Source organism: Xenopus laevis, chromosome 8S (assembly GCF_017654675.1).
Source record: "Xenopus laevis strain J_2021 chromosome 8S, Xenopus_laevis_v10.1, whole genome shotgun sequence".
Lineage (NCBI taxonomy): Eukaryota > Metazoa > Chordata > Amphibia > Anura > Pipidae > Xenopus > Xenopus laevis.
In genome coordinates this window covers 96,135,297-96,203,687 of record NC_054386.1, presented here as the reverse complement: position 1 = coordinate 96,203,687, position 68,391 = coordinate 96,135,297, and the positions used below count along the sequence as shown (strand labels likewise).

At 40.5% G+C, this 68,391-nt stretch overlaps 1 protein-coding gene across 2 annotated transcripts; it reads left to right on the top strand.

The window, feature by feature from the left end:
- The first annotated feature begins 11,062 nt into the window (after window positions 1-11,062).
- On the top strand, window positions 11,063-55,676 carry hjv.S (hemojuvelin BMP co-receptor S homeolog). 2 transcript variants are annotated; one of them, XM_018233459.2, is made up of 4 exons: window positions 11,063-11,640; window positions 50,947-51,080; window positions 52,189-52,697; window positions 54,331-55,676. In XM_018233459.2, the coding sequence occupies exons 2-4, from the start codon at window positions 51,002-51,004 to the stop codon at window positions 54,949-54,951; spliced, it is 1,209 nt and encodes a 402-aa protein (XP_018088948.1). In that variant the 5' UTR covers window positions 11,063-11,640; window positions 50,947-51,001; the 3' UTR covers window positions 54,952-55,676. The 2 variants fall into 2 exon arrangements, with proteins under 2 accessions (XP_018088948.1, XP_041430382.1); XM_041574448.1 differs by lacking the exon at window positions 11,063-11,640 and adding an exon at window positions 33,891-34,648.
- Window positions 55,677-68,391: the final 12,715 nt, after the last annotated feature.

Genomic DNA, 68,391 nt, shown 5'->3' with positions numbered 1-68,391 from the left:
AATTGCTTATGATTGAGAGAGGTCAGGCAGAAATGTCTGGCTAAGGATCATGGGAGATGTAGTAGACAGGAGCTTTGGCAGAGCTTTCCTAAATAATGCCTGTTTTCATTCCGATTTTTCTGTAAGTTGAAATGTAAAAATTTAAATAAAACACAGGTATCCATTATCCGAAAACCCATTATCCAGAATACTCTGAATTACAGAAAGGCCGTCTCCCATAGAGTCCATTATAATAAAATAATCTGAATGTTCAAAAAATAATAATAATAAAACAGTCGCTTGTACTTGATCCCAACTAAGATATAATTAATCCTTATTGGAAGCAAAACCAGCCTATTGGCTTTATTTCATGTTTATATGATTTTCTAGTAGACTTAAAGTATGAAGATCTAAATTATGGAAAGATCCATTATCTGGAAAACCCCAGGTCCCAACCATTCCGGATAACAGATCCCATACCTGTAATAGTTAAATTTAAATCATTTAAAAAAATATGAAAGTAAATTGTGGCTATTAAAATGATTATACAGGTATAATAGATATTACTGCTTTCCCTTCTGTAGTAAGGGTATGGGATACGTTATCCGGAACCCATTGTCTGGAAATCTCCAAATCACGGAAAGGCCATCTAACATAGACTCCATTTTATCCAAATAATCCAAATTTTTGAAAATGATTTCCTTTTTTTCTGTGTAATAATAAAACAGTAGCTTGTACTTGATCCCAACTAAGATATAATTAATCCTTATTGGAAGCAAAACCAGCCTATTGGGTTTATTTAATGTTTACATGATTTTAGAGTAGATTTAAGGTATGAAGATCCAAATTACAGAAATATCCATTATCAGGAAACCCCCAGGTCTCAAGCATTCTGGATAACAGGTCCCATACCTGTAATAATAAAACAGCAGCTTGTACTTGATCCCAACTAAGATATAATTAATCCTTATTGGAAGCAAAACCAGCCTATTGGGTTTATTTAATGTTTATATGATTTTCTAGTAGACTTAAGGTATGAAGATCAAAACTATGGAAAGATCCCTTATCCGGAAAGCCCCAGGTCCCAATCATTCTGGATAATAGGTTCCATACCAGTACTTGAAATGTAATAGACATCCATTTAGTTTTAAATTTAAGGAGTCTGGAACTTTATTTTCAGCTTCCCACTGTGAATAAATGCAACAATCAATTTGCTCCACTGTATATTTATTTATTTACTATATTAATCCGAAAACAAAATGTTATTCATATACATTAATACTGATAAGGATAAATTCATTTATTTATATTGTGTGCCCTTTATCAGTATCTTCACTGAGTTATTACCTAATAATAATAATAAAAACATTAGGGGGCCCATTTACTTAGTTCAAGTGAAGGAATAGAGGAAAAAAAACTTCGAATTTCGAATGTTTTTTTTGGCTACTTCGACCATCGAATGGGCTACTTCGACCTTCGACTAAGACTTCGAATCTAACGATTCGAACTAAAAATCGTTTGACTATTAGACCATTCAATAGTCGAAGTACTGTCTCTTTAAAAAAAACCTTCGACCCCCTAGTTCGCCACCTAAAAGCTACCGAAGTCAATGTTAGCCTATGGGGAAGGTCCCCATAGGCTTAGCTAGCTTTTTTTGGTCGAACAAAAATCGTTCGATCAATGGATTAAAATCCTTCGAATCGAACGATTCAAGGATTTAATCGTCGATTGAACGAATATCGCTAATATCGAAGTCGAATATCGAAGTCGAAGGATTTAACTTCGTCAGTCGAATATTGAGGGTTAATTAACCCTCGATATTCGACCTTAATTAAATTTGCCCCTAAGGGCATCGAAGTCGAAGGATTTACTGCAATTCGTTCGATCGTTCGATCTAAGTAAAAATCGTTCGATCGATGAATTAAAATCCTTCGAATTGTTCGATTCGAAGGATTTTAATTCATCGATCGAACGATTTTCCTTCGATCAGAAATTGCTAGGAAAGCCTATGGGGACCTTCCCCATAGGCTAACATTGGTGCTCGGTAGGTTTTAGGTGGTCGAAGTTTTTTTTAAAGAGACAGTACTTCGACTATCAAATTGTCGAATAGTCGAACGATTTTTAGTTCGAATCGTTCGATTCGAAGTCGTAGTCGAAGGTCGAAGTAGCCAATTCGATGGTCCTAATCCTTCACTCGAGCTTAGTAAATGTGCCCCTAAATATAGAAAGGCATGCTTTTAAATTCATTATTTATCTCTAAAGTGATTTCTATCACCTTTAAGACTAAAACTTGGTTGGTGAAATATATTCACTAATTACAAGGGGAAAAAAACCTGAAACCAAAAATATAAAGGGTGGCTGCCTCTTTTTTCTACATGGGACCCTGATAATGTGTTTAATATCACACACCAATGCTGATGAATGATAATGATAACAGCAAATTATTTTATTAGTGATTAAAAATATGTCTCAAATATTCATTTTTACCAAAATCGTTTTCATAAATAATTTTCCTTTTCTTTCTTATGGGATATTTTAGATTTCTGAAATAAAATGATTCATATTTTAAAAATTAAAATGATAATCTTCTTAAAATCTTAAAAATTTCGATAAGTTCGAAATAAAAAGTTATAGTTGTAAATGTTACTGTGACATCTATGTACTTGTTTAAGTGTATTTATATTTGTATAGGGAACGCTGTAAATGTTGCAATAAATGAAATATATACTTAGGGAGTTATTTATCAAAATCCAAAAATATCTCATTATATTCTGAAAGCTACTCCCCTTATTTATTAATAAATTCGAATCGTACAAATTTTTCGGATTTGACACCCAAAAACTCCGATTTTTTCAGGATTTTCGCCCGAAACCATGAAATCTTCGGATTATTGCCTGAAACTCAGCGCAGATCAATATATCTTCCCCATTGACTTCTACATGAACTTGGCACGTCTGAGTTGGATTACTTTTTTATTCTGACTTCACCCTTGGGTTTTAATAAATTCCGAAAAATTAAAGGTGTTTTTTCCACTAAAAATTTTGGATTTTATAATAATTTTTTTTTTAATCTCTCTAGTTTTTGCCATTCAGACTTTAATAAATAACCCCCTTAATGTTACAAACATCAAGTGCCCCTTGTTAAAAGACATAGGAGGAAGGAGTGTATAAAGCATTTATCAGTTTATAAATTCATTCAATCAGGATAAAACCAGTTGTTTTATTTTGAATTTTATTTACAGGTATAGGACCTGTTATCCAGAATGATCGGGACCTGGGGTTTTCCAGATAATGGATCTTTCTGTAATTTGGATCTTCATACCTTAAGTCTACTAGAAAATCATGTAAACATTAAATAAACCCAATAGGCTGGTTTTGCTTCCAATAAGGATTAATTATATCTTAGTTGGGATCAAGTACAAGCGACTGTTTTATTGTTACACAGAAAAAGGAAATCATTTAAAAAAATTTGGATTAGTTGGATAAAATGGAGTCTATGGAAGACGGCCTTTCCGTAATTCGGAACTTTCTGGATAACGGGTTTCTGGATAATGGATCGCATACCTGTACCTTAAGCCTCATTATTAAGATATTGAGATAAACATTAACATCTATAAACCTGCAGATGATACATTGACCAGGGTAAGGAAACAAGACCATATTAATTAAAAAGGGCAGTTAGACTGTAAGCTTCATGGTTCAGTGCAACTTGCCGTGTTGCTATTATTATTTGCACCGTTACCAATACTCCCCATGATTACAAAGTACAATATATTGGAATATATTGGAGCCTTATACATATCCCCTACCCCTTCGCTGTCAGACTATTAAAGGTATCACATGAGCAACCCATTTTCTATTAAATAACTAATCTTATTTTAACTTGATTTGAGTATTTAGATTTGGTACGAAAACAGCATGTTCATAATCCAGCAATGTATTTTGGTGGAACATCTTAAGCCCCTACAGGGACGCTTTTATCAGCGTTCTCAGATGCTCATAATACCCCATGGGGATGGAGTAAACATCCAAATTTCCTGCACAAGGGAGCGTTACTGACACCTGCTGGACACTGGCTCAATTGGCATTTTATTTCAGAAAAGTTTCCTTAAAGGAACAGTAACACCAAAGAATGAAAGCGTTTTAAAGTAATGAAAATACCATGTAGTGTTGCCCTGCACTGGTAAAACTGGTGTGTTTGCTTCAGAAACTCTACTATAGTTTATATGTGTAGCCATGGGGGCAGCCATTCAAGCACAGGATACACAGTAGATAACAGATAAGTACTACTATAGTTTATATAAACAAGCTGCTGTGTAGCCATGGGGGCAGCCATTCAAGCACAGGATACACAGTAGATAACAGATAAGTACTACTATAGTTTATATAAACAAGCTGCTGTGTAGCCATGGGGGCAGCCATTCAAGCACAGGATACACAGTAGATAACAGATAAGTACTACTATAGTTTATATAAACAAGCTGCTGTGTAGCCATGGGGGCAGCCATTCAAGCACAGGATACACAGTAGATAACAGATAAGTACTACTATAGTTTATATAAACAAGCTGCTGTGTAGCCATGGGGCAGCCATTCAAGCACAGGATACACAGAAGATAACAGAGAAGTACTACTATAGTTTATATAAACAAGCTGCTGTGTAGCCATGGGGGCAGCCATTCAAGCACAGGATACACAGTAGATAACAGATAAGTACTACTATAGTTTATATAAACAAGCTGCTGTGTAGCCATGGGGGCAGCCATTCAAGCACAGGATACACAGTAGATAACAGATAAGTACTACTATAGTTTATATAAACAAGCTGCTGTGTAGCCATGGGGGCAGCCATTCAAGCACAGGATACACAGTAGATAACAGATAAGTACTACTATAGTTTATATAAACAAGCTGCTGTGTAGCCATGGGGGCAGCCATTCAAGCACAGGATACACAGTAGATAACAGATAAGTACTACTATAGTTCATATAAACAAGCTGCTATGTAGCAATGGTGGAAATTGAAAAAAAGGCTATATGGCACAGGTTAAATAGTGGATAACAGATAACATCATTATGTTATACAGAGCTTATCTGCTGTGTAACCTGAGCCTTTTCTCCTTTGAATGGCTGCCCCCATTGCTACGCAGCAGTTTATTTATATAAAAGACCCGAAGTCACGAAAACAGCCGAAACTGAAGTCCTGAAATGGCGAAAAGACCCGAAGTCATGAAAGGAGGCGAAGTTGAAGTCCTGAAGCCACGAGTTCAATTCTACTCCAATTTGTGTTTTTTTTTTTTTTTTAATCCCCTGGCCACCATTGTATTATTTTAATATTCTATAGGACCCTGCCACCATTGTTTTTTTAAAATGTATTTTTTGGGGCCCCAATTTTTTTTAACTTGTAAGGGGTGCCCTGGCGCCAATGTTTTTTTTTTAACTTATAAGGGGGCCCTGACCATCAATAGCTTTTTATAACTTGTGTGTTGGGGGGGTTACTTTTTTAGCGCTGTGTGGTTTTTTAACTGTGTGGGCAGGATCTGGGGTGGGGCTTGGGTGCCAGTGTGGGCGGGGCCCAGGGGGCCCTAAAAATTTCGTTGTACGGGGCCCGGTGATTTCTAAATGCATCCATACACACATCCCTTGTGTCACTAAGTCACTGAAGTAGGTGGCGCGACGAGTAGGAGCCAAGCCACTGTCAAAAGGAGCCGTGCCGCAACTACCGGAAAAAGCCGAGCCGCAGCCACCAAAGGAGCCGAGGAAGAAAGAAGTAAGGTCATTTTTTTTAAACCCCGTGGACACTCATTTTTTTTATATGGGGACCTTGGCCACCAATGTTTTTTTTTTTTTTTTAATTTTATGGGCGGCCTGCTCACCAATTTTTTTTTACTTGTGATCCTCTTTATGGGTAAAAAGATCTCCCACTATCTGTCTGTAATGTCTTATAATGTTATTATAAAGAGTGATCATGTCCCCCCCCAGAGAAAACAACCCCAACCTTGTCAGTCTCCCCTCATAATTTAACTCTTCCCTCCCTCTAACCAGTTTAGTTGCACTTAGTCTCTGCACTCTCTCCAGCGAATAGACGTGTACTTACCTAAAAGGTAGGGCAGTGCTGGGCCACGCTGGGCAGGCACCCTAGGCAGGCCCGGCACTCGCGGCGCCTGTATAGTGTGCGCGTGCACACATTTGCGCTCGCGTGCGCATGCGCGAATTTGCGCATGCGCAGAAGCGCACAAAGTGCGAATAGTCGGCAAGAGAAGGGAACAGGACTTGGGGTAGGCGACAGAGGAGGTATGTGCCTGGTGCCCTCTCAGCTTTGCGCCCTAGGCACGTGCCTACTCTGCCTACCCCTAGTTCCGGCCCTTTGGTAGGGATTTATATATGTCTGCAATATAAATTGAGCCCTACAAGAAGGCTTTGATAGAAATGTTTCCTTTCTAATATTGCCATCTAGTGGTGGTGAAAGATTTTACAGTCAAGCTGGGTCATCCTAGGAAAGGAGGTTAAAGGTTCTAATACTCTCCACCGGGGGACATTGAAACCACACATGATCCTTCTAAAATAAAAGAAGGACATCATTGATATTTCAAGGCCCATCTCTATATATATCGAGCTTCTATTTAGCTTTAGGGGCTGGACTAAGGATAAGTGACTGCCTCCGTCCAGTGGCAGAAACTTAGGGGCAATAAAGTACTGTCTGTATAATACTTGCCTATGAGTTAGAGTCCTGCACTGTGAGTCAGGTATCATGGTGAGTCCGAAGGTATTAGCCTCTCCTACGCTTCCCACTGGGTTATGCCCTGGAGATGAGACAGAGTGATCCCAGCTATAGAATAGTAGGAGTGCTTGTTAGGCCACGAAGAGATGTAGTTGGAGATAATTAGGACTAGGCACTTAACTGCAAACGTAGAATCAAGGTCAAGAAGCAAGTCGGGTTATACACAGGAGAATCGAAAGCCAAACGCCAATCCAAGGGGAAATCCACAAAGAATAGTCAGAAGCAAAGCCAGAAGTTGAAATCAGTAGATAATAATCACAATAACGCTTAGTGTCAGTCAGACGATCACCTCGCACTGAACCTCGGCCTCGGCATCCCTTTAAACCGAGGGCGCCTACGTGCGTTAGAACAAACGCGCGTAGGCGTAGAACATTCAAATATAAACAGAGTTGGGGAGCAACTCAAGCTTGAAAATAGTTCTAGGGGTGACAAATAAGCACTGTGATTTGTTATTTGGTAGCCCCTATGAGGACTGGCTGTCTATGGGTGACTCTGTTTGGCTGTTTTTACACAAACTTGACTCCAAAATTCAAAAATAAACACCTGCTTTGAGGCTTTGGGAGCAACATCCAAAGGGTTGGTGAGAAACATGTTGCTCTCAAGTTACTGGTTGGGGATCACTGATCTATCCTTTTTTAGTCTAAATTCTATATTTTCTGCTAAACTTCTGCAGACTTTAATGTATTTGAAGTGAGAAAGCACTTGAGAAAAAACGCCCATTGACTTTAATGTATTTGGACAAAAAGTTGCAGAGAAAAAAAGTTGCTGCAAGAACTGCCCATTGACTTTGAAGCATTTGGAGTGAAAGAAAAAGTCATGAGTGTAAAAAATTGTTGCACATAAAAAACAAATTGTTGCCTATTGACTTGAATGCAAATGATTTAGTACTTTGGCTAATCTTTTCGCCAAAGCAAAATGGGACAGGTTCGCTCATCATTACCCATTTCCACTCTATAAAAAGACACTCACATGGTCTATAAAAGCTCATTTATTCATAAGATGCTTTTCCAAAAATATTTGTCTTTAAATGCAGCATCTCTGCCACTACAATTAGTACCTTCTACAGCTTCAAATCATGTGGGATTTACTCCATCTCTAGATATGACTCCTTAGTAGCTGCATGCCACCTCAATTTAACCATATATATATTTTTTTAATTTTGACATATTGGTAGATAGTTCTAGCACTTGGTTACTGGTGGAAACCCCTAGATTGCCTTGAGATTTAGTTGGCCAGTGGTGTAACTATCATAACGCAGACCCCAGGGCCACAGGGAAGAAGAGGCCCAGACCTGGCAAAGACTTCACTCTCCACTTCAACCCTCCCTCCTGCCTGTACCTGTCCTGACGCATCGTTCAGTGCTGTCCTGCGCTACAAGCAAGTGCATGCTCATGGGGCAAGGTATTGAGCCTTGGGAGTCATATCACGACACTACAGCTGGCAGTTCATGGTGAAGGTTTGGGGGTTTCAGAGCATGGAACATTGTGTCCCATCTGTGATTTCCTAGCAGAAGAGACTCCAAGCACAAATAAATTCTCTACCTTAAAATGTTTCACATGTTTTTTGTCACTTTGCAGCCCAGCTGGACCACAGAACATCTTTCCGGCACCTAAGAATTCAAACGTTGTGATATCTAGACCCATTGCTCTAATGGGGGAATCCAATACAGATGACCAGTATCACAAATGCACTAAATACAAAAGATCAGTGTTAGAAGTAGTGCCATGGGCTCTTTGTACAGTCTACAAGGGACCTAGAGAGGTGTCCTGCTTTCCATAGACGTATACAAAACTGCCCACTTTTGGTTGCCCATCCTGCCACTGCCATTAGACCATGCACCCTGGTGGCTTATAATAAAGCTGTTATTAGGCCCACTTGAGAAATTTTGGAGGATATTACAGAGATAATGGAAATAAAAAAGAATCAGCAGTCATTATCATTTTATAGAAGCAAAGGGAGCAATTGCACAGTAGTACTTTTAGCAACCATCTTTTATCATTCCCGTTATGTGACAATGAAAAGGTATAATAGGAGAAGGCTTACTTTTACTATCTTTAGTAAAATATGTGGAGTTTGGGGCGAAACTCGTGTACTTTCCTTCTGTAAAGGTTATAGTCACTTAACTGGGGGAAGACATTTTCTGGAAGTGCCCGTCTTTACAGCATTGCTGGGTTCCTAGATACAGACTTTGGATCAGAGAGATTGTCTCAAAAGAGCAGAATCCGTTGTCCTTTATCTATAAAATATCTTTATATTCACTGTACCTCTGCCTGGAGAGACCAGAGTCTAATTGCATTGGAGAATGAGTAATTCAGAATAAAGTCACAGCAAAAACGTAACTGAAAAAAAAAAGCTCCTGCGGGTCATTTAAGAAGACCCTGGGTCTCAACAACTTTCAGTCTCATTGAAGGAGCACTTGTGCAGGCCCGGATTTGTGGAAAGGCAACAGGGCCCGGGCCTAGTGCGGCAGGATTTTAGGGGGAGTCATGCTGCCCAACCACACCCACATTGGTTTAAAAACACTAGGGATGAGCAGAAGATACAATAGTTTTTTAATTTTCTGTACGCCAATCCCCATTGCTCTTGTCCTGATTACGAAAATTTTCCTGCATAAAGGGGAGGGGATGGGGGCAACGAGCAGCAGTGGGCCTAGGGGTGCCCATACCTCCCAACATTTTGGAAATAAAAAGAGGGACAAAAATTGTTTTGGACCACGCCCATTTTTGTGGCCACACCCCCTAATTACCATGTACATTTTACAAAATTTGGCAGTTTATGAAAGTTGTTTTTTTTTCCAGTTATTCTAGTTTTGCTAATGAAGATGAATTGCCCTTTAAGCTGTGAGTCTAACTTCTCCCAAGGGACCTGTTATCTTATATTGTTACAATAACTTATGTCAAAATTGTTACAAAAAAAAATATTAGCACTCTGGTTGCTATGGTTCAAATTGCCTAGCAACCATGCACTGATTTAAAAATAAGACTGGCATAAGAACAAAAGAGGACCTGAATAGAATAGTAATTAAAAGTAGCAATAACAATAAATCTGTAGCCTTACAGAGCAATTCAGTTTTATATGGGGTCAGTGACCCCCATTTGAAAGCTGGAAAGAGTCAGAAGAAAAAGGCAAATAATTAAAAAAAAATATATAAAAAATAAATAATGAAGACCAACTAAAAAGTTGCTTAGAATTGCTTATACAGGTATGGGATCTGTTAAAAAAAAAAAACGTCCAGAAAGTTCCAAATTACAGAATGGCACATAGACATCTGCCACGTGTTTTCTTTAACTACAGTAGGTTCCCAGATGTACCTGAATAATCCCAAAGCGGGACAGGCTGTATCTGTCAGCTCAGACTCATTGCAGCCGAATAAATTTTCGAAACGGCCGCGAAAATTCGCTGGCGTAAAAAAAACAGACACCGGGGTCAAAAACGAGACGCCAGCGCCGTTTTGCAAATTTTTCGCCATTTCGTGAATTTCGCGGGAAATTCACAAATTTTTAGACGGCGCAAATTCGCCCATCACTACCTGTAAGTGCTAGTTAGCCTAAATGGGAAGTTGAAAAAGTATAATTGGAAAGTGGGTAACAATAAATCCCCCCCCCCTCAATCTTTAAGGCGATTAAAGTAGATATCGTTTTTCTTCTTGGATCCCTTCTATTTCCAGGAGCTGCGAGTCCATATCCGATTCCCTTTTTAAAGGGCAACTAAAGCCTAATTAAAGAAGTAGCTAGAAATGATGTACATGATGTTTTGTGCTTCTGTACCAGCCCAAGGCAACCACAGCCCTTTAGCAGTAAAGATCTGTGTCTCCAAAGATGCCCCAGTAGCTCCCCATCCTTCTTTTCTGCTGATTCACTGCACATGCTCTGTGCTGCTGTCACTTACTGAGCTTAGGGACCCACTCACAATATACAGTACACATAGAATAGAAATGTCACAATATAAGGCTGATTAGTAATTAATACACATAATTACTACATGGCAGCACAGAAACCAGTGCAATTAGCATCAGAATTGAATAATCAGCAAACCTGTAGCATCAGCTTATATTACAGCCAGGGAAGCTCATTTTCTGCTGGATAATTAGTGACGAGCCCTAAGCTTAGCTTCTCAACAGCCAATCAGAGCCCACTGAGCATGTGAGTGTCACAGACACTTTCCAAGATGGTGACCCCCTGTGACAAGTTTGAAGTCCTGGATCATTGCTGCTATTTACAAGCTGAAACTTTAGCCTCGTGCAATAAGTTCACTATATAAAATATGGCATTTTTAGCCCTATTCATTGTTAGGGTTTAGTTCTCCTTTAACGCTGCTGTTCCCAAATGTCATGTGCGGTGCTTGCGTCCCAGCTGTAGGAAGATTTGACATATTGAGCATGCTGGCTCTCGCTACATCTGTTTCGATCTTTTTTTAGACCCCTCTTTCTCCCTCCCCTCCTTCCCTTTCTCCCCTTCCCTCTCCCACACCCCTCACTTCTCCCATCCAGCCAGAAACATATGTATAGAGCTGTGCTGAGAGGCCAGGAGAGAGCTCCATACACAGTTGTTGAGTAGGAAGCAGGTGCCAATGTCTATTGATTTATCTCCCCTGTGGTATCTGCAGATCCCCTCTGAGAAAAACTGCACCCACTCTCTAAAAAAAGGTGGTGCCAGTGCAGAGCGAAGGGCACACAGCTTGGGTGCAGCCGGAGGGACTGATTTATATTCCATTCTGCCGAAAATCTGAATGGTTTTGGAACTGGCTGGAGTCCTGTTTGAGTAGGACATGATGAGATAGAACATAAGGCCTGCCTCCTCCTGGGACATGAACCTTCTGCAGAGGACAATATGGACAACAAGTGATATGGACAAGTGAGGATCAGTAACCCTACACAAGTCAAGGTAAGACTCTAGCAACTGACGTTCTTTGCAGAGCCCGGAAACAAGACAAATGGTCCTAGTTTAAAACTCTCTAAATTGCATTTAAGGGATTCATATTTTTGATTTAGGAAAGGCCTCAACTGCACCAAAGCAACTGTAATCAGAGGCAAAAGTATGACCTCCCTTCCCTTTAGACTGTATGCCTATGTATAGGGCCTTCCTCACCTTTTTGTACCTGTATTGATTGTGATGTATGTAACTCCATATGTTCTATGTATAGAATTCATGTGATTTAGTTGTATAATCACATTTACTTTACAGTGCTACGCAATATGTTGGCGCTATATAAATACATGTTAATAAAGGAGCGAAACGTAAAGCAGTCAGTAATGGAAAATACATGTTTTGTTTTTTTTTTACTTTATTTGAGTTGGGAATAATGCTCTAAGTACAGGTATGGGACCTGTTATGCAGAATGGTCAGACCTAAGGTTTTCCAGATAACAGATCTTCATACCATCTACTAGAAAATCACGTAAACGTTAAATAAACCCAATAGGCTTGTCCTGCTTCCAATTCCAAATTAACTCAATTCTGGTTCTGCTTCCAATAAGGATTAATTATATCTTAGGCTGAATGACGTACACGAAAAAAAGGGATTCTTTTTAAAATAAAACGTTGATTATTTGGATAAAAAGGAGTCTATGGGAGGCAGCTTTTTGGATAATGGGTTTCCGGATAACAGATCCCATCCCTGTATTTTATGAGCACCCTCCATGAAAAAAATTAGTTTTTTTGCAAAATTTTCAGTTTTGGTTCAGGGCAATTTACTGTATGTCATAAAATTCATAATTTATTGCAGCAAAAATAGCAAATCATAATCAAGTACAAGCTACTGTTATTACAGAGAAAAAGGGATTTTTTTTTTTTTTTTTAAAAAGTGGATTATTCAGATAAAATTGAGTATATGGGAGACAGCCTTTCCGTAAATTCGGAGCTTTCTGGATAATGGGTTTCTGGATAACGGATCCCATACCTGGTAGTTCTTCATTTAAGTTGTAAAAAAATGCTCTAAGCACAGGTATGGGACCTGTTATCCAGAATGGTCGAAACTTAAGGTTTTCCGGATAACAGATCGTTCCATAATTTGGATCTTCATTTGTCTACTAGAAAATCACGTAAACCTTAAATAAAACCAATAGGCTGGTTCTGCTTCCAATAATTATATCTTAGTCTGAATGAAGTACATGAGAAAAAGGCTTTTTGTTTTTTAAAAAATGTAGATTATTTGGATAATATAGAGTCTATGGGAGACAGACTTTTCGTAATTCGGAGCTTTCTGGATAATGGGTTTCCGGATAACAGATCCCATATCTGTATTTTATGAGCATCCTGCACCAAAAAATATAATTTTTGCCAAATTTTCAATTTTGGTTCAGGGCAATGCATGTCATAAAATTCTTAATTTATTGCAGCAAAAAGCCTTCTACTTGCAAGTCTTACAATGCTGTTACTATTCCCAATTAAAATCTGCAGTGGGGTACATGACTAACAAGCAATAATACATTGCATAACGCCATTCTTTTTCGCAAATATTTACAATTTTTAAGGATTTTGATTACATTTCTATTGCTGCACTGCAGCTATTATTATTGGTTCACGGTTCACCTCATGTGAACACTCCTTACATTAGAATCTACAAATATGATTTGAACCAACCAATTAAAGATTTGGATTCTTTTGATTTTTAGATTTAGATTTGGACAAATCCTTAGTATTCAGCCAAATGAAATGTGAAGCCCCAATGTCATGTGACTTTGTGACAGGCAACTGTCAGGTATTGGGTACTACTGACCATAAATACCAATTCGCGTATCATAAATGGATGGCGTTTTGCAATGACAGTTGAAGTCATAGTTAACGCTACAAAATTGATTCAGATTCGGTCAGTGGGGCTTTTTACTTGTTATACTATCTGCAGTGATATGATTGCTGATTGGTTGCTATGCATTAATATGTCCTTTAAGGGCAGAGACACAGGCTCAGATTCAGGGAGATTAGTCGCCCGGTGATAAATCTCCTCTTCTTTGGGGTGACTAATCTCCCCAAACTGCCTCCCGACGGCTAGAATCTAAATTGCCGGCGGGATGGCACACGGAGTGCTTCGTTTTCAGAAGTCGCCCGAAGTTTCCTCGTGAGGCAACTTCGGGCAACCTTGGAAAACTACGTGCAACAATTGCCATCCTGCAAGCGATTTCGATTCTGGGCGGTGGGAAGCATTCGGGGAGATTAGTCGCCCCTAAGAAGAGGAGATTTGTCGCTGGGCGACTAATCTACTCAAATCTGAGCGTGTGTCTCTGCCCTAATGGGGGGTTGAAATGGGGACTGAAACCCAAAAATCAAAAAAACCTAATTCTAAGCAATTTTCTTAACGTATATGCAACTAAGAGCAGTATTTGCCTGTCCCTTCTGCACTGCTGCTTCTGACTCCTGAAACAAAGTAGCTGAAATCCTCCTCCTTACATTTAAAGCTTACGCTCTTTGTTATATAAGGCATAAGATTGTACACCGGACTCCAACAGCGGCAAATTCTGTGCACAGCAATGCCTGAAATGACCACCACGGGTGTAGGCATTGAACTTATTTTATCTTATGCTGTGCAAGTCATGTGTTTGGCTTTTTCTGGTCGTCGCTAAAAGGCAGTGCTAAAATAAGAGCAGAACTTAATACCCAGAATGCACTGATGGAAGCGACCAACACACTTTCTAGGGCAGTTTTATTCATTCATCTGCACAAGTGACTGAAGTCACAAACAAAAAGGGTTGTTTTGCCCAGCATGGACATCTAATCAGGCATTGTGGGAACAGTTTTTAATATAAAATAAGAGTGTACAATGTTGGACCCTTCAGCTGTTGTTGAACTTCAACTTATATAACCCCTTGTCAGCCTGTGACCGCACTTATACACAGTGTTGCTGTCCCAGGATAATTGCCCCAGTTTGTTCCCAACCACAAGACACCTCTATTTATACAGCTTATAATTTATAAGGAAACATTTGAGATATAGTATGCGCTATTTGTTTATAGATCCAATTTATATTTCCTATCTTATAAAGTGACCTCCATTTATCCCAATACTGCTCCTATAATAAATATTCTTTCTATTTGCGTTGCCGACCCCGATGGTTTTAATGCGGCTGCAGCTGCTGCGGAATCCACAGCCAAAGCCCATTCACATGCCAGTGGCCTCTTTATTGAGGTTTTCCCTATTTGTGCAAGAGATTACAGGATGTCACAAGTCAGTGTTTCCCCAAACAGCTGTGATAATGTCAGTGTTCCACTTGAGAGAAAAATCCTGGCCCATCAGAACTGTATTTGGATGGGAGCAAATAGTGGACTGCAGTGGGCACCTCACATACCACTATATCTGCTTGCAGGGCAGTAACTATAGGTAGAAAGTGTGTCTGATAGCAGGGATACCAGAATAAGATGGTGCAAGAAAGGTGATATGGCACCAGCAGGAAATTGTTCGTTTTTTACAGTTATTTTGTAAATTGTTTTTGCATAAAATCTGTTTTCTTCCATTGTGATATTATTGTCTGTTTTCCTGATATCCTGACATTTGCTTGGTTAGTTGAATCAATCAGCTCCCAAATCCTGGTACATGTACCTTGAATGGCCACTTCCCGATTCTCTTGCAAAAATTCCTACAGCACCACAAATCTTCTTTGAATAAAAATGCCTTTATTTGGAACCCTGGCAGGACCTGGATAAGCGACATTTCAGGCTACACAGAGACGTTTTTAAAGCTTGCTTCCTGATATCCTGATGTACCTTTAGGTTTATCCCTAGGATTTTTAATGCCAAAAGTGCCATTAGCTGATTTTAACTGTTATCTTTTAGTAGTAGTAGTAGTAGTAGTAGTAGTAGTAGTAGTAGTAGTAGTACGGGTACAGGATTCGTTATGCAGAAACCTGTTATTCAGAAAGCTCTACATTACTGGAAGGCAATTTTCCCTAGACTCCATTTATTAAATCAAATAACTGAAAATTTTAAAACATATCTCCTGTCAGGGGCTTAAGCAGACCCTGTGGCTGCAGGGGAACCAGGGAGGTATAGGGTCCCCATGAGGCCCTAATTCATATACCGTTTCAATCAGTGTCGGACTGGGCCGGCGGGAAACCGGGAAAAAACCCGGTGGGCCCCGGCTCTCTTAGGCCCCTGCCGGCCAAGACACGGTCCTAGGTTGGCCCCCCGAATGGAAAAAAATTTGTGGGGCGCTGGATGCTCCCCGGTGGGCCCCGACTGCGCCAGTCCGACCCTGGTTTCAATAAATATTAGTCAACCTCTAAACATTTTGGGGGCCTGAAAAATAATTTGCTGTGGGCCCAGTAATATCTAGTGACACCACTCTCTCCTTTTTAGCTGAAATAACAAAACAGTAACTTGTTGGTTGGGACTTGATCCCAAATAACATGTAATTAATCCTTAATGGTGGGAAAATAATCCTTTTGGGTTCATTCAGTGTTGAAAGAATTTCTAGCAGATTTATGGAATATAGATCCACATTAGGGAAAGACCCTTTATCCAAAAAAAACCCTAGGCCCCGAACATTCTGGATAATATGTTCCATACCTGTGTATTACATTATTAAAGGAATGTTTTCTATTTTTTACAGCATTGTTTTAAATAATTGCTTTGACGAATCCCCGGAAAATATTTTAAGAATTTTAGCAGATTTTATGCTTCCAACAGGCCTCAAGTCACATGTGGGGATGAAAAATAAAATAATATTTTGGTTATTAAATCCCAATTTTCACTAGGGAAAATGAGTCTCTCTCTCTGTCTATACAAAATAGAAGCCTAAAGGTGGCCATACACGGGCCGATAAAAGCTGTCGGCAGCTTATTGGCCCGTGTATGGGGCCCCCCGACGGGCTTCACCGATCGAGATCGGGCAGATCTCGATTGGATGGGACAAAAAATCCCGTGGTCCCGCGGCCGCACCTATTCGTTGATGTGGTCCGGCGATCTGACCGCCCGTTAAGGCATCGTTAGGATCCGATCGTTGGGCCCTAGGGCCCACGATCGGATCAGCCCGATATTGCCCACCTCAAGGTGGGCATATCGGAGGGAGATCTGCTTGTTTGGCTACATCGCCAAACGAGCGGATCTCTCCATGTTTGGCCACCATTAATGTCAGTGTTACTCGCGCGCCCTTCAGTTGAAGTACAACTCCGAGCAGCCACCCTGCCCACAGCTGAAGGACGTAAGTAGATAAATATTCACATTCGGTGACAGTACAAAAGAACACCCTGCTGCTTTATATTCAACCTGGCTGGGGTCGTTCGGTTTGCCGCCCATGTTTGCTACCTCTCAAGGAATACTATAATTGTCCCAGTGCCCAGAGTATGCCAGATCAGCTGTTCCCCCAGGTTACATAGTTAAATTGGGTTGAAAAAAGACAAAGTCCATCAAGTTCAACCCCTCCAAATGAAAACCCAGCATCCCTACACACACCCCTCCCTACTTTTAATTAAAATTCTATATACCCATACCTATATTAACTATAGAGTTTAGTATCACAATAGCCTTTAATATTATGTCTGTCCAAAAAATCATCCAAGCCATTCTTAAAGGCATTAACTGAATCAGCATCACAACATCACCCGGCAGTGCATTCCCCAACCTCACTGTCCTGACTGTGAAGAACCCTCTACGTTGCTTCAAATGAAAGTTCTTTTCTTCTAGTCTAAAGGGGTGGCCTCTGGTACGGTGATCCACTTTATGGGTAAAAAGGTCCCCTGCCATTTGTCTATAATGTCCTCTAATGTACTTGTAAAGTGTAATCATGTCCCCTCGCAAGCGCCTTTTTTCCAGAGAAAACAACCCCAACCTTGACAGTCTACCCTCATAATTTAAGTCTTCCGTCCCTCTAACCAATTTAGTTGCACGTCTCTGCACTCTCTCCAGCTCATTTATATCCCTCTTAAGGACTGGAGTCCAAAACTGAACTGCATACTCCAGATGAGGCCTTACCAGGGACCTATAAAGAGGCATAATTATGTTTTCATCCCTTGAGTTAATGCCCTTTTTTATGCAAGACAGAACTTTATTTGCTTTAGTAGCCACAGAATGACACTGCCCAGAATTAGACAACGTGTTATCTACAAAGACCCCTAGTTCCTTTTCATTTAAGGAAACTCCCAACACACTGCCATTTAGTGTATAACTTGCATTTATATTATTTTTGCCAAAGTGCATAACCTTGCATTTATCAACATTGAACCTCATTTTCCAGTTTGCTGCCCAGTTTTCCAGTTTAGACAGATCACTTTGCAAAGTGGCAGCATCCTGCATGGAACCTATAGTTCTGCACAATTTAGTATCATCTGCAAAAATAGAAACAGTACTTTCAATGCCCACCTCCAGGTCATTAATAAACAAGTTGAAAAGCAAGGGACCTAGTACAGAGCCCTGCGGTACTCCACTAACAACACTGGTCCAATTAGAAAATGTTCCATTTACCACCACTCTTTGTAGTCTATCTTTTAGCCAGTTCGCTATCCAGGTACAAATACTATGTTCCAGGCCAACATTCCTTAATTTAACCAGTAACCTTTTGTGTGGCACTGTATCAAATGCTTTAGCAAAGTCTAAGTAAATCACATCCACTGCCATCCCAGAATCGAGGTCTCTACTTACATTCTCGTAAAAAGAAATTAAGTTAGTCTGGCAAGATCTATTACGCATAAAACCATGCTGGCACAAACTCATAGTATTATGATTTGCTATGAAGTCCAGTATCTTATCCTTTATTAACCCTTCGAAAAGCTTTCCTAATACTGACGTCAGACTAACTGGCCTATAGTTTTGAGGCTGAGAACGGGATCCTTTTTTGAATAGAGGCACCACATTAGCAATTCGCCAGTCTCTTGGCACAATACCAGATCTCAATGAATCCTGAAAAATTAAGTAAAGAGGTTTGGCAATCACAGAGCTAAGCTCGCTAATTACCCTGGGATGAATACCATCTGGCCCTGGACCTTTGTTAATCTTTACCTGTTCAAGTCTCTTTTGAATTTCTTCTTGTGTGAACCATGCATCATTAGTTGTATTACTAGAATTGGGAGTGTTAAGAAGGAAACCTTCACTTACTGGTTCTTCATTTGTGTAAACAGATGAAAAATACGAGTTCAGAATCTGCGCTTTTATTTTGTTTTCATCAACCAGCTGATCCCCCTCTGATAGTAAGGGTCCCACCCCTTCCTGCTTCATTTTTTTACTATTGACATATTTAAAAAATAATTTGGGATTTTTTTTACTGCTTGCTGCAATATCCTTTTCTATAGCAATTTTAGCTTGCCTTATAGCTTCTTTGCATGATTTATTGGCCTCCTTGTACCTTATAAATGTTTCGGCTGTACCAGCTAACTTGAAAGCCTTAAAAGCACGTCTTTTCTTACCCACCTCAACACCAACGCTTCTATTGAACCAAAAAGGTTTTGCTTTGCAACGACGTTCCTTGCTTACAAGTGGAATATACTGACAAGTATATTTATTAAGCAGCATTTTAAAGACTTCCCATTTTTGTTCTGTGTTTAACCCTGTGAAAAGCATTTCCCACTTAATATGTTGCAGAGATGCCCTTATACTGTCAAAGTTTGCACGTCTGAAATTTAGTGTTTTAGTTACTCCCTTATAGAATTGCTTCTGCAACAGAATCTCAAAGGAGACCATGTTATGATCACTATTCCCTAAATGCTCACCCACACAAATGTTAGAGATGAGTTCAGTATTGTTAGTTATTACAAGGTCCAAAAGAGAGTTATTCCTAGTAGGTTCTTGAACGAGCTGGAATAAAAAGTTGTCATTCAGCATATTTACAAACCTACTAGCTTTTTCTGTCTTAGCAACCCCATTACCCCAGTCAATGTCTGGATAATTGAAGTCACCCATAGCAACAACTTGACCCAGCTGTGAAGCCGCTTGTATCTGCAAGAGTAGCTGGGCTTCATACTCGACACTTATACGAGGTGGTTTATAGCATACACCAATGATAATTCTTTTTGATACCTTTTGCCCAGTCGAAAATCTCTACCCAGAGTGATTCTACACCCTCACCAGTGCCAGCTATTTTTATTTCTTTAGCGCATGGCTTTAATTCAGGCTTTACATACAAACCCACTCCTCCACCCTTTTTAATCCCTCTGTCCCTCCTAAAAAGGGTGTAACCATTTAAATTCACAATCCAGTCACATGTTTCATCCCACCAGGTCTCAGTGATACCAATTATATCATAATTTTTAGAGCATGCAATTAATTCTAGGTCTCCCATTTTACCTGACAAACTCCGTGCATTTGCCAGCATACAGCGGAGGTTACTACTTTTACTTTTGAAATGTGCATTACTTAGTGAAGAATTATACGTTAAGTTAGTATTATTCTGTTTTCCTTGTAACAGAGGGACCTCCTTAGCTGGTAAACTGTATGCCCCCCTCACTCCTCTGACGGACGAGTATTCCCGGAATGAATGATGGGGTTTGACCGCTCTGCCTCTGTTCTGCAGCAGAAAACAAATGGACCACACACAAACAAAATGGCCGAAACCTGTTCACACACAGTCGCGCTATTAACATAAGCAGCAATGTCAACCTGCTGCCCAGCTGTTGTTGATTCACAGTCAGCAGCACCTGTGGGAAGGATACACTTGCAGTTGTACCCCTCAGTAACATACATTTGGGACATTTTATCTCTATAAAGAATTGGGCCTCAGAAAGAAGGGCAGATTAGCTTCAAGCAGGAAGTCACAGCAACCAATCATTATAATGCTTATAGCAGGTTGAAGCTGCTGATTGGTTGCCGTGGGATACTCCACAGCATGCAGCTACAGAATAGACTCCATAGTGTTTAGGAACATGAGTAAAAACTCAAGTAATCTCTTTTCACTTGTAGGTATTTATTTTCATAAACTTGTGCACATGAAGCCACGGACATGGCCGGGGATTCCACAACCACCCAGACATGGGAAGGGGGAATTCACAAAATTGGTGATATGGAGACTAAATAAAAGTGGAGATAAAAACAGATTTCCCACCAAATTCACAAACCTCCACTTTAGTAAATTTGTCCTTTAAACAGACAGTTTTCAGATTGTGTCTTTCGCACAACATTTTAACTACATTTTTCTTTAATTTGTCTTTAGCTCTTACTAAACTTGTCAGTCTGCCATCAAATTGGAATTTCCAGGGGGAGGGGGGTTATTTTACCAAGGAACGTTACACATTATTTTTTTCAGAATAACCTGGGCTTTCTAAATCTGCCTACATTTGTGTGTAATTCCACTTCTGCAACAAGATATAAGGGTCTAAATACAAAAAATGCTATTTTGCATAACATAGGGATTTGTATCAGAAATGTTTTAAGTCAAGTGTCTCAGTGCTGCTAAAATTAAAAAATTGCCTGGGCGGCTTTACTTTTCCTTTAGATAATACATTCACTCAAATTGCTAATATTGACTCATTCATTAAAGAATAAGTAAACCTTTAAAAAAAGTTAATATGAAATGGATGAGGGGGCTTTTCTAAGCACTTCTGTAATGTACATTCATTATTTATTCTTTTCTCATTCCAAGATATTAAGGGATACATGTACTGTTAATATGAATGAATTTTGTTACAACAGCGCCACTTGCTGGTCAGTTTCCCACCAGTCTGACCACCAAATAGTCAAGGAAGTTGTCAGGAGAAAGAAAGAGGCTGCTCTGATGTTCTTCTGCTTAGGAAAATAATTAGAAACCTCTCTCAAATCTTTCCTAAGCAGAAGAACATCAGAGCAGCCTCTTTCTTTCTCCTGACAACTTCCTTGACTACTTGGTGGTCAGACTGGTGGGAAACTGACCAGCAGGTGGCGCTGTTGTAACAAAATTCATTCATATTAACAGTACATGTATCCCTTAATATCTTGGAATGAAAACAAAATAAATGATGAATGTAAATTACAAAAGTTCTTAGAATACCACTCTCATCAATTTTACATTCACTTATTTTAAAGGTTTACTTATCCTTTAAGCTAAAACTAGTAAAACAACACAAGTTTTGTTACATGTAAAATTGTATCAAATACACTTTTTTGTTTAATCAGTGTTTACTTGTTTTGTTAATGAGGCTTTTACACCTATAGGGTTAAGGTGGCCATAGACGCAAAGATCTGCTCGTTTGGCGACACGAGTGGATCTTTCCCCGATATGCCATTAACGAGCATGGCTATATCGGGGGTAATCTGAACGTTCGCCCATATGGCCGAACGATCCGATTACTATGCGCAATGGGCTCCGCCGGGATCGGTCGTGTCAAAATCAAACCTGACCGAACGACCACATGACCGATCTCCTGTGGACGAAAGATGTCGGCACTCTCTCACACTATCTGAAAATTGTACGAATCCTCGATTTGTGCGATAGGATCTGTGCGTCTATGGTCAGGTTTAGACAGAAAATTGTGCCCTGACTATAAGATGCTAATCCTTATTAATATGATAATAATTCCCCAATGGGGCTCTTACAAGAGGTGTGAAATGAAGATTGGCTGAACCAAAGCAGAGCAAGTTATCTAAAGGCCAAACGAGCGGATCTCCCTCCGATATGCCCACCTTGAGTTGGGCAATATTGGGCTGATCCGATCGTGGGCCCTAGGGCACAACAATCCGATCCTAGCGAACGCGAACGGGCGGTCAGATCGCGGGGCCGCATCAACGAACAGATGCGGCCGCGATCCGACGAGATTTTTAGTCCCATCCGATCGAGATCTGGCCGACTTTCGGCCAGATCTCGATCGGGGAAGCCCGTCGGGGGCCCCCATACACGGGCCAATAAGCTGCCGACTCGGTCTGTTGGCAGCTTTTATCGGCCCGTGTATGGCCACCTTTAGAAATGATCTGCCACATGGGGAAGTATTATACTGAGCTTTACTCCATTTTTAAAATGTTGGGAGAAAATGTTGTTCAAAATTTTGTTTTTGCTCCATTTTTTATGTCATTTAAAAGACAAATTCATAAAAGTGTCTGTAACCTGTCTTTCTTTCACTAAAAAATGAAAAGTGGTGGTTGAGTCGGAATTTAGGCAGATTTCTGTTTGTGAATATGGAGAAAGTATTTTACACCAGTTTGCCACCACTTTTACTCTCCACTTTTGTGAATTCCACCCATACTCTCTGGGAGGTTGATATGTTTTTAGGGCAAAAACTAAAAGTAGTTATTTTTTTTAAACTAATTGGTACTGATAAGAGCAGCAAGACATTGCTCAGTGGAGCACTCTGAGGCAGAAGATGCACAGTAGCGATGTCTGACACGCATTATGGCAGACACATCAAATAGCCCATAATCACAGCTCGTTTCCACTGAATGGAACTCCAATAATTTCAATTTGCTCTGCTTGTAAGTGCATATTGTTCTCGTTGCTGAATTAGAAAGCGAGACACATGATTTCCATATGTTATTTATACAGAGCAGTTTGTCTTTCTTCCTGTCCTTCAAACAGAGAGAGAGAGAGAGCAGGAAGAGAAGGGTGCAAAGGAAAATGGTTCCAGTCATCAGTCTATTGAGTATCAAATGCATTTCATGTATAAATGTGAGGAACAGTTTAAAGAGTAAAGGGTTTTTAGTAGGCTCCTGAGAAAGAGTACATAGAAGAGACCTTACTATCCATTTAAAGAAGAGTCATATCCCAAGCCATACGCATGTTTTGTTGTGCCCTGAGAATCTACTCCCAATGGGACCAACTTGTCCAACTGCATTATATGCACTAAATGCACAAAGGCATACTGGCATGTTACCCAGTATTTGGGGAAAAGAGCATCATATTTGCAGCGGTGCATCTTGTGGATTCCATAATTATAAAATCATCTGTACATTAGCTTTGGGAGTATTGTTAAATTAACCAAAAAAAAAAAACAGCACTGAAGAAGTTTGAGACATGTTGCTAAGTGAGACTGCACAACACAAGATGGGGATTTAGCTTATGATTCGGAACCTGCTTCACAGCTGTCTGCAGCCATGATACCGAGAGATTAGTGATGCATTTTTCTGCTCGCTCCCCAGAGCTCCCATTGACATATACAATATGGTGGGTCTCCTGTTCTGCTGGACACCTGGTCAATATCACTACACCGGAGAGGCGCCTATTCTGCATCTTGTGTGCACATGTTCCTGGGAGCTTCGTTAAATCCATCACCCATCCAAAAGCCTGTTCCCCCGATACCTCACTTGTATGATAATATATGTCTATATATACAGGCCAGCACATCAGGGTCATATTAACTCTTCATTACAATTCCCTGTTGACCCCAAGCGTGGCCATGTAAGGTTTCATAGAACGTGACCATGAGGTCTATTTCTCATCTCAGGAGAACACAAATGAAGTGTTCATGATTAACGTAGTACTTAGAAAAGTATATTAGTTTACCTTTGAGTTACTTAGAAAAGTATATTAGTTTACCTTTGAGATAGGGATGCACCGAATCCAGGATTCGGTTCGGGAATCGGCCTTTTTCAGCAGGAATCGGATTTGGCAGAATCCTTCTTCCCAGCCGAACCGAATCCTAATTTGCGTATGCAAATTATTGGTCGGGGAGGAAAATTGCGTAACTTTTTGTCACAAAACAAGGAAGTAAAACATTTTTCCCCTTCCCACCCTTCATTTGCATATGCAAATTAGGATTCAGATTCAGTTCGGTATTCATCTTTGGCAAAGGATTCGGGGTTCGGCCCAATTCAAAATAGTGCATTCGGTGCATCCCTACTTTAAGTTAACTTTTAGTATGATGAGAGTAATATTCTGAGACAATCTGCATTTTTTTATTGTTTGTGGTTTTTGAATTATTTCGTTTTTTTACTCAGCAGCTCTCCAGTTTGTAATTTTAACAATCTGGTTGCTAGGGTCCAAGTTCCCCTAGCAACCATACATTGATTTGAATAAGAGACTGGAATATGAATAGGAGAGGCCTGAATAGAAAGATTGGGTAATAAAAAGTAGCAATAACAATAAATGTGTAGCCTTACAGAGCATTTGTTTTTTAGATGGGGCAGTGACCCCCATTTGAAAGCTTGAAAAAGTCAGAAGAATAAGGCAAATAATTCAAAAACTATAAAAAAAATAATGGAGACCAATTGAAAAGTTTCTTAGAATTGGCCATTCTGTAACACACTAAAAGTTAACTTAAAGGTGAACACCCCTTTAAGACAATAAGTGAAAAGGATACTTTTTCCTTCTTTTTTAATAGTGTGTTTAAAACGCGTCTTACAGACTCTTTAAACTCTCAGTCCTGTCTCAGTTACTGGTTTTCAACAATTATCTGTATGTCCTCTAAAAGTACGCCACCCTGTCTGTCCAACCATCCCCTTGTAGTGGTTGTTCACCATTAAATTAACTTTTCGTATAATTACGAGAGTTATATCCTGAGACAATTTGCACTTGATTTTCATTTTTTATTGTTTGCTTTGTATTCAGTACCTCTTTAGTTTCCAATTTAAGCAATCTAGTTGCTTGGGTCCAAATTACTTTAGCAACCATGCATTTATATGTATAAACAACTAGAATATGAATAGGAGAGACCTGAATAGAAAGATGAGTATTAAAAAGTAGCAATAACAATAAATGTGTAGCCTTACAGAGCATTTGTTTTTTTGATGGGGTCAGTGACCCTATGTTAAAGCTGGAAAAAGTCAGAAGAAGAAGGCAAATGTTTAAAAAAAACTATTAAAAAAATTGAATTGAAAAGCTGTTGAAAATGATCAATTCGATAACATACTAAAAGTTAAAAGTGAAGGTAAACCACCCCTGAGGAATCCTCAACCACAAGGTAATGTTGGTTACTGAGTGGGCTACTCCAGAGGTAGCTTACCTTTGGGCTGATCAATGGGGGGTCAAGACTGATATCTGACTGGGGATGTTGATGAGTCTACCTAGGCCACTGTTATAATTCAATTGTTGGCTGAACAGCCAAAAAATAGGATCAGCATGAGCTGGTAAATGAGGTAAAAGGGATGGAGATGGAAATAAATCACTTTTTTTTTACATCACCAAAGTTATTTCCATGCATAGTATGGCCAACTTAAGAGATGGAGATGGAAAAAATCACCTTTTTTTTTTTACATCACCAAAGTTATTTCCATGCACAGTATGGCCAACTTAAGAGATGGTAGACAGCACTGGGAAAGTAGAGGGACTAATGTTCACCATCTCTTAGGAAACATGGAGCTTAAGCAGGAAGAGGAAGAATGAAAGAAGCAACATACATGAAAGTTGAACAAATACTTCCAGGTGGAGAGTAGACTGGTATTTGTTGTAATGGAAAGATCTAGTTTCTCTCTAATGTGTATAGAACACGCATAGGGATTAAAGGAGAAGGAAAGGCTTTATTTACTTGGGGTGTCAAAAGTTAGGCACCCCAAGTAATTTTATATATACTTACCTCACACCCTGGGCTGGTGCTCCTATCAGCAGAAAACTGCACCAGTCCAGGGGTTCTTCCAGTGAGCATAACGGAGAGATCATCTTCTGGCTTCTTCTTTCTTCGACAATACTTTCTTGCTGCACAACACTTCTTCTTTCTTCGTGCGGGTGGGCATGTGCAGTAGTGCGGGAAAAAAGCTGAACTTTAACGAAGAAGTCGCCTATTTCGTTCTACTGAGCATGTATCTGCCCCGGGAAATTTGAAAAAAGAAGAAGAAGGAAGCCTATTAATCCGTGGTGCTCACTGGAAGTTTTCTCCTGATAGGAGCACTGGCCCGGGGTTTCGGGTAAGTCAATACAATCACTTGGGGAGTGCCTAACTTTTGGCACCCCAAGTAAATAGGCCTTTCCTCGTCCTTTAAAAGTGTACACATTGCAGAGATGTGATGACTTATGCTAACATATTGGAAGGATAGACTTGACTTATAACTCCACCGAGGTTACTGAAAATCTCCAGTATAACCCAGAATGCCTTTTTGCTCCCACATCAACGTTTGTGCCGGACAATGCAATGCAAAGGACATATGGACAGATTTGTTGCAGTGGGATAAAAAGGACTAGAGAGGTCAGAGAGCAGCACATGCAGAAGGCTTCCCGTCTTGCCCATCTCGCAGGCAGCTATTTCTATTACTGCTTAGCAGGTGCGCCTTTTAATTGGCTCTGCTTCGGGGTTGGAGCTAAAATTAGCAGCCTGTGTGAGCTCCCTTTGCAAAAGTAATTGTGGGCACTGAGATATACAGATTGGACAAGGGTCTTACAGGGAGGCTAAATGCAACAAATGTGGTAAATGTGGTGAAAGGAAATTAAGAAGCTGGAAATGGTTTTAGGGTAGGGCAGAAATGCTGGGATCACAGGGTGCTTTCTAGAGCACCATCTCAACGCGTTTCATGCATTTCCCAAGTATTCCTTTTGACACCTTGGGCAATCAAATGCAAAGTATAGTAATCTCACCAAATGTTTCATAGTCAGTTGCCTCCTGGGGGGCTGTCCAACATGTCTTTCATGTCACCGTACCGTTGACTTTAACCAGAGAGAAAATAATAATGTTATTAATATTCCCTGTACAGCGATGATGCAGGGACCAGAAGCTTAGGGTTTCGGTAGGTGTAATTGTGTTGGAATGAAAAGGAGTAGTGTGCCCGTTAGTGATGGGCGAATAAATTCGCCAGGCGCGAATTTGCAGCGATTTTCCGTGTTTCATAAATCCGCGAAACTCCTGCGAAAATTTGCCGGTGTCAAAATGTTTTGGACACGTCAGAAAAGTCACTTGCGTCAAATACATTGCACGTCAACACTATTCAGATGACCATCGATGCAAGCGTAAAAATCTCATTGAATTGACGCAGGCCGCAAAATTGTGGCGGAAGTCAAAATTCGAGTTTCGGGAAATTAGCTAATTTTTCGGGGAATCGGGAGAAATTCGCCCATCACTAGTGCCCGTGCAATCTGTTTGTGCAACAGAGAAAACGACACAAACACCAACCCGTGAACAAACTATCAAATAGGTGTGCTACTTACATAAGCAACAAGGACATACAATGTGACTGGCTGGCCGAATATAGTGCTGGGATTTATTCAGCTGCCAGGAAACACACATTCAATCACAAGTTTCCATAGACCAGACACACAGAATGGAATCACGGACAGTAAATATAAGAAACATATCAGTATAGACAAGCTGCACAGTGCTACATATCTAAACTTTTATGTACTGTGTCTTGTATCTGACCCACTATAATAAATAAAATTACTTAAAGTAAGTAGACCGTCACCTCCCAGCAAAACTCAAACTATTATATTAATAACTCTGAATTCTCTCCATTACTTCCCCTTTAACTGAGGTATTGACCGCCATCTAGCGGCAGTAATCTGGCTGCTTGGTTCATAAACATCCCAGATATAAGATAGAATCATAAAGCTTTTTTTTTGGGGTTAGAAAGAATATACATAATATTTCCAAATTATTTAAGAAGCACAGGACTTTATTGGGGAACCTACCCAGCCACAGTTCCTGCTGTTTATAGAGAATGAGATGGATAAATATGTTTTCTTTTTCAAGATAAAATAATTTATATATCTCAGAGAGGTGTGTCTGGCTATGTGTGAACAACCAGTTATCAGGATATCTTTGCATCAAAGCCAAGCAAATGTTATAAAGTGACAGTAATTAAATATTGAATATTGAGTGCAGGGAATTCCCCCATGTGTGGAGCAAGTGACACCAAATCTGCCCGGGCTGTGCCCATTTCAGGTATCAGGAATCTAATGTTCAAAGCGGCTGCACCCAAAGTGGAGCCCCACCAATGCATGCTCTAAATTTCACTAAAATCTTTGTTCCATAATGAGGAATATACTTCTGACGTTAAGTAATCTAAAACCTCTCGACAAGACCTAGCAGGCCCAACAGTGTCACTTTTTTATCCACCGGACAAAAATGTCCCCAGGCAAAGTTTGCAGCAACTCCATCCATCTCTGGAAAATGTATTTATATAAATAATATATTTATAATCTGCACCAATGCACGGTGCATACAGCGGCCATACTTTCTATACAGGTAACCAAGAGCCCATGCCTTATTGCAGGTGCCTACAGTATATAGGAAAAAAATATTCAAATATTTTTGAAACCCTGCAACCCCACCACCAGATGTTTGCTGCTAAATCCGGCGGAGGAGCTGAGGGGTAGCCCTTTCTGATCTGATCTCCAGGTGCATAGCTGTTTATGCTCCAACTGGATTGAAGAGAGGAAAGGCAAGTGAAGGAGTTCCTAGGACAGTGCCGGATATAAATCTGGTGCCAAGTGCATGTAATAAAATGTCTTTGTTCTCTGCATCCCTTTCCACCTATGGTGCTTCTTTGGAATCCATACTCCTTTGTTTCGTAGTGGAGGGGTGCCGTATGGTTTCCAGATAAGGGTGTAAAAGTTTATTTTCTGAGCAGCTAAACATCAGGTTGAAGGTTACGGTTGAGTTTAGGTGTATCTCCACCAATTAGACTTTGTAGGTCTCTAAATCACTTGCCATCTGACTGGCTTAATGCCCCTGCAATAGTGCTCCCTGCACTACAAGAACTGACGTGATTTATCCAGAAATTCAGCTCTCCTAGTACAAAGAGCATAATGGCCCTTATGGGCAGAGACACACACGAAGATTTGGGAGATATAGTCGGCCGGCGACTAATTGCCTCTTCTTCAGGCGACTAATCTCCCCGAAAAGCCTTCCCGCCAGCTAGAATCTAAATCGCCGGCTGATGGCGTTTCGTTTACTTTGGCTGACCACGGAAAATGAAGCGCTCCGAGTGCCATCCCGCCGGCAATTTAGATTCTAAGCTTAACCAAAGAAGTAGCTAGAAATGTTTTACATGATGTTTTATGCTTCTGTACCAGCCCAAGGCAACCACAGCCCTTTAGCAGTAAAGATCTGTTTCTCCAAAGATGCCCCAGTAGTTCCCCATCTTCTTTTCTGCTGATTCACTGCACATGCTCTGTGCTGCTGTCACTTACTGAGCTTAGGGAGCCACTCACAATATACAGTACACATAGAATAGAAATGTCACAATATAAGGCTGATTAGTCATTAATACAGATAATTACTACTTGGCAGCACAGAAACCAGTGCAATTAGCATCAGAATTGAATAATCAGCAAACCTGTAGCATCAGCTTATATTACAGCCAGGGAAGCTCATTTTCTGCTGGATAATTAGTGACGAGCCCTAAGCTTAGCTTCTCAACAGCCAATCAGAGCCCACTGAGCATGTGAGTGTCACAGACACTTTCCAAGATGGTGACCCCCTGTGACAAGTTTGAAGTCCTGGATCATTGCTGCTATTGACAAGCTGAAACTTTAAGCTGGTGCAATAAGTTTTTAGCCATATTCATTTTTAGGGTTTAGTTTTCCTTTAATTTACTGCCTCTGGTAAAGTGCCACCTGTTTCCCATCTTTCCTTAACGCAGAAGTAACACTGCTAATTACAGAAGGAACCACCAGTTTGCTTTCTCATACGTCGCAGGTCCGGCACTAAAATTCAGAGCAGATTTTAGGGTATTGCCTTTACCTTTGGGTCCCTGGAATTAAAAAGTCTCACCGCATGTTCAATTTAGATATTTTAGTATATACATCAGCAAAAGTGACTGCAAGTTTGGCAAACAGTTAACAATCAAGAACAAAGGCAGGTTGATTTGTATATTACTTGAAATTAATATCAAACAACTCCTTTAAATAACATTCGATCGCGGGTTACAATTAGCTGAACATATAAACTAAACTGCACAAAATTTAAGGCTAATACAAAAAAAAGAGAAGACGCAAGAAATGAAGGCCCCCTTCTCGTAAAAACCTTTCTTTTCCCTGGGCTTGCTAGAATATGCCAGGGTGAGTTTTGCTAATAGAAAATACACACTTTTTCCATCTTATCCTTCCCAAAGCCGAAACACACATTTTAGTAAATAGAAATTCCCCTTTGTGCTGAAATCTCTACCATGTTATGGCAAATCCAGAGACATCTCGCCCACCTGAAACCTCGCACATAATACGAGATCCTTTGACTGAAGCCTGTGAACTTTCTTTATGAAATTATGAGTATTCGATTAATGTGCTTAATTCATATGGAGTAAAATCGACCACTGATTCTGTATGATTTAGTTGATCATATAACTACCAAGTAAACTTGATCTCACTTTCAGTTTAACATGAATCACTTCTTTGCTGCTCAGAAATACTTCTCCCTAACCCTTATCCCTTATAATATATGAGTGATACTCAGAGTTCCCTGTATAACTCAGCCTGCAGCCTTGTGCCTTTATATGGTCACAGAACAACCCCTCAGTGACTTCTAATATCCTTATCATTTACAGTAGGGGGTACATTATCCCTTATAATACATGAGTGATACTCAAAGTTCCCTGTATAACTCAGCCTACAGCCTTGTGCCTTTATATGGTCACAGAACAACCCCTCAGTGACTTCTAATATCCTTATCATTTACAGTAGGGGGTACATTATCCCTTATAATACATGAGTGATACTCAGAGTTCCCTGTATAACTCAGCCTGCAGCCTTGTGCCTTTATATGGTCACAGAACAACCCCTCAGTGACTTCTAATATCCTTATCATTTACAGTAGGGGGTACATTATCCCTTATAATACATGAGTGATACTCAAAGTTCCCTGTATAACTCAGCCTACAGCCTTGTGCCTTTATATGGTCACAGAACAACCCCTCAGTGACTTCTAATATCCTTATCATTTACAGTAGGGGGTACATTATCCCTTATAATACATGAGTGATACTCAGAGTTCCCTGTATAACTCAGCCTGCAGCCTTGTGCCTTTATATGGTCACAGAACAACCCCTCAGTGACTGCTAATATCCTTATCATTTACAGTAGGGGGTACATTATCCCTTATAATACATGAGTGATACTCAGAGTTCCCTGTATAACTCAGCCTGCAGCCTTGTGCCTTTATATGGTCACAGAACAACCCCTCAGTGACTTCTAATATCCTTATCATTTACAGTAGGGGGTACATTATCCCTTATAATACATGAGTGATACTCAAAGTTCCCTGTATAACTCAGCCTACAGCCTTGTGCCTTTATATGGTCACAGAACAACCCCTCAGTGACTTCTAATATCCTTATCATTTACAGTAGGGGGTACATTATCCCTTATAATACATGAGTGATACTCAGAGTTCCCTGTATAACTCAGCCTGCAGCCTTGTGCCTTTATATGGTCACAGAACAACCCCTCAGTGACTTCTAATATCCTTATCATTTACAGTAGGGGGTACATTATCCCTTATAATACATGAGTGATACTCAGAGTTCCCTGTATAACTCAGCCTGCAGCCTTGTGCCTTTATATGGTCACAGAACAACCCCTCAGTGACTTCTAATATCCTTATCATTTACAGTAGGGGGTACATTATCCCTTATAATATATGAGTGATACTCAGAGTTCCCTGTATAACTCAGCCTGCAGCCTTGTGCCTTTATATGGTCACAGAACAACCCCTCAGTGACTTCTAATATCCTTATCATTTACAGTAGGGGGTACATTATCCCTTATAATACATGAGTGATACTCAAAGTTCCCTGTATAACTCAGCCTACAGCCTTGTGCCTTTATATGGTCACAGAACAACCCCTCAGTGACTTCTAATATCCTTATCATTTACAGTAGGGGGTACATTATCCCTTATAATACATGAGTGATACTCAGAGTTCCCTGTATAACTCAGCCTGCAGCCTTGTGCCTTTATATGGTCACAGAACAACCCCTCAGTGACTTCTAATATCCTTATCATTTACAGTAGGGGGTACATTATCCCTTATAATATATGAGTGATACTCAGAGTTCCCTGTATAACTCAGCCTGCAGCCTTGTGCCTTTATATGGTCACAGAACAACCCCTCAGTGACTTCTAATATCCTTATCATTTACAGTAGGGGGTACATTATCCCTTATAATACATGAGTGATACTCAAAGTTCCCTGTATAACTCAGCCTACAGCCTTGTGCCTTTATATGGTCACAGAACAACCCCTCAGTGACTTCTAATATCCTTATAATTTACAGTAGGGGGTACATTATCCCTTATAATACATGAGTGATACTCAGAGTTCCCTGTATAACTCAGCCTGCAGCCTTGTGCCTTTATATGGTCACAGAACAACCCCTCAGTGACTTCTAATATCCTTATCATTTACAGTAGGGGGTACATTATCCCTTATAATACATGAGTGATACTCAGAGTTCCCTGTATAACTCAGCCTGCAGCCTTGTGCCTTTATATGGTCACAGAACAACCCCTCAGTGACTTCTAATATCCTTATCATTTACAGTAGGGGGTACATTATCCCTTATAATATATGAGTGATACTCAGAGTTCCCTGTATAACTCAGCCTGCAGCCTTGTGCCTTTATATGGTCACAGAACAATCCCTCAGTGACTTCTAATATCCTTATCATTTACAGTAGGGGGTACATTATCCCTTATAATATATGAGTGATACTCAGAGTTCCCTGTATGACTCAGTCTGCAGCCTTGTGCCTTTATATGGTCACAGAACAACCCCTCAGTGACTTCTAATATCCTTATCATTTACAGTAGGGGGTACATTATCCCTTATAATACATGAGTGATACTCAGAGTTCCCTGTATAACTCAGCCTGCAGCCTTGTGCCTTTATATGGTCACAGAACAACCCCTCAGTGACTTCTAATATCCTTATCATTTACAGTAGGGGGTACATTATCCCTTATAATATATGAGTGATACTCAGAGTTCCCTGTATAACTCAGCCTGCAGCCTTGTGCCTTTATATGGTCACAGAACAATCCCTCAGTGACTTCTAATATCCTTATCATTTACAGTAGGGGGTACATTATCCCTTATAATACATGAGTGATACTCAGAGTTCCCTGTATAACTCAGCCTGCAGCCCTGTGTCTTTATATGGTCACAGAACCTCTCAGTGACTTCTAATATCATTATTATACAATATGGGGTACACCATATCTATAAATAAGCTATACTTACATACTAAAAAAAATAAATGCAAAAATATACATGTTCTTATTAATAGAGTTGGCTTTAGAAAGGGTTAACATCTAGGCTGCAAACAAAAGGGGGAGAACACATTAATAATTGAAATCCCCCTAAGCAGAAGTATTAATATTCTAAGGGTTGGGGCACAAGGCAGGAGAGCAACATCTGCACTGCATTTATTAATGACAAGTAGTCGGTTCTGTATGACCATGTATACATTACTTGTAAAGCTGATTCATTTGCCTTGCTTTACGTTTTTTATTACTGTTAGTTCCTCCTCTGACTCAAAAAATGTTCCCTAATTTTACTGTCCCTTCCTAGAATACGTTAATCATTACCTTAGGGTTATTTGGAAGGGGGCAAGGGTTTCTGGTCAGAGTGTTTATGTGTATTTATTTCGGACATCCACTCGACGGCTAGAGGGGTTCCTATTGCCCATATTTCACTTATTGTGCATGGAGTTTTTTTTTAGTTTTTTTTATATCTGAGAGCATGGATAATTATGCAGATATCCGGGCCTTTTGATTCAGTTCAGTTTGAATTTATTTTTGGAGATAGTGACCCTCTCTTTTATCTTTTCGATATATGAAGATTCAGAGCTGGCACGGAGAATAAATCCCAAACCTGTTGCTGTCATTAGATCTCCTTAATGAAGGGTACGGATCAGTCTTAAAAGGGCTCTCTAAACTGTCAGCTATTGGAGCAGCTGCTACCCTTATATCCCATGGACAGCTGCCTCTGAAATGCCTGGAACAAAGCTCGCATGGAGCAGGAGCAAATGGGGGACATCTCTACTCATTGCTCAGACACACCTTCCCCAAACCTACAACTGGAGCATCATCATCATGCCTACAACTGAACTGGATGGTCTTTATAATGCAATAACCTCCTACAAGCTGCTTGAATGCATCCAGTATTGATCATTGTCCTTGCCTCGCCAACATCAATGGTATCATGGAATTTCAACAGTAAGTTTGGTTCCCAACACAACAAGGTAGCCTCTGATGCACCCTGCGTAGAGTTTGGGGGAGGGGGGAGGAAATTTGGGCAATTTACTCTATTACTGTGGTGTGTAGTTCTACTTATTTAGGCAATGATCCAGAGTTCCATATAAATTTTTGTCTCATAAAGTGAATCAAAAAATCATTCACAGTAGTCACATCCCAAAAAACAGCCCCAGTCCAAGGGCCATATAGTTTGGTAAAGTCAAACAAAAGCAAAAGTTGGGAGAGACTAAGGGGGTTATTTACTAACTTCGAATAACCAAAATTCCCCGAAATCCGAAAAATCTGTGATTTTTTTTTATAAAGTCTGACTTTTAAAAAAATCACGAATTTCTCAGAATTTCTTAAATCCCGAGGGCTAAAAAGCCCGAATATAAAACCACGGCATCTCAAACCTGTCGAGGTTGCATAAAAGTCAATGGGAACCGTCCCATTGAGTTTTGGTTGTGTCGGGGGTTTAGGGCAATTTCACAATGTTTTCGGGGCTTTTCGGTGAAAACTCACAAAAAAATCGTGAAAATCTGAGCTTTTCCCGCAAAGCAAATTTTCGGGAAAATGTAATAATAAATAAGCGTTAAAAACCCGAGCGGGTTAGATCGGAGTTTGTAGCAGCCGATATTGAGATAAATTCGGACCTTGATAAATAACCCCCCTTACTGTTGCATAAAACAGAGGAGCCCAGATGATGTATAAAAAGTATAAAATCTTTATTTAGGACATAATTAAGCCTGGCACGTTTCATGCCAAGGGTGGGCACTTACTCAAAGACAGCCTATGACTTTGAGTAACAGTAAGTCTCTTCCAACATATGTCTTCAATCAACAGTAAGTCTCTCCCAACTTTTGCTTTTGCAGGGAATTTGGGGCCAAAAATCTGATGGGTAAATGCTTATGTTTTCGGGAAAGTCCAACCTGCACTGCTCCACTTGTTGAGTAACAGCTCTCAGTGAGTGCAGGGAGTTGAACACCAACAACAGCTGACATGCTTTATGGAAACCATCTCACAGTTGTTACTGGATGTCTCCCAACTCTTTGTCTTTACGGGGCCCCCTTTGGATCTAGATGTCCAAAATGCCCTCTTTGCCGTACTCTTCTCTTGGCTCTGGGATAAGAAAAAAGAATGCTGTGGCTTGCTCAGAGAGACATGTAGCTTTTGGTGCCATATTGATCATGATAGTGTCACCAAGGCTTACCCACTGACATGGCCCCTGCACCGTTAGACGGTGACATCACAGCGGTAAATTGGTTTGATCGGGCAGATCTTCCACAGGGTAAGTCAGTGGGCTCCGTGGATAATCAGATTTATTAGTGCCGAGCTGGTGTTGGCGATGAGGGTGATGATTTATTGGCTCTGTTTATGCTCTTGCTTTAAAATTGATTGAACTGGAATATTGAAGACAAGAGACTATTAATGATTAGATATTAAACCTGCCCGAGAGTCTGGGTCATTGATATCAAGATCAACCAGGGCAAAGGGATTGCTTCATACCTGCCAAAAAAGAGACTATTTCGTTATTTTCTATGTGAGGCTCTCCAACCAAACGTATTGAGAAATATATTGACCATTAATCACTCGTGTTTGTTACTCATAATTATGGCTTAATATTTAAATGCATTGTGTAAATTACCATTTTTAAATTCTCTCATTAATTTGAAAAATATACAAGAAACTAAATATATAGAATAATGGGTGAATGTCAGTTGCATTCAGTCATTAGTTATATAATACTAAAGATTATTTAGAGTAGAGTATTTTTTAGTAAATTATACCATTATAATATATACATTATATATTAATGTACAGCCTACTGTAAAGTTACCTCGGAGTCCCATGACCTGTATATATAGTGACTAAAGTACCCCCTCTTGTAAAATATAAGGATATTATAAGTTACCGACCGAGGGTGTTTTATGACCATATAAAAGTACGAGGCAGAAGGCCGAGTGTTTTTATACAGGTCATGGAACTCCGAGGTAACTTCTAATATCCTCATATTTTGCAACTTTTATTTATTATAATACACATATTTCAGTGAGTCATGTGACAGAAATGACATCAGAACTCACCGTTTATAAGGATATCATTTACAAGATATTCATCTTTTGTGTATTATATATATATATATATATATATATATATATATATATATATATATATATATATATATATATATATATATATATATATATAAATAAATATATATATAAGTCCAATGGGCCGGTGCACACAGAACACAAAATAATGCCTAGGTGCTGGAACAATCAGTCATAATATCATAAACAGTAAGGGATCCGCACTCATAGGTCTTGTGAAGAAAAATTATGTTTATTCTCAACGTTTCGGTTCTCAGACGTAAGCCGTCATCAGGAGGTGACGGCTCACGTCTTAGAGCCGAAATGTTGAGCATAGTGATGGGCGAATTTCCAAGGAAATTCGCAAAATGGCGTAAAATTTGTGAAACGTCACCGTTTTTTGGACGCTGAATTTTCGCGGCCGTTTTGCGAATTTATTCGCCACCGCAAATCGCGCAAATTCGCCGCAAATTCGTGCCTGGCAAATAAATTCGCCCATCACTAGTTGAGAATAAACATAATTTTTTCATTTTTATTCACAAGACCTATGAGTGCGGATCGCTTACTGTTTATGATATATATATATTTATATATATATATGTACAGTATATGCTGAACATGGTTTTAGAGGTTTTTAAAACCACGACTAAACTTACTTTCTCTAAAACCACTAATGTCATGAAATTTATTTAAAAAACCCGAAATGAAAAAGTATGAACGGAAAAAAAAACGCTGAACATTCTGAATAAAAAATTATGAATACCTCTAAATATTTGAGTATTTCGAAGCAATTCCTAGCAAAAAAAAAAAACAGAAAACCTCTAAAAGTCCAATTGATTTAAAACGGTCCAATAGGATCAACACAGCTCCCACTGACTTTTATAGGACCTCGACAGCTTTTACCTGGCAAATTTTTGTACTCGAGTTTGTTTTGTTTTTTACGCACAATAATGGGCTGATTCACTATGGGTCGAATATCGAGGGTTAATTAACCCTCGATATTCGACTAGGAATTGAAATCCTTCGACTTCGAATATCGAAGTCGAAGGATTTAGCGCAAATGCTACGATCGTACGATCGAAGGATTACTCCTTCGATCGAACGATTAAATCCTTCGAATCGAACGATTCGAAGGATTTTAATCCAATGATCGAAGGAATATCCTTCGATCAAAAAATCACAGGCAAGCCTATGGGGACCTTCCCCATAGGCTAACATTGACTTCGGTAGCTTTTATCTGCCGAACTAGGGGGGTCGAAGTTTTTTTTAAAGAGACAGTACTTTGACTATCGAATGGTCGAATAGTCGAACGATTTTTACTTCGAATCCTTCGATTCGTAGTTGTAGTCGAAGGTCGAAGTAGCCCATTCGATGGTCGAAGTAGCCCAAAAAATACTTCGAAATTCAAAGTTTTTTTACTTCGAATCCTTCACTCGAATTTAGTGAATCGGCCCCTTAATCTCAGATTTTTAGAGGTTTAAAAAAAATATAGCAAACCCACAGATTTTTAGAGATAGGGAATCCGAATGTTAGTTAAGCGGGTCCATAGTGTAGCTACAGATAACTGTGTTTCTTTATAAAGTATCTATTACATAATGCAATATGCTACATACAAACTCAAGACTTTTCCCAGCTCAATAGTGACTGGAAAGTTAATGAACACAATCATTGTGTTGCCTGTGTGCACCTGGACATCCAGTTATTTGTCTCTGACAGCTCAGCATGTTGCTTCATTTCTGGAACATTCATGCGTGTCCCGCTGAGCCCTGCAGCAGCACAAAGATATATATTTAATATATGTAACCCCCTACTGTAAAATATAAGGATATGAGCAGTCACCACGGACTTCCGTGACCATATAAAGGCACGAGACAGCAGGCCGAGTGCTTGTAAATTGGGAACCGAACTCTGATGTGTTTTCTAATATCCTCATTGGATTCAGTGGTGGGTGGGGGGTGCTACAGAATCATTTACAAGGCACAAGTTACTATTTTGGAGAAAATAAGGGAAACGCCACAGTTAAAAAGCACTTGTAATCATGCAGGTGTTTATTGAAGTCATTGCTTTTCCAGTGTATAAACATATGCTGCTACTATCATATTTCTGAAACTGCTGAGCTGGTTTACAGGGTCGGACTGGGCCAGCGGGACACCGGGAAATAACCTGGTGGGCCCAGACCTGATATTAGCGCTACTCCCTGAACTTCCTTCTGGCCCCCAGTTGCTGGAAAAAAAGGGGGGGCCTGAGGTGACTTTGCCGCTGGGACAGGGGGCCCAGGTGGTTTGGGGCCCCAAAGCAGCAGCCCCGGTGGACTCAGGGCACTAGAGTCCTGCAGCGGGTTGGGTACCATGCAGGTTGCGGGTAGAAGTTCCGGGTGCGGGTATAGACGCGGGTCGGCGGTTCTGCGGGTTTGCGAGTCGGGCTGCGGGTCTTCTCAATATCGATTTTTTTTCTCCTTTTTTCTGATTACGCCTACTTCCGATGATGTCACTTCCTGTTTACAATGGCAGCACTTCCTGATTCTTGATGGTCAGCGGATCACGGGTAAAGGTTGCAGGTAGAGGGTCCAAGCGGGTAAGAATGCGGGTTGCGGTTTGCAGTAGGGGTAGAGTACGGGTTCCAAAAAATGGACCCGCGCCCCAGTCCGACCCTGGCTGGTTATAGTGTGTGAGCACTGCCACGTGCAAAGAGACTACACTTTCCATTTTTCATGAACCTTTCTTTGCCTCTGCAGTCTTACTCTCTGGCTGCACTCTTTCTTTATAGGACCATAAAAATCTAATATGAATGTATCAAACATGTCAGTACTATATAAATAAAGGATCCTAAAGGCTTCAAATACCTTGATCCCTCTTTTCATTTGCAAGGTGATTTTTTTTTGTTTTGCCTTTATATGGTCACAGAACCCCTCAATGACTTCTAATATCCTTATCATTTAAAGTAGGGGGTACATTATCCCTTATAATACATGAGTGATACTCAGAGTTCCCTGTATAACTCAGCCTGCAGCCTTGTGCCTTTATATGGTCACAGAACAACCCCTCAGTGACTTCTAATATCCTTATCATTTACAGTAGGGGGTACTTTATCCCTTATAATACATGAGTGATACTCAGAGTTCCGTGTATAACTCAGCCTGCAGCCTTGTGCCTTTATATGGTCACAGAACAACCCTTCAGTGACTTCTAATATCCTTATCATTTACAGTAGGGGGTACATTATCCCTTATAATACATGAGTGATACTCAGAGTTCCCTGTATAACTCAGCCTGCAGCCTTGTGTCTTTATATGGTCACAGAACAACCCCTCAGTGACTTCTAATATCCTTATTATTTACAGTAGGGGGTACATTATCCCTTATAATACATGAGTGATACTCAGAGTTCCCTGTATAACTCAGCCTGCAGCCTTGTGCCTTTATATGGTCACAGAACAACCCCTCAGTGACTTCTAATATCCTTATCATTTACAGTAGGGGGTACATTATCCCTTATAATACATGAGTGATACTCAGAGTTCCCTGTATAACTCAGCCTGCAGCCTTGTGCCTTTATATGGTCACAGAACAACCCTCAGTGACTTCTAATATCCTTATCATTTACAGTAGGGGGTACATTATCCCTTATAATATATGAATGATACTGTATAACTCAGCCTGCAGCCTTGTGCCTTTATATTGCAATGGAAATGTTCAGGGACTTCTAAAATACTTATATTAGAAAATAGGATCTATGTTATTCCCTATAATAAATTGACTCAAGGCAGAGAAACAAATCAATCCATCCATGGTATTTATGCTAAATATTGTACTGAGTGAAGTCACGTGTCATTAGAATACAAGTAGTAGAGGTGCTGGGAAATCCTAGCGGAATGCTGGGAGGAAACTGTGTGCTGCCCATCTATAAATGACACATCTATGTAAGTTATTTAGATATTTATATAAATACAATTTTCCATCATGTGTCAGGATGTGCCTTTACCCACGCTCTCTCCTTGTCTGTTTAGTCCCCAGACAACTGAGAATAGGCCTAAATGTAAATACGGCTGCATGTTTTTCACATTGGGGAGGGAGGCTGTGATAGTAAAGATATTTCCCAATTATTAAAACAGAGGTAGAACATCTTAGAGAAGCCCAGAATCCATCGCGAAAGATTTGGCGAATTCCAAACCAAATCTGAATCCTAATTGGCATATGCAAATTAAGGGAGTGAAGGGGGAAAAACATTTTTTACCTTGTTTTGCGACAAAAAGTCATGCACTTTCCCTCCCCGCCAATAATTTGCCTGTGCAAATTAGGATTTGGTTCGGCCGGGCAGAAGGATTCTGCCTAATCTTGCTAAAAAATGCTGAATCCTGGCAGAATCCTGAACCAAATCCTGAATTCGGTGCATCCGTAATATTAATATTAATATATATATATATATATATATATATATATATATATATATATATATATATATATATATATATATAAAACATAGCTGTTTCCTTTTCTCAAACTGGGGCCCCTGCACTAACAGGACTTGAAAAATATTTGCTTTAGGCAGTCGCAATCAAATGAGATTAGGAAACGTTACCACTCCTTTACTCACTCTACTCCTGGAGTCATGAATAACCCTGATATTATAGTTTGGGATAAGCCGTTCTTTCTAATGTTCACTCTCTTGAGTCTCACCCGCATGTAGGGTCCTCAGGGTTCTGCATGATTTCACTCTTGGGTTAATACCTTGTATTTGTAAAGTAATGCAAGGTCTTTGTATCAGCAGCTCCAGCATAAAGGGGGGACTGCGCATCTCTCCATTATATGCATCTGTAGCATCATCCCCCCCACCGCCAACATCTGGACACATGTTGATCTGGGAGGAAATTCTTCCCATCTCTATGGAGAGCAATTAGCCCGACTGCTAGAGGTTTGGCCGTCCAAGTCACTCCCAAGCCCAGCTGCAGGATCTCTCTGCGTACAGCAGGTGGAAGGAGAGGGGTGCCCCCATTGCTGGCCCGTTGAGTACACAAACCTTTCCCAAGTGGCCTTTTCCAATTGTTCTTTGATGCCTGGAAAATTACGGATACGAATGGTTTATATAAGCTCAGGGTCAACACAAAGGCCGGTTTAACATCCTTGTCCCCAGTGCAGGTGAAAAAAGTTATAGGGGTTATTTTTTGGGGGGGAGGGAACTATGCGAAACGCAGATGTTTTTCTGGATAAGAACAGTTGCGATTTGGCGTCCGTCTCTGCTTGTGATAAAATATCTGCATCCCCACATAAATCTCCCAGCTTTTTCTCCTAAACCTCGACAAGATGGACATGGCAATGGCAGTGGAAAATATTCAAACAATTTTATGGTTGGCTCAGCAGAAATATGCATAGGAGGCACCGGGGCCTTAAAGTATGCCCAGCAGAAGGGCTACGTGTGGGAACTGCTTATAAGGCAATATCCCAATAAGCTCGGGCGCTGTGATGTCACCACAAGGTTTTGGGACATAAACAGATGCGCCCAGGCCACGATTAGAGCCTGTGGAAATAATGGATCCCAGCACATAAGGGGCAGTATACCCTACTGTAGTAGCAATTACCTCCTGATATGTATCCATTGGATTGGCAATGTGTCTTATTGGATGCATGAGGGATCCCGTCTTCTCTTCAGCCCATGTATATATTATAAACATGAATTGTGGCTTCTACCATTATACACAGGGTTGCCAGGTCTAATTTTCAAAACCAGCCAAAGTCAACTACAAGTCCAGCCCAAAACCAGCCAAGAGGCACTTCAAAAGTAAATAAATATGTGAAAATACGCCTTTTCAAATGTTCACTGTTTGGCAAAATTTTCCATGAAAATGGGACAGATTCGCCAGGGGTGTAACTACAGAGGTATTGGGGACCAATAAGGCCCTAATTCATCTACAATTTCAATCAATATTGGTAAAACAGGTCAACCTCTAGACATTTTAGTGGCCAGAGGATTTTTGCCCCAAAATTGTCTGAAATTGAGGAAAGTCACCGGAAAACGTGAGAATGCTTAAGAGTGATGGAAGACTGGGGTACAGAGCCCAAATTCTGGCAACTCCCGACTTCTACACAAGTCAGTCCCATTGCATGCTGGGTATTGTAGTCTTACAGTAAACTTGGCAGTTGGCAAATTGTTAAACAAAAACGACATTACCCAACATGCATTGGGAGACACAGAATTGGCACATTAAGCCAAGAAAAAACGTTGGCTGGTTTCCAAAGTGCAAACCAGGCAAAGGCCCAACAAGTAGCCCAAATCCGTACCTTGGCTAGTTTGTACTTTCAAGACCCGCCTGGGCTTTAAATTAGTAGCCCAATTTGGCTGGAAAACCAACAACCTGGCAAACCTGATTATATATTTAGATTTTAGTGGGAGCTACCATATAGGAAAAACATGTTGTTGGAGCCTGGAACTAAGGTTTTTATTTATGTTTTTTACTTTCAGTTAGGGTCCTCGTTAACCCCTGTCTAATGGATTATTGTTAGTTTATACAGCACTATTAAGTGATATTGTTGGGGAAGATGTTGGTATCCTTATATTGTTCTACTGTTGATCTACTCTACCTCCTTTTTTCACCCAGTCTTCCTATTTACAACTACAGGTATGGAATCCATTATCCGGAAACCCATAGAGTCCCATAGACTCCATTATATCCAAATAATCCAAATGTTTTAAAATGATTTCCTTTTTCTCTGTAATAATAAAACAGTAGCTTGTGCCTAATCCAAACTAAGATATAATTAATAATAAAACAGTAGTTTGTGCCTAACCCAAACTAAGATATAATTAATCCTTATTAGAATTAAAACCAGTCTATTGGGTTTATTTAGGGGCCGATTTATTAAGGTTCGAATGGTAAATTCAAATTCTAATTTTCAATTTGGATTTTTGGTCAAATCTCACAAATTCGAGTTGGGAATCATCCAAACTCAAATTTGAATTCAAATTTGACTTGGTTATATCATACCTTGACCCTGGGAACAATTAGAATTCGATAGTACGCCACCTAAAAACTGCCCAGTTCATGTAGAAATTAATGGCAGTGACCCATTTGAAGATGTTAATAACCTTCCAGACATTCAAGGTTTTTTTTTGGAGGAAAAACTCGAATTGAGTTATAAAAAATTTGATTTGAATTTTCGGGTCGATAATATTCGTTCGAGGTTTGGACGTTCAAGTTTTTTCTCAAATAAGATACCATTCAAGAATCGAGGTCATTCGAGGTAAAAAAAAAAACCAAAAAACTCTTTCATTCGACCTTTAAAATATATGCTCCTTAATGTTTAAAAGATTTTCTAGCAAACTTAAGGTATGAAGATCCAAATTTCAGAAAGATCCTTTATCTGGAAAAGCCCAGGTCCTGAGCATTCTGGATAACAGGTCCCATACCACTTTATGGGCCCTCCGCAGTTTTGATCTGTACTTGTGAATCAGGTAAAAGGTTGGTTAATGACACAACTTATGAATTTAATAAATACTCTGGATGGATCAGAAATATTATTATTATTATAATATAAGTGTATTGAGGATCACAACTTATGCCATAAATGTTTAGAAAGTCACTACGCCTTTAGATCTATTAGTGCTTAGTACAGGGAATGTCTATGCTGATAAATTTTTTGTATCGGTTGTGAGATATTAACTATGGAAAGTGATGTTTATTGGCTGGCCATACCCTTATGACATCATGTAATGCCCCTTGATTGGCCAGCCACGCCCCCTTCTGGCTCCCTGTAAGGCAATTAATTTCAACTTTTTCAGCAATAAACCTTAAACAAACGCTTTAAAGGGATTCTGTCATGATTTTTGTGATGTCGTTTTTATTTCTAAATGACACTGCAAATAATTCACTCTACAATATAAAATTTCATTCCTGAACCAGCAAGTGTATTTTTTCAGTTGTAATATTGGCGTGTAGGTGCATCTCAGGTCATTTTGCCTGGTCATGTGATTTCAGAAAGAGCCAGCACTTTAGAATGGAACTGCTTTCTGGCAGGCTGTTGTTTCTCCTACTGAAGGTGTCTCAGTGGGACCAGGATTTTACTATTGAGTGCTGTTCTTAGATCTACCAGGCAGCTGTTATCTTGTGTTGCTGCTATATGGTTACCTTTCCATTGTTCTGTTGTTTGGCTGCTGGGGGGGAGGGTAATTTCACTCTAACCTGCAGTTTATCAGAGCACAAGTCACATGACTGGGGCAGCTGGGAAACTGACAATATGTCTAGCCCCATTTCAGATTTCAAAATTAAATATAAAAAAAATCTGTTTGCTCTTTTGAGAAACAGATTTCAGTGCAGAATTCTGCTGGAGCAGCTTTATTAACTGATGTGTTTTGGGAAAAAAAATGTTTCCCATGACAGTATCCGTTTAAGGCTCACCTTTGGTCAGGGCCCCCTTAGCTCAGAAAATGGGAATATAGAATATACAGTATAGGAAAGATTTGGTGTACCGGTATTCATCCATAGTTTGCAGTATCCACGTATACTCATTTCATCATACTCATATTAATACAGGCTTCTAGTGGGGCACCACTTTTTCATGAACCATGTGGGGTGTAAGAAGCATGTGCACCAGGAAGCTCTAACAGCTGAGCAGCATTAGCAACGCATTCCTCAACCTGACAGGCCAAATTGTACTGCTGCTAAAGCTCCGACCTAGAGAGGGTGGCAGGCAGATGTCCGAAAAGATTGCATATCATTGGAGATGTATAGTTCTGCTTTGTGTTGTATATCGCAGTGTAGAAGGACCCACACCCAATGTGTACCTGTCTCTGATCTTAAAAGGGAACTATCGCAAAAATTAACAATTAGGGGCTCATTTACTTAGCTCGAGTGAAGGAATAGAGGAAAAATAGTTCAAATTTTGAATGTTTTTTTTGGCTACTTCGACCTTCGACTATGACCTTCGAATCGAGCGATTCGAACTAAAAATCGTTTGACTATTCGACCATTCGATAGTCGAAGTACTGTCTCTTTAAAAAATACTTCGACCCCCTACTTCGGCAAATAAAACCTACCGAGGCCAATGTTAGCCTATGGGGAAGGTCCCCATAGGCTTCCTAACAATTTTCTGATCGAAGGAATTTCATTCGATCGAACGATTTTTCCTTCGATTGTTCGATCGTAGGAATTGTGGTAAATCCTTCGACTTCATTATTTGAAGTCGAAGGATTTACATTCAGCAGTCGAATATCGAGGGTTAATTAACCCTTGATATTCGACCCTATGTAAATCTGCCCCTTAATATACGTTTCAGCATACTGAAATAAGAAACTTTCTAAATACAATCAATTAAAAATTCTGCATCATTTCTGAAATAATCAAGTTTATCTTCACTATTCCTTTCTCAGCATCTGTTTCTCTTCATTCTGTCTTCATGCAGCAGTTGGGTGTCAGATATTCATTGACAGTTAGATCCAATGTATCTTATAGGGGGGCTCCTTTTCCTAGCAGATGAATTACAGCTCATTAAAATAACTGATTCCAGTACAAAAAAAAAATCTAACAAAATAACTGCCTTTTGCACAAATTCTGCATGTAGAGAGACATGGTGATTTTAACATGAGTGAGCTCTAATACATCTTCTCACAGAGGGGTGCATGGGGCTAATAAAACACAGCACTGAGTTGCCCAGCTTTGGGACAATGAAGACACTTCCCTTACTGGAAATGTGACTTACAGATTGAATAGCACAGAGTCCGGCAGCATTTCATTGACAGGGAAACCGATACAGGGTATTTAATAAGCACTAAACTGACACAGAGAGCTTGCATTTCACTCAGTAACCAAAGCACAGAACAGGCTGGCCACAGGGAAACTGATACAACTTTTAATACACAGGGAAACTGGCACACAGGACTTGCAGAGCCGTGTAATTCATCCGCAGAGCATTTAATCTACAGGGAAAGCAACACGGCACACTGTAACTGAACTACAGTGATTTTAGTCTCTTGGGGGGACGGAATGTCATAAAATTCACAAGGTTTGCACCAGGTCTTGTATCCTATAGCAACCAGTTAACAATTAGCATTTATTTATCTATAAAAAAAACAAACATGATGAGTTGTTATGGGTTACTAGACCTGGTGCAAACTTTGTCACTTTTATGATGCCTTAGACAGTCACTAATTATTGGGCCTCAGGTGGGGGGGGGATTGGACCTCAGAGTACAGGAGAAGCAAGGGCCTGTTTTAAATTTTATTCTGGACACAAACATTCACACCTGTTCCCGACTTGCTCCTAACATGGAAGCAATGATATATAAATACAGGTGTGGGATCCGTTATACGGAAATCCAGAAAGCTCCAAATTACGGAAAGGCCGTCTCTCATAGACAACATTATAATCAAATAATCCAAATTCTTTTTAATGATTTCCTTTTTTTTCTCTGTAGTAAGAAAACAGTAGCTTGTACTTAAACTAAGATATGATTAATAACTATAGGAGGCCTATTGATATACTAAGATATAATTAATCCTTATTGGAAGCAAAACCAGTCTATTAGGTTTATTAAAGGTTTACATGATTTTCTAGTAGACTTAAGGTATGATGATCCAAATTACAGAATCTAGAAAACCCCAGGTCCCGAGCATTCTGGATAACAGGTCTCATACATGTCTATTACATTACACCTAAAGATTCTTAAAACTGTAACTTAAAATGTAACTGTAACTCTCCATCTTTTTACAGGTTCAAAGTCAATATCTTTTTAATAACCTGCCTGGTGCCATTTATACTTTCTAAAAACGACACTTTTAGCCCTTCTCCAACCCCTGTAACTTACCCGTGTCCGACTCCATGATGCCTTGTCCCATTGCTGCTGAGTCTATGATGTCACACTTGGGGGCAGGACTAAGACCTGTTTCAACAGCAATAGAAAAACATGCATGAGTTTTACACAGATAAGTGGCAGGCAACTGGGTGGGTGCAAGGGATTACAAAAAAGCATAGCACTAGGTAGGCTGATACCCTTATACTGATATGGTCTTGTAAAAAGTTGGAATATTTCAGCAGTATCAGTTGCTAAGGTCAGTGACCCTGGAATCCAGAGGAAATGTGTATTGGGAAGATAGATCTGTTTGTGCATTCATTGTTGCACTAAAACAAATAAATGTAGCCCAAAAAATAGTTAAATAATAAAAAAAATAAAAAGATGAACAATTGCCAGATTTAGTAGCAAAGCATCCTGCAGCAGAGGAAGTAGGTTTTTTTCCCAGTAAAAAATTGTTACCATATAGGCATCTGAGAGCCATCCCATTAAAACTAGGGATGTAGCGAACCGCCGATTTGATGTTCGCGAACGCTGTTCGCGAACACCGGCAAAAAATGCGAACAGTTCGCGAACTGTTCGCGAACTTCGAACATCCGAAAATCGTTCGATTCGAACGATCGAAGGATTTTAATCGTTCGATCGAAGGATTTTCGTTCTAATCGAACGATCGAAGCCATTCGATCGAATGATTTCATTCAATCCAATGGCTTCGATCTTTCGATTCGAACGAAAATCCTTCGATTTTAGCGATCGAAGGAATCGAATGGTCGAATGGTCGAACGATTTTTGACGCGAACGCCTATTGGCGAACGTCGCGCGACGTTCGCGAACATTCGGCGGACGCGAACAGTCGAAGTTCGCGCGAACAGTTCGCTACATCCCTAATTAAAACTGCCGCCCTAGGCAAAGGCCCTCAAGTCTCTATATGGTAAATATGCCTCTGCCCTACCCTACAAGGAGCCATGAGCTACAGAAGCAAACAAGCAAAAGATTTTAAAAAAACACCAAAATGTAGGCCCCATTAGACAGAGTTGCCATGGGATAATGAAACCTGGGAACAAGGGGTGATAATTTGCAGTCATTTTTTTGGGAAAGCACAATGACCTCGCTTGGCACTACCATCTCAGCTTACTCACTTCCCAGTGCCAGCTTCAACAATTTCACAGGACTGTGGGAATTTTCATGAGTGGCCTTTAGCAGGCCTGCCAGCTGCAGGATTATAGCTGCTGGCACAGACTCAGGATGAGTCAACAAATGCTGGACAACTGCCCACTAGTTTAAATACCACTTGAGACGAAAGATGCAAAGGCTCAGGCCGACCAAGGACGGATGTGTCATTTCCAAAATTCAGCAAGCTCCTAAATCTGCAATTACATCTAGTGCTTTTGCTCAAAAATGTGATCCATGCAGAAAGCGCCTTGATCAGTTTACTGTGATAAACCATTAATTTTTATCTTCCCTGGGATACAGCCGTTACACAAAAGCAGGAGATGCTTTCCTGGGAATTACACTTTTTTTTTTTTGGTTGAAAACAAAGTACATCTTTAAACTTATTTGCACAATTTATTTAAAAAAATTGGTAGTGTAGGGGACTAATAAATGTATTTCCCAGTTATATTGCATTCCCCTAAAATATGGGAGTATTCTATAATATATAAGATGATCACACATGTGTTCAGGGTCCATTTTGTCAGTCCCCTTACCTAAATAGGCAGGAACGGTTGCACTTGGAACCTAGACACATCAGGTCTAGCTAGTCATAGGCTACTTACTTTCATAGATCACTCTAGGACTGATAGATAGTTAGGCTATGTAGCCGAGCAGCTGAGGCTCCAGCTGAGGAGTGTTGAGTGGAATTAGGTTCCCAGGTACTAATTGAAGTAGGGACTAAGTGTCAGAGTATATTAGCGTACAGCTACTAGTTTTGAGTAATGGTGCTGCTCATTTTACTATAGCCTTACTGTATTCAGGTTGCTTTGTGCCTGTAGAGGGAATATAGACAGCAATTGGCTTTCAGCATAACTCGTTTGAATGTGTCTGGAAGTTTCAACTTGTTGTACCCCAAAAGAATTCTTTTGATCCATTTTGAACAAACACTGCATATTGTCATCCCTAGGTAGTGTCCTTTTAGGCCCCACCAGAGAACCTGACAATCTCAGCACAATTAGATGTAGAGAGTGCTAAATGTAATAGGTGCCATATAAACCTGTAGTGGAAATAAAAGGGGACTAATGGGAACTGACATTGTCCTGGAGATCATCTGATACTCTGGCAGTGCCCCATAGAAAAGAGATGGACATTACTCCTAGAGTTAATGGCGTATCTTGGGCCCACTGGGTACCCAACTCAAGGTCCCACCACCCACCCAATGAAGGGTCCAGCAACCAGAGTTCACCACTACCGCTCAACCCCCAGCCACAGCGATACGTGCTCCCTGTGATTACTTTGCTGTAAAAAAAATTTTTAAAAGATGGCAGTGCATTCCACAGTGAATGCATGGCTGGCTTGCAGGCAGGGCCTAATAGGGTCAGGTCCACCAGGATTTTTTACCCATGTCCCAGCAGGCCAATCCAACCCTGTGTACTCTTCAAGCCACATCAGATAGAACCATGACCCATCAACTAATCGGAATAGATTGGAATGTTGATGTTCCAAAGCTGAACGACTAACCATTGAACTATAAAAAGAAAGCTAATCATCAAGTTACCAAGTCACGTGACATAACCAAAAAGATGGTTTGGCATGGTTGCACAACTCCCATGTGAATTCTAATATTCATATCAAATACAGGAGAAGATGCTGTATATACTAATACTAATACATATACATATACATATACATATACATATACATATACATATACTAATACATATACTAATACATATACTAATACATATACTAATACATATACTAATACATATACTAATACATATACTAATACATATACATATACTAATACATATACATATACTAATACATATACATATACATATACATATACATATACATATACATATACATATACATATACATATACATATACATATACATATACATATACATATACTAATACATATACTAATACATATACTAATACATATACTAATACATATACTAATACATATACTAATACATATACTAATACATATACATATACTAATACATATACATATACTAATACATATACATATACATATACATATACATATACATATACATATACATATACATATACTAATACATATACATATACATATACATATACATATACATATACATATACACATACACATACACATACACATACACATACACATACACATACACATACACATACACATACACATACACATACACATATACATATACATATGTAAAGCCAATGCCTTACTGGTTTTCCTGTTCACAGACAGAGGATGAGTCGATGAGGAGGTAAAAGCAGAGAGCGATTGTGATAGACTGGAATGGGTAAACGCCATCGTCCAAAATGTTCAGACAGTGTCCTTCTCAAGACGGTTCTTCTGCTTATCTTCTGCGAGCAAGGTAAAGATTACCAATTATATCAACATACACAACAAACACAAATCAGAAACCAGAAGTGGTTTAGCATTTACCCAATGAAACTGACTAGGTATTGTAATTTTTCAAACTACATTTTAAGTTGGCCATGCATACACCTCATGATCCACTGGTTTTCCAAGGTCACTCAATGGGTAGATCTTTGGTTGCATTTGGGGACCCAGAGGCTGGGCCAAATCATGGTGATCTGATCTTTGGCCCTGTGTAAGTAATCAGATCACACAGTGTAGAGTCCTGCATGGGTCCAATTGGAAGGACCAATTTTCGACCCAGACCCGCTGACCCCTAACCCAACCCGCCACATCCCCCTACCCAAAGCTGCTACCCATCCTGAACCTTATAACTTAAACTTACCTTCCAACCCAGGAGACACAACCCAGAAGTGACATCTTCTATTTTTCAGCTTCAATTCTTCCAGAAACGTACCAAAAAAGTGCCTACAGCACTACCTGCATGGGCAGGGGATCAGGGATTTTCTACCTAGACCCCGACTGCTTTGTGGTTATTCCACAGGTACCCTACCCGGTGCAGGACTCTAACACGGTGTGCCTATGTAGACTTGGAGAGAGCCCCACACATGTTCCAATATGGTCCTTGTAGATTGGAAGATATCTGGGCAGATTTCAGACAGAAATCAGTTAGGGTTCTTATGTTTGGCCCCCATACATTGCCCAACAAGTTGAGTCAGCAGCCAATATCTGCTTGTGTATGGCCAGCTTTACATCAAGTGTGTATGGCCAGTTTTAATTCAAGAGGCATATTTATCACCTGAAGATCGATATCAGAAAATGTGAGTTCTTTAACTTGTTTGCTTTTTTCTTTTATTGTTCCTTTTTTCTTTGTATGGGGTTTTTTCCAAGATCAAACTTCTTTAAAAAGTGCATGTTTTAGGTACAAAGTCTATTTAGAGACCGACAAAGTGTAGAAGTAGTTCTATGACTGAGGGCAACCTTTTGCTATATGAGTCTCTATGTATATTAGTGCAACTACCTTGGACATACAGTATATATGTGAATTATTACCACTGTACCTGCATTTCTAAACTTAATAATGCCCTTTTCTTTCACTGCAGTGAATGCCCAGTGTAAGATTGTCAAATGCAATTCTGATTATGTGTCTGCCACGATGAACTTGAGGGGTTCCGGCAGAAATGCTGAGATCCAGAAATGTAATGCCCTCCGTGCCTATTCCCAATGTACCCGCAAAACTGCTCGCACCTGCCGTGGAGACCTGATCTACCACTCGGCAGTGCACATCATTGAAGATCTCATGATTCAGCACAACTGTTCCAAAGAGGGGCCTACTGCATCCCCCAGACCTCAACCCCCACAACCACGCCCTGAGGGGCCCAGGAAACAGGAGGCCTGTGATTATGAGAGAACTTTCCGTGAGAAGCATGGCAAGATTCCAAAGTATCTCCACTGTGGGGTGTTTGGGGACCCTCATTTACGCACTTTTAGTGGTGACTTTCAGACATGTCGAGTCAACGGGTCATGGCCTCTATTGGACAATGAATATCTGTTTGTCCAAGCCACCAGCTCACCACTCTCCACTATGTCCAACGCCACAGTTATTACTAAGGTAAAAGCCAATGTAAGCATCATATAAAAACATCTACAGGCCTTTTTGTAAATAATTTTGATGTTGTTTAGGTTTGGGCAATAAGAACTACCCTTAGGTTGTACCTGTGCCTATAGACACCAGAACTTTCTCCTTGCAGCTGCTCTCTAGTAGCTTGGACTAGCTTGGATCTGTGGTTGTGTATAGAAGGTAGAGCTCAACTTGACAAGCAGGAGACCCTGTATTCAGAAAGAGGTGCCTCTTGCCTATATACTCAGCATTATCAACAGGCAGTATACAGTAGACATCCCACCCAAACGGGAGAGCAAAGGACAGAGATCTATAGAATGGTGGAAATGCAAGATATATATAAACAATAAATACATATAAACAAATGCCCTCACAACCCAGCAAGGATATTCTGTAACAAATTCAGAACGTAGGCACCGTACTATATTTTTCTAGTTGTTGTAATCCCTAGAACATCATAACAGGACTAACATTTTTACAGTCCCTAACCGTTCATTCAAAACAATACTTGGAAACTACACAGAGATTTATTCAGATTGATAATGGGTCATATGGACCCTACAGGAGATATCCTAGAGTAGTGATTGCCAACCAGTGGCTCGTGAACAATATGTTGCTCTTCACTACCATTGATGTTGTTCCCAGTGGTCTCATAGTAAGTGCCCATTTTTAAATCCCTGGCTTGAATTCAAGTTTTGAAGGCATAAAGACACATGTTTTCTCCAACAGAGCTTTCTGCAGACCAGCAGTCCACATGGGGCTATCACTTAGCCTATCACGGCCCTTATTTGGCAGCATAAGGAATATTCTTCTTGTTTGTGTGGCTCCTTAAAAGTTTTTACATTAAAATGTGTCTTAAATGTTGCAGGGCGGCCCAGGGAACAGGGGGGCCCAGGCTGTGGGTTCTGCTTCCTCTATAGCTAATTAAAAAACCCTCCTCCCAGCCGCCCTCTTACCTGTGGCAAGGAAGGGAGATGCAAGTCGGGTGGGAGTGGCGGAGGCAGGTGGAGAACGGGTGGAGGCAGGGGCAGGATGTGGGCGGGAGCAGGTCCGGATTTGTGGTGAGACCACAAATGCCTGGCCTAGGGCGGCGAAATTTTATGGGCGGCATGCCGCCCAGCCGCATCCTTAGGCGCACTGGGGACGTGAAGCTCCCTAGTGCTTCTGTGCCTTAGAGTGCCGCGGCCAGTGCTAGGACCCGGCGGCAACGGGGGTCGGGGAGGAAGCGAGCAGAAGCGGTTGGCACTGGGACCATGCGGGCCTCGGGGTGCCGTCAAATCTGCCCATGGGCGGGAGGATGGGGATCGGAGTGCGCTGGGCCTCTCTGAAGATTTTAATGCAGGGGGGCCAGCGCACTCCAGTTATGCCACTGTTGGGGACCAATATCCTAGAGGATCCTTTAGTCTACCCAGCCAGTTAGCCTAAATTCCCTTCCAGCAGCTTGCCACGAACTCCTGTAGACAGGAGTTTCACAGCTGGACCTCCTGAGCAAAGCCACGATTAGAAACCCGAATGAGCACCCTCTATATACAGGAGAAGCATTTTTACACACAAAACCAGTTTTTTCGCTAGGCTTTTGTTGTTTTCTCATTTTACCACAATGATGTCTGTTTTATTTTTGTAGATCACCATCATCTTTAAAAATATGAAGCAGTGCATAGATCAGAAGGTTTACCAGGCCGAAGTGAACAACCTCCCAGCAGCCTTTGATGATGGCTCAGTAAACGGAGGTAGACGAGGGGGAGGAAGTAACCTTAAGATCTACGACAGGGAGCCTGGGAGCTTAATAGAGATCGAGGCCCCTTATATTGGCACAATCATACGGGTTCGCCAGCTGGCCAAGCAGCTCTCATTCTCCCTGCGCATGCCTGAGGACATCTCATTAGCCTTCCAAGAGGAGCAGGATTTGCAGCTATGCCTGGGAGGATGCCCAGCCAGCCAGTTCATATTGAGGACTAAGGATCTTGGAAGGACAAGCTCTATCAGCACCGAAAAAGCCAAATCCTTGTGCAGAGTCAAACTCCCAGTTGAGGATGCTTATTTCCAGTCTTGCGTTTTTGATGTGGCCTTATCTGGAGATGCTAATATGACAAATGCAGCTTACTATGCCTTGGAGGATGCAAAAGACTTTCTCCCTGAACCAGGAACATTACATATATTTGCCACAGCAGCAGCCAAGAGTCTGCATGTACCAGTTGCCTTATTGCTTCTCCTTTGTCTGGCTACCACAGTGGGAAACCTTTAGCTATTTGGGCATTGAATGTGGGCCCGGACACGTATGTGAAGATAGTAGAGCCAACATTTGGCAGAAGCTTTATCATTTTAACAACTGTTCTGGTGCATTTCCTCTGGATTTAGACAAACCTATTGTAGATAAAACTTTACAGTATTTCATGGCAGTGTCGGACTGGCCCACAGGGATACCAGGAAAATTCCCGGTGGGCCCAGGTATCAGTGGGCTCTCATGCTGCTAAACATTTGGCCTATTTCATGGTCATTCCCTATTTATATGAGAAGAAAGAGGCTAAATAGATGGAATAATAGATTATAGTATGTAAAGAAAAGAGTCCAGGACAACAGAGGTTGAACGAAGAGAGGAAGAATAACAGTGCCCTTGATCTAAGGTTTTTGGGTGGGCCCCTGGTTTAAGGTTTTTGGGTGGGCCCCCGGTATCTCAGTCCGACACTGTTTCATGGTATAGGAGTTAAATATCAGGCCGCTGCCAGCAAATCCCAAATTAGTAATACTAATACAGAATATTCTGGATGTTCTTCTGGATTTTCTATGACGTTTAGCTAAATCACATTGCCGAACCCATTAAAGAACTGTATCACTCACACACACATGTATATATATAAGGTTTACCAGTAGGGGGGATTAAAGTATAAGTAAACCTTTAAATTAAGTGAATGTAGAATTGACAAGGGGGCTATTTTAAGCACTTTTGTCAGTTACATTCATTATTTATTTATTTTTATTCCAAGATATTAAGGGATACATGTACTGTTAATATGAATGAATTTTGTTACAACAGCGCCACCTGCTGGTCAGTTTCCCACCAGTCTGACCACCAAGTAGTCAAGGAAGTTGTCAGGAGAAAGAAAGAGGCTGATGTTCTTCTGCTTAGGAAAATAATTAGAAACCTCTCTCAAATCTTTCCTAAGCAGAAGAACATCAGAGCATTGAAGGCGACTAAAGATTAAACCAAAATGAATGTATCATTGCAAAGAGCCAACCTGAGTGTACCCCATACCAGTCAGTCTCCATAGATTTCTATAGAACAACATTATACAGATACTTGTTGCTGTCCATTTAGAATGATTAGAAAATATCAACTCTCAGAACAAATGAATGTAAAATTGCTCTTTTGTGACCATTTATTTTCTAGTTTTAAAGATATTGGCACTTTTTACTGCTGATGAATTTGAAGCAACAGCGCCACCTATTGTTCATATTAGCTGGTTGAAGCATTCGGTAGAAAATAAAGTGGATAAAAAAAGGAAAGTCTTGTGATGTTGCTCTGCTCAGAAAATTAAGTTGGTGAGCAGAGAAGAGTCATCTGATGTTTCTTTGGTTTGTTCTGAGCAAAGCAATAAAACTAGACTTTCCCTTTTTCACCAACTTCATTTTCTACTAACTGTATTCAGTCAGCCGAAATGAACAGCAGGTGGCGCCGTTGTTATGTATTTATTATATCAGCAGCATACAAACTGCTAATATCTTGTAAAACTAGAATAAATCATTGAAATTGCAGGAATGCTCAGAGGATTTTACATTACCTAGCACTATATTAACATGCAGGTTGGAAAAAGACTCAAGTCTATTAAATTCACCCTTTTGATTCCAATGAAACCTTCCCGACTGCTAGCTGATTAAAAGGAAGGTGAAAACCCCAAGTGAAGCAGCTCATACAAAGTAAATATATAGAGAAAAGAAGATATGCTCAAAACCTATGACCTCATAAGTTTCTGTAATAAATAAATTAAAGGTAACATCTAGTAATAAACAACAATTCTTTCCCTTTAAACATTGAGGAGCACATTCTTTCCATATGCTCATTCTGCAGCCCATTGCAATTCTGACTTCAAAAATTCCCAAATTCAGTACGAGAGTGAACCCGTAAAGGGGTGGTTTGCCTTTAAGTTAACTTTTAGTATGTTATAGAATGGTTAATTCTAAGCAATTTTTCAAACAGCCTCCATTTTTTAGTTTTTTATAGTTTTTGAATTATTTGCCGCCTTCTTCTTTTGCCGCCGTCACTGACCCCATCTAAAAACAAATAGTCTGTAAGGCTACACGTTTATTATTATTGCTACTTTTTATTATTCATCTTTCTATTCAGGCCTCTCCTATTCATATTCCAACCTCTTATTGAAATGAATGGTTGCTAGGGGAATTTGGACCCTAGCAATCAGATTACTGAAACTGGAGAGCTGCTGAATTAAAAAGCTAAATAACTCAAAAACCACAAATAATAAAAAATGAAAACCAATTGCAAATTGACTCAGAATATCACTCTCTACATCATACTAAAAGCTAATTTAAAGGTGAACAACCCTTTTAAATCCCACATTTGCAATGTTTTCATATTAGGGTCCTGTAAGGCTGCAGTCTCACCACCAGGTGGAGACAGTCACTAGCATAAACTTTATGAGACCCAGCAGATGTATGATGGGTATTATTAGCACAAGGTGTTTAAATGGCATTAAAAGTATCTGCAGAAATGGTACGATCCAGCAGCACTGGGGTTAAACCACTCTAGATAAGTATTGGTTGCCTAGACAGAAATATTTAATATATTGAAGTAGAATGTTCTATTAAAAATGTGTTCTATTTTTTGTGAGATGTGTTTTTATATATCAGTGGAAATAGGGGCGCTCTTTCATTGTAATGATGAGTTACAAATATTACCCCATGCAGGGCACTTAAAAGGGGAATGGCACCCAAAAAAAATTTTTTGCATAAAGAGAAAATGTCATTGTTAAACATTCTAAGTACAATATCCACGAATGAAACATTGAAATTGAAATTCCCAGTGTTTGTCTGGCTGTTTGTGTTCTCGGCACTGCTGGTTCTGACTCCTGAAGCAATGGAGCAGAAGCCAGCCAAGTAAGAGATGCAGAGGTTTTAATAAATGTATATTGGAAGGTTGCTTAAAATTGTATTTTCTTCCATTGTTCATTGAGTGGGAGACCCCTTTAAGAGACATATATTGTGGCCAAATGAATTCGGTGGGGGAGATTCTTTTTCGGACTGGAGTGCTATATTTGTGGTTTCCTTTTCCCCATCTGTCTAGTCTAAAATGGAGTCCTGACCATCAGGCCAGCCAGCTGGTGGCACTGTTGCTTCATATTATATCATATTATATTAGCAGTATAAAACTGGTAATATCTTGAAAACCAGGGGGAAAATAAATGTGATCCCGATCACAGCCAGTGCAAATGAGTTAGCCCCACCCCTTGACAGACAAAGCGGAATTACACTTTGAATGAAGAAGGATCTAAGTGGTCAGGTCAAACTGTCTTTCATTATGGGGGTTATTTATTAAACTCCGGTAGGGCTTTTTGGGACAAAAGTCAAATTTTTGGGATTTATTAAAACCAGATGCTGCAAAAAGTCAGAATCCGAAAATCCACCATCTCAGACCTGCCGAGGTTGTATTTAAATCCTATTTGGAAGTTTCTGTGGTCAGCGCTGGAATTAGCCCGAAAATCTGACTATTTCTGGCAAAAATCTGAAAAATCCTTGCTTTCCAGGAAAAAGCCTGAAAAATCGCACAATTCTGGGGAAAAACTCATACAGAAAAAACATACGATTTGGGTTTTCGCTGGATTTTATTGATTTTTTACCCGATACGATTAAATTGTGCTTTTTTAATAATAAATAAGGTCAAATCTGTGTCGGATTGGGACACCAGGTGCCCACCCAAAAACCTTAGACGAGGGGCCCACCATAAAAGAGTGGCCCACTCTCAGTACTAATATTCAGCGCCGATTCGGACCTAAGCGCCGCCTGAGGCGGCTCCTGCAATGCCGCCCCCCCTTGCCGACTTACTTGTCGGGAGGGGAGGCAGGAACACTAATGCGGAGAGCGCAATTGCGCTCTCTCGCATTAGTGAAGCCGAATTTCCGGTTTAAAAACCGGAAATTCGGCTCTTAAAGGTGCAGGGGCGGCTTTTTGCCGCCCCTGGAAACCGCTTCGGCGTTGCCGCCTGAGGCAAGCGTCTCAGCTCGCCTCATTGGCGGCGCGCCCCTGCTAATATTCTTCATCTCCTCAATCAACCTCTATTCTCCTAGTTTGTTTTCTTTACTAAATCTATTATTTACAATAATCTATTATTCCATCTAGTTGTCCTCTTTGTTCTTATACAAACAGGGAATGGCCATGAAATAGGCCAAGTGTTTAGCAGCATGAGGGGCCACTGACACCTGGGCCCACCGGGAGTTTTCCTGGTATCCCAGTGGGCCAGTCCAACACTGGGTCAAATTGTGGATTCTAGTTTGATTGGACTTTTATATCTTTAAAAATTAGAAAAATTCGGTTTTTGATAAATAACCCCCAAAATGTCTGAGACTCAGGGGTGCTTTGCCAACGAGGCAAGTTGAGGCTGTCGTCTCAGGCGGCAGTGCCCCACTAGGTAACAGGGGTGGCAAAAATGCCGCTCCCGGTACTTTAAGAGCAGAATTTCCAGGTTTTCAAACCAGAAATTCTGCTTTTCTAGCACAGAGAGCGCGTACTGGCTCTCTCTGCTGCCCTCGTGGACCCCCCTGGACCCCCTTAGGGGCAAAAAAGGTAAGCACACTGGGGAGAGGGGTGGTAGCAACTGCTGCTACCTCAGGCGGCGGAGGGGTCAGGATCGCCCCTGCTGAGACTTGCCAGGCGAAAGGGAAAACATGTTTTTTTCAAAACACATCAGTTAATAGTGCTGCTCCAGCAGAATTCTGCACTGAAATCTGTTTTTCAAAAGAATCTGAAAATCTGAAAATTTCTGATACATTTCGGTAAAATAGTCTGACCAATTCCGCTTATTCCAATTATTTATCAATACATTTTGTCTGCAAATTTCCTGTGAGGTCAAAAACTCGATAGAATCGTGAAAAAAATTCTATTGTACGGATTTTACGCCCCAAAAAATCAGATTTTTTTCAAGACTTCACTCATTGAGTTCTACATGAACTCGGCAAGTCTGAGTTGGAGTCAGGCCCGGATTTGCGGCACGGCCGCATAGGCCCGGGCCTAGGGCGGCAAAAAACAGGGGCGGCATGCCGCCCAGCCGCATTATGGGGACGTTCGTGTCCCCATTCAACTACACCAGCTGCGCCAGCGTTTTTTCGCCGGCGCGCTGGGAAGGCGGGCGCTAGGACCGCGCGGCCGCCTGGTCGGACCGCGCGGCCTAGGGGCGGCCGGGGAAGGAATCCGGCCCTGGTTGGAGTATTTTCTTATTTGGATTTATACAACCCTCTGGGTGAAATAAATCTAAAAAATTCAAAATTTGAATTTGGATTTTTTTTGGCATTTGGACTTTGATAAATAACCTCCCCCCCAGGTATTTTTCTGGTCAGTACAAGACTTTCTTGTTTTTATTAACAATTTTCTACTCACTGTATCCAGTTGATTTAAAGGGGTAGTTCACCTTCAGGTTAACTTTTAGTATGTTATAGAATGGCTAATTCTAAGCAACTTTTCAATTGGTCTTCATTATTTATTTTTTATAGTTTTTTGCATTCATTGCCTTTTTTTCTGACTCTTTCCAGCTCTGTGAGGCTACAAATGTTTTGTTATTGCTACTTTTTATTCCTTATCTTTGTATTTAGGCCTCTCCTATTCATTTTCCTGTCTCTTGCTCAAATCAATGCATGGTTGCTAGGGGAATTTGGGCACTAGCAACCAGATGGCTGAAATAGCAAACTGGAGAGATGCTTGATAAAAAGAGAAATAACTCAAAAACCACAAATAATAGAAAATGGAAACCAATTGCAAATTGTCTCAGAATACCACTCTCTGCATCATGCTAAAAGCCAATAAAGGTGAACAACCCCTTTAACTAAAAAGTCAAATTGTCCCCCGTAAATTAGCATTTTACAAAAATGACATCAGGTTTCCAGTAGGTGTCACTGTTGCTTCATTCACTGGAGCCTCTTCAGGGCTGAGCCGCTGGAAAAGCATTGTCTGTTTAGCTCAGCATTTATCTGTTGCATTATTCTGTTCCACTAAGTGATAATGTCAATTAAATGATGATCCAAAATGATGATATCATCCCATCCAAAATGATGATATCATCCAATTCAGTCAATGCAGCTATGTGGGGGCCACAAAAATATACTGATGAGGTGGCTAGTGATGGGCGAATTTGTCCCCTTTTGCTTTGGCACGAATTTGGCGAATTTCCCGAGAAATTCACAAAAATGGAGAAAAATTCATGAAACAACGATTTTGACTTAAAAAAAATTGACGCCGGCGTCGAACCTGAATTTTCGCCATCTAATTTTTGCTGCAAATTCGGCACGAAACGGGCAAATTTGCAGCGAATTTGCGTCTGGCGAATAAATTCTCCCATCACTAGAGACGGCACCTACAGAACAGTGAGCAGGTTCTCCAGTGCCCAGGCATTTCCAATCAGTAACACAGAAGTCTTTCATAGACTGTCTCAAGCAAACTATTTACTGTTTGACAAGTAACAATGAGAATATTCTGAATATTGGGGCATTTGCAGGGGGCTGACGGCTGGAATAGAAACCCACAAGACTGATTGTATAACTGCTGAATAGCTCCTGCAGGGATTCTCCCAGGGAGGCTGATCCTCCAATAAGACCTTAATAAGCAGCTTAAAAATTAGGATTTAGTGCAAGTCATTTCGGAAGCCCACATTTTTGCCTGATTTGTGGTGCTATTTCCAGAACCAGGTCCATCCTACCCTGGAATTGCCCTGATTTATACTATTTATGCTCCAGAATGGTATGAGATGCTCATTATTACGTATTATTTGTGGTGTGATCAACTGTAGCAAGTGCAACAGGTAGAATTGAATGTACTCACAGCAGCTGCATATTGAGAATACTGTTTCCATGCAAAAGTGTGACATTTAAGAGTCAATAGACTGGACTGCTCCAAGCATGTAACATTAGTCAATAGCCTGTACTGTTCCCACACAAAGGTGTAACTGTAACCTAATAGATTGTACTGCTTCTAGGCAAGGATGAAATATTATAGAGTAAACTCTAGTCACCCCTGCAGGGTTTCTCCTGGCCTCTGTGCTATCTCGGGACATGAGGTTGAACTTAAATGGACAACCCTAATTTGTACTTAGCTCTGTAATTGTAATGGAGCTAATACATTGCGTGCGCCACGTATTTGACTTTGTACATATGTGTAAGATTTGCCAAATCTCCGGCCTCAGATGAGTTCAGCAATATCTTATTGCAGTGAGCAGCGTAAAAACAAGGATATGAGCCAAACTGTTGGGTGTCACAGTTCCCAGAATCCTCAGCCACTTATTGGCAGTTGCACTTCCCAGAAATCCAGCTTAGCACCATAGTATAGGGCCCTTCTCACTCCAACTTTCCCTACTCACACCTGCCGTCCTTCTTTGCTGCTTACTCTTTATGTTCCACTCGCTCAGCATTTACTTCTGCCAAGGCTGCTGACAACCTGCAGTGCAGGTGCAAAGTGCATTAAACAGGCACAGCCTATATCTCCCAACCGTTTTGAGCGGGACAGTCCCGATTTTGACAGCTCAACTCGTAGTCCCGCATTTGTAATGAAGTGTCCCGACTTTCGCTGCACTGAACAGCCAGAAAAAGAAACAAAGTTTCTAACTTAATTGTCTTTTGGCAGAGAGCCAAGAACAGCCACCAGATACTTTTGTAACATCAATATTGTATATTAGGAAAGGATACAGCCAAAGGCAGAATAACTGCAATGTGCATTTATTGACACGACATGTTTCGGGTATAACAACCCTTTATCAAGTGTCTTTTGTAACAATTTTCAGATAAGCAAATAATAAATTGTAGCAATTAAGATAAACAGGTCTCTTGGGAAAAGTTAAAACTCACGGCTTAAGGGCTCTTACTGACGAGCGTTATTACCTGCGCTCCCCTGCGTTCTGTGTTCAGCCGCAGGGGAGCGCAGGAATAGACACATTACATTTTTTCCAATGGGGCTGTACTCACACAGGCGCGTGTAGGCGCCGAACACAGGAAAAATGCAGCATGTTGCGTCTCAACCTGCGTTCGGTGCCTACACGCGCCTGTGTGAGTACAGCCGCATTGGAAAAAAAGTAATGCGTCTATTCCGGCGCTCCCCTGCGGCTGAACGTAGAAAAACGGAACGCAGGGGAGCGCAGGTAAAAACGCTCGTAGCAGGGCAGGGCCATGCCGTCCAGGCGCCCTAGGCAACCTGGCCGGTCCAGCGCCTGCTAGCCGCGCGCATGCGTAAACTGGTGCTTCTGTGTGGTGCGCATGCGCAAACTCCCACTTTCGCACGCGCATGCTCCTTTTGACGTTCGCTTGCGTATGTGGCAATTGAGCGCTGAAGCACTACTACGAGGCCGAATAGAATAAACTTTTGGAGAGACGCGATCGGACATGGGGTAGGTGTCAGAGAAGGCATGTGCCTGTCGCCCCCCTAGCTTTTGCGTCCTAGACGTGTGCCTACTCTGCATACCCCTAGTTCCGGCCCTGGGCTGAACACTCCAGCTGCATATTTTTGCAGGCTCCGTTGATTTAAATCTGATCAGCAGTAATTAGAAAAAGTCTGGTGAATGACCCCTTTAATGTGAAAATATAACATTTAATGTACATTCCACTTTAAGACTAATACAACTAGACAACATGAGCCAAAATATCGAGGAAATGAAAAATGCAAAATGGGCAAAACAAGGGGCGCAGTAAATAGCTTAGCAAGTAAACAGACGATGACCATCAACATCGGCCTATCCCTGATAAGTTGGTCAATGTCAAGAAGCCTTGGTGGAAATAAACATGAACAACAGAGAAGGAAAACAATAACAGTAAGCAGCAACCCTGACAACACGAAAAGAGGTAAAACAGAGCGAAGGCTGAAAAATATTCCCCTAAGTGAATGAAGAGTTGGGAAGCTCCCTATTGAGGACCATTGTGGAGTCTGTTTTTCCTTTTTTCAGGCTCGGTAAAATAAATATCATTGCACGGAGCCAATTTATATATATATTTAGAGAGAACAATGGCCAACAACACCAGGACTTTGCTGTTCATCTGTGTATTAAAGTTGTATATACAACCATGCACCTGGGCATTGATGAAAGACACTGTACAGTCCATTGGAACGATATATTATATACCTAAACAAATGATAATAAAAAGAAGATTATGGGACCTGTTATCCAGAATGCTCAGGACCTGGGGGTTTCAGGATGAGATATTTCTGTAATTTGGATCTCCATATCATAAGTCTACTAAAAAAACAATGTAAAGGAGAACTAAAGCTTAACTAAAGAAGTAGGTAGAAATGTTGTACAAAATGTTTTATGCTTCTGTACCAGCCCAAGGCAACCACAGCCCTTTAGCAGTAAAGATCTGTGTCTCCAAAGATGCCCCAGTAGCTCCCCATCTTTTTTTCTGCTGATTTACTGCACATGCTCTGTGCTGCTGTCACTTACTGAGCTTAGGGAGCCACTCACAATATACAGTACACATAGAATAGAAATGTCACAATATAAGGCTGATTAGTCATTAATACAGATAATTACGACATGGCAGCACAGAAACCAGTGCAATTAGCATCAGAATTTAATAATCAGCAAACCTGTAGCATCAGCTTATATTACAGCCAGGGAAGATCATTTTCTGCTGGATAATTAGTGACGAGCCCTAAGCTTAGCTTCTCAACAGCCAATCAGAGCCCACTGAGCATGTGAGTGTCACAGACACTTTCCAAGATGGTGACCCCCTGTGACAAGTTTGAAGTCCTGGATCATTGCTGCTATTGACAAGCTCAAACTTTAGCCTCGTGCAATAAGTTCACTATAGAAAATATGCCATTTTTAGCCACATTGATTGCTTAGGGGTTAGTTCTCCTTTAAACATTAAATATACCCAATAGGGTGGTTTAGCTTCCAATAAGGATTAATTATTACTTAGTTGGGATCAAGTAAAGGGAAATAATTCTTAAACATTTTTAATTTTTTTTTATTAAAATTAAGTCTATGACAAATGGCCATCCTGAGCCCTCAAGCTTTCTGGATAACAGATCCTGTACACACACACACACACACATATATATATTTATATATATGTTGTTGTTTTTTTAATCTCTACTAGTTTGCCACCAGCGGTGTACCAAAGTCTGTACTGTGTATGCACCAATCAGGAAGGAAAGGGGAGGCTGGCTGGCGGTGGCTGGGGTATTAATAATTAATCAAGATATTAGATCACTGAAGAATCAAACCTTAGAATATTGACTTTATCAGTACATGTTACAAAACCATGTCCTGGCATTTCTCCATATAAAAATAAAAGTGCCACACAGTAAAAACTTTTGCCAGCCATGTTAAATATTGTGAGTAAATACAGTCAGCAACCACTGATTTTATCATGCTGCGTTAAAGTATCTACAACCCCAGAGAACTGCTATGCACATGTGTCATCAACTCTCCTACGCATGCAAAAAGGTCCAGTGGCAGTTAGCATTAATATATAAATATGCTATTGATTTCTGATTTCAGTGGTGTAGGGTAAGAGCAGTACTGAAAAAAGTGTTGTTGGGGTGCAGATGTGCAGCAATTACATCTTTGCCTTGGGGCCAACCAAGCCTTAAAGTACCACTGCTTTAAAGGGGAATTATCATGAAAATGAAAATTTAATATATGCTTCATCATACTGAAATTAGAAACTTTCTAAATACAATCAATTAAATATTCTGTACTGTTTCTGAAATAATCAAGTTTATCTTTTCTATTCCTCTCTCAGCATCTGTTTCTCTTCATTCTGTCTTCATGCAGCAGTTGGGTGTCAGATATTCATTGACAGTTAGATCCAATATATCTTATAGGGGGGCTCCTTTTGCCTAGAAGATGTATTAGAGCTCACTCTATTAAAATCACCAGACATCATGTCTCTCTACATGCAGGATTTGTGCAAAAGGCAGTTATTTTGTTACATTTTTTTTGTACTGGAATCAGTTATTTGAGTGAGCTCTAATACATCTGCTAGAAAAGGAAGCCCCCTATAAGGTTGCCACCTGTCTGGATTTGACCCAGACAGCCTGGTATTTTGAAAGGCTGCCCGGGTCAAAACTTCCTGCCCGGTTTTCCAAATAAGGAAAACCGGGCAGAATTCCCTTGATTGACAAGGTGATTGGATAATAGCTCCACCCCCAGATGGCACTGACACTCCCATCTTCATCACAGCCCCACCCCCATAACATCACAGCCCCACCCTTGCCCGATCTCCACCATGTAAAAAAGGTGGCAACCCTACCCCCTATAAGATTTATTGTATCTAACTGTCAAAAACTGACACCCAACTGCTGCATGAAGAGAGAATGAAGAGAAACAGATGCTGAAAGAAGGATTATGAAGATAAACTTAATTATTTCAGAAATGATGCAGCATTTTTAATTGATTGTATTTACAAAGTTTCTTATTTCATCATGCTTAATTTTTGTAATAATGCACTAGTTACCCTTTAACTACAATTCTCAAATTCATTTGGCAAGGGGTGCTGGGAGTTGCTATAGTTCGGACAGTCCTGCATTTAGGTTGCCCTTGGCCCCATCACGACTATATAAGTCCTTGACCGTATAAATAAGCAAGTGAGACTAAGCAGAACCATGAGGCCAATAAGAGATGTTTTCCAGTTTCTGCTCCCCGTTTACAGAACAGGCCGTATCCTGTTTACTGAGAGTAGCAATGCACGGAATGTTTCTGAATTACTCTTGGAACATTTCATAGTAATGGGCAGATTCCTCGTCCCACTCACGTACTGAATGAGCTGTTTGGGTTTCTTACTGTATCCTCACGCACACGCCAGGGGAGCTCTGTGTTACTATAATCTGGAGTAAGGGTAAGGAATTTCCATGGGGCAGCAGTTCAATACCTCGATTAGCAGAGCTGTTTGATTCTTCAAGACTGCAAGATGTTCTTTTGCTCTTCAGACAATAACATGCTGTTTATGGGACAGTTATGACTGACTCCACTCCGTGCCAACTCAAGATATGAGCCATTGACAGGAGACCTCAGAAGCTGTGCCATATTTTGTAATGAACTGTCAAAGCACCGAAATAATCCCCCCCCCAAACTGCCATGGGTGTTTAAAGGGTTGTTCACATTTATGTTATTTATATAACTTTTAGCATTTTATAGAATGGGTAATTCTAAGCAACTTTTTTCATTTTTATGTCTCTTCTTCTGACTTTATCCAACTTTCAAGTTGGGGTCACTGACCCATATTTAAAAAAAAATGCTTTGTAAAGCCACAGATTTATTGTAATTGCTACTTTTTATTACTTACCTTTCTATTTAGACCTCTCCTATAGTGATGGGCGAATACATTTTATTCCAATGTAGAGTGATACTCTGACAATGTGCAATTGATTTGCATTTTTTATTATTTGTGGTTTTTGAGTTATTTAGCTTTTTATTCAGCAGTTTTCCAGTTTGCTATTTCAGGGTCCAAATTGCCCTAGCAACCATGCATTGATCTGAATTAGAGACTGGACTATGACTAATCATTCACCCATAGATTCCAGCAAGCAGTGACACCAGCTTGCCTTGTGAGTGGTTGAATGCTTGCCTGGATACCTAAGCAAATGACCTACGGACCAACATATCTTACAAAAGTGCTGGACGTGTTACTGTTATACACAACTAGATAGTAACGTGCATCTGAGCTGTTTCTGAAACCCATTTGGGATCTGCAACCCATATGGAGTCTATCATTCCTTTTTTATAAAGGTGGCTCTAGTGGGATACTGGCCGGAAACACTGGTGTTTGTTGTACAGAAAAACTGTTGTTCCCTATGAATGTTTATGCAGAGACTGTTGCCAGAACCACATATAATGGAGCATGAATTGGCTGATCTTCTCACTCTCAAAGGTCTGTGTAAGAATAGGGGAATCAAAACTACTGGATTAACTAAAGCGCAGATGGCATCTCTTATTGCCCAACACACAAAGGCCACTCAGCCAGGACTGACAGATGTGGCAAGTTTATTGATGGAGCAGGCAGAGGAGCAGGCAGGTCCTTCCTCAACCCAGATGACACATGAAAGTGGACTAGTCACTACCATTACTGAACCTGAGCTTGAGCTGCCAATGCATGGGGCAGCAGTGGGTCAGGTGGAGAATGACCCCACTACGGTGAGGTATCAGTCAAGGCTCACAGCTCTGGGATCTAATCTCACTGGTTCAGAACATTTTAAGCTGCTTGAATTGACTATTCAGGAAGAACAAAAGAAGAGAGTTCCCCTTCCCACTGTGAACACAGAACAACTGCAGCATCTTAATACTGGGCATTTCAAACCTGTGATCAAGCTCACCCATGCTGCCTTTCCCTATTTTGATAACTGGCCCTGCACTAAAATCAAAAATTTCTGGACGGTGGTTGCTAAGTTAATAGCATCTGATCTAAAAATACCCTTAAATATAGAAATGTCCCATCTACTGCTGCCTCTCCCTCTCCCAAAATGCAACTACCCAGCCCAAAAG

What these genes read in the sequence shown, in the direction of transcription:
- hjv.S (XM_018233459.2), top strand. Translation starts at nt 51,002, where the DNA reads ATGGGTAAACGCCATCGTCCAAAATGTTCAGACAGTGTCCTTCTCAAG. An exon ending in GCTTATCTTCTGCGAGCAAG is followed by an intron (nt 51,081 to 52,188) that starts GTAAAGATTACC and finishes CTTTCACTGCAG; the next exon opens with TGAATGCCCAGTGTAAGATT. An exon ending in ACGCCACAGTTATTACTAAG is followed by an intron (nt 52,698 to 54,330) that starts GTAAAAGCCAAT and finishes TTATTTTTGTAG; the next exon opens with ATCACCATCATCTTTAAAAA.